We start from the raw sequence: 72,089 nt of genomic DNA on the forward strand, positions 1-72,089 counted from the left end.
GCCAACAAAAATATTCTCTACAACATCTGTTTTAGTCGAGATATTTATGGCTATAGTCTCTTCAATGTTGGATAAGTTTCGCTCGGAATCCACCGTATTTACAGTATTTGATAGGAATTCAAAAACTGAAGGATGATAAAGGTCATCTTGAGTATCTTCTTCATAATCTGGAAGAAGGGAACGATGGTGGAAATCACTCCATGGTGCACCCTCAATCAACATTGATTGAACAATTCCTTCGTCGGTTCCATGCACTCGTGACCAAGGATCTGAAGGGGTACCATATTCTCTAGACCTATCTACCCAAACGCTTGATGAGCGTTGATTTGGGTTTGCCTCCCATGCTAAAAACATTGATTGCTATAATATTTCTATTGGGCTTGGGGGCAAAACCATTGCATGATCCATGCTGATATCGTTTTCTGAGATCTTTGTGGAAGATATCATATTGCAGGTTCCTATCGTCGCTACTTCCGCCAGATTGATTGGAGGTGGAAGAGCGAAATTTCCCATTAGTACAGGATCTTTTTAGTAGGCCTACTCCGATATTCTGAAGCGAATGGGGGCTTCCATGGATCATGGGAATGCTTCCTGTAACTTGAGAACCATTGGGGAGGAAGTTTTTTTTATCGACGATTGTAATCCCTCCTTGAAAGGGAAATGCAATCTTTCTAAAATAGGTCGACACAACAGCTGCCATGGCATATATCCATGGTCTTCCTAGTAGGATGTTGTAATCAAGATTCCCATCGATGACTTCAACATCTATTTCCACTGTCTTTCCCCCTAGTTCAACTTTTAAGTTATTTAGGATACCATATGGGGTATATGTCCTTCCGTCGAATGCTTTTAATGTCGTCGAAGATCGCGACAAGGTTGGAGATCCTAAAGTTTTCCAGCAACTAATCAACATAATACATGTAGATGCCCCCTCATCAATAATTGTTCGATGAACAGTTTTGTTGAGGGATTTCACTTGAATAAGGAAAGCTAGTTGGGCTGGTAACTGAGGATCGTATCCTTTGTGGTCGAAGGATACAAGATTGGAATCCTTTGGGTCAACCCCACCAATGGCTGATAACAAAGCCTGCCTTTGGGTGGGCAATTTTGTAGTACTTCAAGAGTCGACATAGTGGATGGCGATTGGGCCAAATCTTCCACTATGTTATAATGCTGCGCCGCTCTAGCGCGGGGATTAAATGTCGACTTGTGTACTACTCCCATTGGCGGTTTTATTGTTAATTCAGGAATGATGGGTGGTACAAATTCTGTCGAAGTTGTTGTCGAACTACTTGGTTGATCTTTATCCTTGTCGTTCGACAGCTGTGGATTCCCGTAATCTTTGTTCCTTGTCGAAATCAAAGCATCATTTTGCTGTTTTGAAACCGACAACATTAGCACTTGAGACGGGGAAGCATTTCCACTTTCAACCAGATTTGTTCCTGGATTTGGAAACGGATCAGTTAACACAGCTGAGGTTTTCGAACTCTTAAAGAATCTTTTAAGCTCAGCTTTGTATGGACAATCTGTGGTCCAATGATCCTCATCACATATATGACACCCTGAAGGGGGTTTCCTATTTCCAGGAGGGTTTGAAGAAGGTTTTTTAGGAGATGACTCATCCTGTTTCTTCTTCTTCCCTTTGCCTTGTTTCTTCTTGCTTCCTGGTTGTTTGGTTTCTTTGCCCTTATCTGTCGATACGGCATTTACTTCCGAAGCAAGAAGTTCGTCTTTTGCATTTTGATCTGAAATCTTACGGGCCTTCTTAGATGTAGCCTTTGTCGATTTCGTGTCTGTTTTGCCAATCACGCCATCGCCGGCGTGAGAGTCATTGTTCGATTTAGGAGGAGGAGGAATTGAGAATTCCAGTCTAGGGGCGTCAGGTATTTTGTCGTAGAGCATGCCAGACTGAGTATAGATCAAGTCCAAGTATTGCGCACGAGCTATAACTTGCTCTTCCGTTACGACTCCCCCCTTTGCCACATCTTCCGTAATGGAAGGTAGTAATGACTTGATAAACCATTCAGCTAATAGCTGATCGGGAACGTACGTTTTTACCATCCTACGACGACGTCGCCACTCATGTATATGATCAGATATGTGAGTGGCTGTTGTCTGTTTGAAATTGGTATGTAGTTCTGTTCCCGTTTCATACCTTATCGGTAATTGAAAATGGGTTAAAAAGGTGGTGGCTAAGGTACTGAAGTTGTCGAACGAAGCTCTAGGAAATTCAATATACCATTTTGCCGCTGGACCCGTTAACGTCCTCTGGAAGATGTGAAGCCTTATCGAATCATCGTTGAGGGTGTTTGATGAACACCATAGATGAAATGTCATCACGTGGTTCGATGGATCTTCACCCGGATTTCCATTAAATTTAGGAATATCTGATGGAAGTTTATGCGGAATCGCTGGCCACCAAGGGGCGTAAGCAATTGGATCATTTGTTAACCGGTGTAAATCAAGTAACTCTAAAGTTGCCACGAATGGTAACTGTTGATTCAGGTTAGGCGAAGCATACCCGGGATACGATGGAATCGCCTGAACAGTTGGCCTTTGCATACCAGCATAATGCAGTTGATGCTGGTATGACTGATAAGGTTGGTGGACATGACCATTGTAAAATGGTTGATTTTGACTGTTTTGAATGTACGGTTGTCCACTGTTCGCAAAGATCTGCTGCTCAGAACCTTGGTATACTTGTTGGAATTGCCGTTGTTGGTACTGCACCAGCCACGGTTGAGAAGCCATGTGCTATTGTGCTATACTAACCGTTGGACCAAGGTGTGGGGTAATTGTACCCGTCTGGACCTGTGTCGTCCCACTAGTTGGCGATTGTGGTTGAGTCACAGGGTCAAGGGGCTGTTGCATTACAACCTGAGAAATATGAGGTTGGCACACAACAGGCAGCGTTTGAACTTGTGACACCGTCACAATAGCTGGTGTAGTCGGGATGTTCGACATAGGTACACATTGTTGCATTGAATACACAACTCTTGGTTGTTGAGGTAGCATGGGTGTCCAACCACTTGAGGTGATTCCAGTGTAACCTGAATATTGTTGTGAACTCCCGTATGGATATCCTCCCGGAGGGGGTAATGAAAGGGCATGCTGCCCCCCATACGGTGGTAATCCGGAACTCAGGGGGATTGTCTGCCCTTGGGGACTGGATTGCCCAAATTGACCTCCAAATGGATCAATTTGTTGAGACTCAACATAAGAGTTACCATATATTATTCCGGTTGAACAAACAGGAACGGACCAGACTGTCGAAATAGCCCCTGAGTGGGCTCCTTCTAGTGGTTGGGAGCTAGTTGGGACAGATGGTATGCCGGCGAACATTGTCGGAGTGACGACAGGGAGTTCTGCTGTCGCTGTGTCAGTCGACACAGTCCTAGATGTTGACGGTTGTTCAGACATTTGGAGTCTATCCAAAAGATTACCTAGCGATTCTACAGGAACTTCCACTGGTGGTAGACTAACTTCTGATGAAGAAGGATATAGAGTGACCCCGACTCCAAAGTGCGTTGGAGTACTTGTTTGAGGATCTTCTACAATTTCTTCAATCGCAATCAAACCAGGTGGAAGGGGAAGACCGTCAGGTTCGTAAAATATTTCTGGTGCCGAAGAAGGGGTGTAATTGACAGCGACAGATGTTTGAAGAGCAAGACTCTCCGAACCGGTTGTAAATGTAACTGGTTCAGTAACACAAGTGTTTACTCTCAGACTAGGATCAGTATCACTGTCCCTCTGTGGCTGTTGAACTTCTTCTGTAGAGGCAGGGTTTCCAGAAATGTTTGGAGTTGGAATCTCGGTTGTTGTTGGAACACTTGTTCTAACTTTAATAGGAGATTTGGAACAGGTTAAACGAGTTCGCTTTGTCCGCACTGGTTTCGATTCCGGAGACAAAGACGGTTGACTCGTAAGCCTCCGCGAACGACGGGGTTTCAATTGACTTTCTTCCACAATTGCGGATTACTCGATCAACTAAAATACAAAAGGGGAAATATATTTCCGAATTAAATGAATTTTAGACACTTTAGACACAACTTGCTTTTTTAGTTTTTAAGAGTCGAGAGAAAACAAAAGATGACTCTAGTCTCCTTCGATTTTTAATGAGCCTGAAGTGACAAGTGCTCAGATGGACCTTTTCCGTTAAGGAGTCTGAAAAGGAATGAAAGGGACTGCTCTGGAGATCTAGGTAGAGGGTGTTCCAAACCAATCACAAAACTGCAGAATACATTTTACGGTACGGCAGTCAATCTTCCCGAATGTTGTGTTCGGTGCATTGCGATCAGTAGGGTGGCCGACATGGCTTCCTATGGATAAAAGGTTTTAAGCCCATACGGGTCTCCCAATATATACTCGACGGTACGTGGGAGCACAATCCATACTGGCACTTATCGTCTCACAGTGGAGGAATCACCCAACCATCAGTGAGGACAACAGTTACCAAGCTTTACGACGCCGGAACACGTCTCTAGCCTAGACCTCTATGTTGTGCGTTAAGTTCCAATGCATTGTTAGATTCATTCAATTTATTTTAAGTTGATCTTTCTTAGAAGTTTGCCTTTTTGGATCACCACGAGATGTAGATGTAATTCCTAAATGCAATCTAAAGATGATAAGCAAGCTTTTAATATCTTTTCAACAATGAAAATCCTAGCTACAAGGGGAAAAGAAAGACATAATCTTTTCTCAAAGAGCAAAGAGCACACTGTAAATGCACTTTTCCTAAATCAAACCATACAAAATATCAATATGCAAATGCACAAATGCATGTATTTGTTTTCACTTTCTTAATATTGATGCCTAAAAAGAAATTTGATGTACAAATTTGAATTTGCTTTCAAGTGAAAAACACAAACAAGCTTCTTTTTCGAAATCAAAAGGGTAGAGAAGATTACGACACTTTATGATTTTGAAGTAAACACTTGTTTCGACACTAGAAAGAGACAAATTCAAACCAAAGCAAAAGTAAAAAGTATAATCAACTGTCAACAGCAAAGAAACTTTCTCCTAAGATCAAAATCGACACTTACGACAGATCTAAATCTAAGGACGACAGTATGACTATTTTACTTTTCAATGGAAAACTGTAAATGATGTAACAAATACACAAAGAACACCTATAGTCTTTTTGTACAAAGGAGGCGGAATTAAGGCAAAGAAAAGGGGTTTTCAGATAGGTACACACACTGATAACAGGCTGCAAAAATCAAAGACAAAACTGAACAAGATGAAGCAAAGAACCTCAGCTGCACAGGGAAAGGGCTGATCAGCGCACCTGTTGCACAGAGAAACTGAATTGCAGCGCAGGTAGCCCTCTTGGGACCTGCGTTGAAATGCAGAACCTCTTCACAGAGCCTGCGCTGGGGCAGAAATGAGACTTCTATCCGGGTTCTGGGTCACAGTTTGCAGTTTAATCTATGGATTTTGGCCGAGTAAAAGCAATCAGTAAGGTACAATTAGAGGGATGATTTAAAGGAGGACTAAGAGCTATCACAAAGGGAAATTAGAGCATTTGTGGATCATCTGTTCAAATCATAAACAAATCCAATGGGTGGATTGAAGTAGCAGCTACTTTGCATTTGATAATGGCAAATGCAGTTCGATTGCTACTTATGTGTTTATGAAGCAAACAACAAGAGAAACACAAACAAACTAACTAGACACGTTCCCCAGCGGAGTCGCCATTTTGTTGTTGGGAAAAGTATCTACTCAGAACGCCCCTATCCCACTCTAAGGTGTGACAGTGCCTTAGCAACAAACAAGGAAAACTACTAGCGTATTCTTCTTTATGAAATGTAAATGAAGAGGAAGGATGAACTAACCTGTGTCTTGCGCTAGTTTGTTGATCCAATCGCTCTCCTCTTTGTTGGCTTCCAGCTACCTGCTCCCTTACCAGCCCAGCTTCACCAAGTTCCTGCAAGATCACAGAAGAGAGAAACTACACAAAGATATAGATTTACATTCATAAATAGCTTAGGATCAGATTAAGCTAAACATGCAAATATAACAAAACATCATTGATACACAAGCATGTAGGAGAAACTCAAATAGTTTTATTGATATGATAAAAAGATCCAGGAGGAGATACAACCAAGTGAGTCCCGATCCAGCATCTACCTCCCAGCAAAGGAATCCCTTCCTCACCTCCAACAAAGCATAAATCACCTAATGCACTAATCTCAATCTCAAAACCAACAACAATTCTCTGCAAAGTACAAAATTCCAGCCTCTGGATCTCTGGGATGAGGGATCCATATATAGATGTAAGTAGAGAGGATGAGTCAGCTTATGTTTTGACTTGTGGCTTCTCTCTGTTAGTTCTTGTTTCCACTTGGAGGCTGAGAGCCTCTTACTCATCCTTGGTCGAACTCAGTGAGGCAAGTGTCATTGGAGAAGATTCTGGAAGCTTCCATTGTCTCTCCACCTCGTTGAATGACTCTGCCACTTGTCATTTCCTGCTCAACGCACCTGGGTAGTGCATTCAAGTGCGTTGCAACGCACCTAGCCAGTGTATTTGGGTGCTTTGCAACGCAGCCAGCTAGTGGAGCATCTGAATTGATCCTGATTTGACTAGTTCTGAGTAGTTTTTGGTGGAGAACTTCTGGGAGAAGCTGTCATTGGTTGACCTTGTTCCTCTAGGGGTAGGAACAACACTTTTAGGGACTTTGGATCCCTTGGATTATGGACATTTCATGCTTAGAGCTGTAAGACACAAAAATGTCTATAACAAGATACCCTCCTCAATAGTTCTCCCATTCCTCCAAGTGGGGCCAAAAGGATCTAGGGTCACATCCAATAGGGAAAAATCCTCCATCAAGCCTCTGAAATAAGTATCCATACTATCAATTCTAAACTTTTGTCCCCAAGTCTCTTCCCTCCCCATCAAAAAATTAAGATCCCCTGCGATGATCATGGAACTTAATCGAAGGATTCCAAATTGTGAAACCTAGTCCAAAAATAGTTTACGCCCCACATATGGAGCATATGAATTGACAATTTAGACCCTTTGATAGTTTCCCATCATGTGTTTGGTCATGATAATCCCTACACATGACAAAATTGTTTGAATCTCAATAACTTTTGGATCTCACATAACCCCTAGACCACCAGATAATCCAATAGCATCAGTTGCAACTACATTCCATGCAGGGCACACATACAACATTTCCTCCCATGCTTTATCTCTGCAAACCATCATTTCTTGGAAAAGGATTAAAGAGGGTTTATGGAGACACCTCTAAGGGAGCTTAATTTTGGGGTCGCTCGCAAACCCCAGATGTTAATGGGAATAATAATCATGGAGGCACCACATGCACCACTACATCCCCTCTAATGACCCAGACTCCATCAAAATCAGACATAGAGACATTCCCAATAATAAAATCAGAATCCATATCAAACTAGTTATTCGGAGATCTAGCCTCATTGGCATAACCCAATTTGATCTTGTTATAGGATGAAACATTTTTATATTTAGGGGGCTTCTTCTTCCTATGTGTGACATTTTAATTGACCTCTAGAATCTAGAAGATGATGGAAAAGGGATATTTTAATAGAAAGGGGAGCCATATTCTTATATGAGGAAAAAATAACCTCCAATTCCTTGTTAAGGGAAAATGTACTAGGGGACGAGACCATATCCAAAGGCCGAAATGGAAACCTAGCTACATAGGATGACTTATTGGAAAGAGGGGAGGACTCAACTATAGGCTGAGTTTGAGGGATAGGAGCCTCACATCCGAAGTCATTCGTGCAGTCCGCAGAGGGATGGGGATAATGTGATGGATCATCAGAGGATTTGGGATTGACCATTACCAAAGGCCGAAATGGCATCATCGCTTCAAGGGACAACTTTCCATAGGGGCTTCACTTTATTAATCATCATGTTCATTCATAAAGGGGGTTTTAAAATTGTGAAAAATAGAGCCAATATATTATAGATATTGGGGGTGGGGATTTTGGGTAGAGGGTTATAGGTTTTGGAGGTATTAAAATGAATATTTGGTAAAACTAGGGGATATCTACTAAAATAGGCATGGGGTAGTATTGACTATTCAGTAATAAAAAGAAAAGGGTAATCTAAATCATGAACACATTGATGGTTGTTTATCTCACCACTTGAAAGGATGTTACAAGTTCAAATAGCCATAAAGGGAGAAGATTATACATTACCAGTATTTTTTTACAGCGTTTCAAATCAGATGTGATGTAACAGACACAAGCTGTGGAGAACCTAAATCTTTCCAAGCAATTGAAGACAAAATGCTAACAGATGCACCTTCATCTATGATTATTCTAGGTATGACCATATTATAAGCCTGTATTATAATCTAGAAAGGCACATAAGACAGAAGATCATATCCTACAAGTCAACTCCAATCAAAAGAAGTGATCAAACTACTCGGAGAGGATGCCATAGGAACGTGAGAGTCTCCCCCTTGTGCTATGGGAATAGGAGAACGACTCCCATGCACCTTGGGAATGGGAGGATTTCCCTCCAGTTCATTTATAACTAATGAAACAAGGAGAACCTGAGTGGTATGAAGTTCACTCTCTACTGGAAAGGTACAATTAACTGAAGGTGGAGCTAATTCTTCCATTTTCTCAACCAATGGTTGGTCGAGAATGGACTCATGAGGATCACTTTTAGAATGAGTGGGGTTTACCAAAGATGACTTATGATCAATCACTTGATCAACTAGTGAAAGATCAGGGGAAATATTTCGATAACCAGCCAGAAAACGAAGGTGGGGAGCTATAAGGTTGTCCAATACTTTAGAGGCTTCATCCATATGAGGAAACAGGTGAATAAGGTGATTCCCTTCACATAACCTATAGGGAAATTTGACTTTTCAATTTTTCACATGGACCTTACTATTGCTAGTTGAAGGTTTATCACCAACATGCTCTCCAGAGGTCGATGACAAAGGTTGATGTGAACCTGTGGAACACACTTCTAATACCTTGGAAATACAAAGACACTCTAAGAAGGTGGTCACCCTTGCAGAGCATGCAAGGGAAAACATTTTCTAGGGTTGATTGGAATATTTTTCTAAATTAGTTGCATCAGTAGCAATAGTTGTTGGGTTTCCCCCTTGTTTCTTTTTCTTCTCCTTCTTCGTCCTCTTCTTCTTCTTATTAGATTCCTGGTTACTAGAATCCAGACTTTCACCAGGCAAAGAGGATGAATGGGGTGAAGAAATAGGTGAAGAAGGTGAGGGGTCAACTTTAGGATCAACATTAGGTTGATGTTGTTCAGGTGGAGGGGAACTCGATTGAAAAGCAATTTGGATGCTTGAAATCACCAAGGCCGAAAATAACCAAACTGGCAGACCAATGGGAAATCCAGGAAGGGACAACGTTTCCATATAAGGAGCACCAGTATTTCCAAAAGAAGGAAAAGGACTAGGATTCCCATAAGAGGGGTTTCATTGACTGGTAGACTTAGGAAATGTTTCCATTAGTATCAACCTAATATCTACTAAGGAGTATTTCGACAAGAAGGATTTTTTTTCTGCGGTCAATTAATTGATTTTAGAAATTAAATAAAACAAAATAAAAGAGGGATAAGCTAGGCAAGAGGGTTTACCAAGTATTATTGAACCGCAATATACACCTTGGTGGAACAAAGGACTTAACGAATGATGACCAATCTCCCCAAATGTTGTGTTCGGTGTATCACATATACAAGGCGGCTCACTCGGTTACCTATGGCTAAAGGATAGAAACCTAGTGGGGTCTCCCAATATATACTCAATGGTACAGGGAGCACAAGTCCGTGTTAGCGTTGTCTAACACATAACCGTTTGATGAGAGCTTTCCCATATACTTTCCATACGTGGAGCACCTTCGATATACCCGAAAGTACTAGAGAACGATTCTATACACTTCTATACGTGGAATGGGATATAACCCCAGGGATACAACACTGGAAGATAATGATAGCTAATAGGTTTATACATGCTGAAACACATCTCTAGCTTAGACCTCTAAATGTTGACGTTAATGTTCTAAATGCTTCTTAGATTTATTGAGGTAAATTTTAATGTTTATCTTGAATTATGTTTCAATTTTATGGCTCAAAGTGATGTCACCTGACACCTAAGATGTAGCTATATGAGAAAATGATTCTTTTCCAATTTGATGAAAGCTAAACTAGTAAGGGAAGAGATTTGAAACAATGATGCAACAAGGAGTAATGCAACAAACAAAGTGCCCTTCACTAGTTTTTTACTTTTCACTTCCCAAATGAAACTTTTCAAAAGTAAAATGATTTTCACTTTTACTAAGATGCACTTATATGAACTTTCACTTTTCTTTTTGTTTTGAATGATTTAATGCACCTAATGCATCAATCAAAGAAAAATGAAGACTTGATTCAAATGCTCTAATGCAACTAATGCATCAACCAAAGCAACACCAAATCCAATTCAAAAGCACTTAAATGAAAATATTTTCACATTTCCTTTTGAATAAATAAATGATGCACTCTTTTCAGCTTGAAAATCAAACAATGTAATCTATGCTTGATTAAAAACAAAAATGATTTCCAAATGCAAATGACCTAATGCAACTTGATTTTTTTTTTTGAAAAACAAGCTAAGGAAAATGCAAGATGATGTTTTTCAATGATTTCCATAGAAAGACTCAATCAATCAACAAATTAGTATCTCAACGACACAAACAAACAACAAGCGATGACTAATTGACCTAGAAACCCTAGAACTCAATCAAATTTTCACTTCAAGTACTCAAAGCCAAAGAGACAAATTTGGCTAATTAACCAAGACAATCAGATAATACACTGACAAACCCAAGAATACAGGACAAGAAAAGACCATAGAGGTCAAGACACACTGGACCCTAGGGCAGAAACCCTATTTTTCTCAAATCTCTGAGATCAACACAACTGTCATAGCCAAACCCATGCTGAAAGGGGGTTCAACGCGATTGTTTTATAGAAAAGCGCACTAGAAGCATGACCGTTCAGGAAAAAAGCGCTATGCGAGAAAGATGGGAAAAATTAAAAAGTTTTTCAACAAACGGTCCAGACCTGACACTCCAAAGCAGTGATCACTCAAAGTGCAGACCTATGCAGGCTCAAACTGGCTTGGTAATTCAATGGTTGGTTAAACTGATCTAAAGACCAAATCGAAGAAAGAGAGGGAAGAGGCTATAGGCTCCCCAACAGAGTCACCATTTTGTTGTGAAGATAAATCCCCCCTACAGACAAAGGCGATCTCTCTATCCCAATGTGTAGGTCTATCACAAACCGAACAAACTAATGCAAACTTTCCTAGCTTCTGTTGAAAAATGCAGAGAGAGAGAGAAACATACCTCGCTTTGATGCTAAGTGCTCATTCCTTTGATGAATATCTTGATCCATTAGCTCCCAGGATCGCTCCTCACTATTCCTTGCATCTGAATACCTGCAAGAGAGATCAAGAGACAAGAAGAGATACAAGATCATACATAGTATATATCAAACATAAACTACTTGACAGATCAAGGAGAATCAAGCTAAATGAATAAATATTTAGACATTTTTGGAAAGTGAACTGTTTGGTCAATTTAGTGATGTCTAAATTGCAACTTTTAAATGTCAACCCGGGGCTCGTAAGCTGATGAAGTGAGGTGTACTATATGTACTTAGGCAACTGTTTCTTAAGCTTTTGTCGTTTTTAACTTTTTAAGTTTGTTTTCAAATATATTTCTCCTACTGTGATGTGATGGAAATGAAATAAAGCGAGTGAAGTGTGTGTGATTGTGATGAGTTCTAAATGATTTCTTAAAACTTAAAAGTATTCTACAAGAAAGCTTTGAACAACAACTGAAATGAAATCAACTCTTAAAGGAAAATGAAGGCATCAAATAAAAGACTAATGACATTGGCCCAGTATCTCTGCTGCTGCAAGAAAATGAAGATGAAATCTATGTCAAATCTAGCTAATAATAAAAACTAAGCAATGTGAAACTGAAGTAAATCTACATAAAAGAAAGACTAGTCACAAATACTTTAACTTCTTCTTAACCTCTTGTCTTTTAACTGAATATATCATGTGAGAAACAGTTAAAAATAAGCCAAGCAATTGTGAGTTCTTGAGCAACTAAACCAAGCTATGCTAAGTGATATTTTGGTCCTCAATAAAGATATTAAATTATGGAGAAGAAACCATCAATAGGTAAACAACTTGATGTCTAAAAGCAGAAAGAAACTATGCACATTAAAGAAATGATAGTAAGGAAATAAAGGCTGCAAAACAAAGAAGGTCAGCAACATAGACAAGATGATCACAAGTGTCACTAGTTGTGAAAAAGAAAAGAAAGAAACTGTCCCGGGCACGCCTAAGAAACCTGCATAACACACTGATCAGTCATGGAAAAGTGCAGAAATATAAATAAGCATAATTCAACGTTTATATACAGCGATTGTACATGATCAAAACGCAGCAATCAAAGGCATTCTGTACAACCATTATACATAAAATGAGAAAAAGAAGTGCAGGAAATTAAAAAAATACTATACAGGCCTTAAGTAAACAGGGGCCCTCTGCCTACTCCAGCCGGCTCAATGATCAGTTACACGCTCAAATGGAAAACAGTCTTCTCATATATTATGTATCAAAATAGAAGTACAGTGGGGAGTTCAAAATTACATATCAGCGGCTAACTATCCAGCATTCAAAGACGCTTTATTTATAACAGAGGAAAGCAAACTAACTTAACGAAAACTAAGCTATTCTATCAGCTGTGTAAAAACACGTAATCTGGCACTGTCCTCGGATTTAGGCAACGGTCGTTATGGGCTATCAATTTGCTGTTGTATTCTTGTTTCCCACGGTCCTTGTGGCTGAGAAAGAGGCCAGCTGTTCTTTACGTGCTCCAAACTGAACACGCAGAGCCGTGCCACTGTCAATGACCTCTGTTTGACCGAATGTGCTTCCTCGTTGACCACGTGTTTTGATGACCGGTTTGGATGAGCTGGAAGGACACACACCATGTCCTTGATCCCACAAACTTGCCCATGTGGCTCTTCTACCCGGAGGACACCTGGAACATAGCATTTAAGAAAACAGCTGCAGAATCCGAGGTTGGCTGCGGAAACCGAGATCAGCTGCGGAAACCCTGTGTGAGCTACGGAAACGCAGCATTTTGAACCAAAAATCTAAATCAACAACATAGTCATTAGCATAATTAGCAAATCATGTAAAAAGTCCTAAAATACAATGATTTGAACAATTTGATGGAGGGAATGAGTGGCAAAAGAAGGAAATGAATAGGAAAAGGAGGCTGAGAGGATGTGTAAAGAAGTGCAGGTTTGAGGCTCAACATACCCCCACTGTGAAGGTGTTGCATGTCCTCATGCAACCAAAACTTTGTCATTGTTTTTCAATCCATGTGCTCAGATGCTTCTGCCAAAACATCTAGCCTTCTTTTCTTTCTCCTTGCTGCCAAAATTGTCCTTGGTTTCTTGACTAAGCACTTGAATTTCAAATTGATCAATGCCCTGCTCAGTTTCTTACATTTTCTCTTCAATTTTCTGTTCTTCTTCTGCCAGAGTCCTAAGTGAAGCATGGTATTGTCATGGACAATTTTGTCCACCTTGCTTTGTTCTTTCAATGCTTCGTTTTCTTGTTTAATATGCCGGTTCAGGACTTCTAGCTCAAACACCTCCTGTTTTAAAGATTGGACCTGTTCATTAAGAGGCAATGTAGTGCTTGGACCTGCAACTGATTGCTCCAAGGTCTCTAAATAATTATAGGCTTCTTGCTGAGCGGAGTCTATCTCGGGTGTTTTTCTCGGCCTGAACTCAAATTTTGATAAAGGAGGATTGTTTTCTCTTTCCTGCTGAAAAGGACTTTCCTCACGTGGAGGACTTGCCTCTATATCTTGCTGAGCTGGACCTTTTTCAGGTGTTCCTAAGTCAATGAAGTGTGATTGTTTAGTCACACTCATTTTTCCTTTAAGTCTACTGCTTCTTCTCACTTGTGCACTAGTGCTCTTTTGCTGGGCACTTTGTTTTTCTTTTTGTTTCTCCTTTGAGAGGGCAGCAGCTTGAAGTTGTGCTAGTCTATCAGCCAAGGTTTGAGAGTCTTCTTCTACTGAGGGTTCAGGTGATGGATGTGATTCTTGAACAATTGTTTTCCCTTTATCCTTTTTCTGTTTCTTAGTTCTGGCTCCCTCCTTTTCTTCTTGAGCAATTTCTTGAGTTTCTACTATAGGAGGATCTTGGGCTGCAACATCTCTTTCTCTTCTCCTACTTCTTTTTGGGATTCTAGGGGAGCTGCTAGAGGCTTCAGTCACCTCTTGGAAATGGTTTCTGATTAGAAACTTTTCCCATGTATCCTTGTTATTCTTCAATTGCTCTTCTATGAGAATTCTAATGAACCCGTGATGATATAAGTGGGATTCAATATGTCCTACATGCTTTTGGACAGTGAAACTCATTTTCTTTAGGCTTGCTAACAGAAAGTAGGGTAAGTTGAGGGCATGGCCTTCCATGAAATTCATCATAATTCTTGCATGGTACATATACATAGTGCCAAACCTACCCTCACATGTGATAAACTTTTGAACAAGCAATAACAATGCAGTCCATTCTTCTTTAATTACATGTACAGGAATCCCTTTAGTGAATATTGAAGTGTCCATACCTGGGTTCTTAAGCATGTTTTTCCATTCCTGATCTTCCACTCCTCTGTTCTTGAACCATCGTTCTCCTTGCTGAGGTAAACCGGTTGCTGTGGCTATGGTGGTCTCTGTTATTGTGAACTTCAGGTCCCCTACTTCCACAGTATTTCCATTGAAGGACCGGGCAAATGCCTTCGTTACCTCCTTATCATACCCTCTGAATTTCTGAATAAACTTCAACCATTTTGCTTTCTGTAGTGCCTCCTTCGTCTGTGGATACCCTTCTAAATATTTCGGACCCTCAGGTTCTGCTCTAAGCAGCTTCCCCATCTTTGGTTCTCAACTTCGGCTGAAGCTTTGACAGTGTATGGATGCTCAAGGAGGATGCTCACGGGAAAAAACAGGTGGATTACGGCTGTAAGTGGTGTAGCCGTAACGTAATGCAAGGCAATACGGGTTTGAAACAGAGCTGTGGAGTTTGCAGCGGAAATGAGAGTGGAAATGGTGTGAGTACGAGGGAGTAGAAGACAAACACGAGAAATGAGTTCAATGCGTGCGGAAATGGGGTGATAAGTGGATGGAATAACGGCCGAATCCTTTAGAGTCGGGTGGCTTACGCACACGTCTCAGCATTGGCTGCGGAGATCATGGTGGAGAAGAGACGTAGTACAATAGGTCACTTCTTCCTCGTACGGCCAATAAATGAAAACGCAGTCCCATTTCGAGTTTGAATCAAGAGTGGTTATGGGACCGTTAGGAGGGTATGAGGTGGATTAAGCATTACCGTGGAAGAGAGTGGGGTGATCTTGCCAAATCATTGCATTTAGTGGCTCTTACCACGATTCAATAACTATGCATAAAACGACATTAAATTGTTGTTTGGAAAAGATTTTGATCATACCTTCATGAATTTGCCATGTGTTGATTAAGGTTGTTGACCCATTATTGCTTTCTGATCTTGCAGATGCCTCATATCCTTGCTGCCCTTGATGATGATGATACCTCTGACTGTGATTTTTGAAAATAGAGTAATCCTGGTTGTAGAGACAGAGTGTGCTGGCTGCGGAAACTGGTGCGAGCTGCGGAAACGGTTTCCAGCTGTGGAAACTAAGGCATCTCCCCTTTAACTGCACAAAGTTAGTTAGAAAAAGACTAACTTGATGGAAATAGTCCTGAAAGGGACTTTTATTGATGGAAATGAAATGAGATGAATGAAATGGAATGAACATGAAGTGGAATGGAGATGATGGGATGGATGAACTGAAATAGCGAATGAGATGGAAAGAGAGAGAGAGATTTTTTTTTTTTTTTTTTGGAAAATACAAAGTGTCAGGTGCCCCTGATTTTCACCTTATATTTTCTGCATAAGACTGCCAATTCAAGATTGGTTTTCAGGCTTATACAAGAGACTTTTTTTTTTGTCAACTGAAAGAAACAAAGACTAGGCTAATGGAGGAGAAGAATTCCTCTCCACCAACCTCATTGCAGAATCTTCTTGGAACATTTTTAAAAATTCCTCCTTTGAGAGTGGCTTGTAGTAGACTTTCAATCGGTGGCCATTCACAATGAGAGGAGTCTGAAACTCATTAATGGTATTTACTCGAACTGCTCCATTGCTAAAGACTTCATCAATCTCATATGGTCCAAGCCAATGAGTTTGAAATTTTCCTTTGAAGTCCTTAAACTTGGAATCAAACAATAGTGCCCAATCTCCCTTCTGAAACTTTCTTTCCTTGATATATCGGTCATGCCACTTAGTTCTTTGGTGCTGAACTAGATTGGTTCTTAAAATTTCATCTTGTCTTATTTCATCTAGCTCATTCAGCTGCTCCATTCTGTGCTTTTGGGCTTCTGATAGACTCATCCCTAACTGAACTGCCATCTTGAAGGTCTTGATTTGAAACTCAATGGGGAGCAAGACTTCTTTCCCATAAACAAGTTCATAGGGAGAGTGTCCTGTTGTGCTCCTCCATGTAGTTCTATAGGCCCATAAGGCTTCAGGAAGCCTTTCTGCCCAATCTCTTCTGTGGAGATGAACAGTTTTGGTGATGATGCTCTCAAGAACTTTGTTTGTAGATTCCACTTGACCATTTGCTTGCGGATGGTATGGAGTAGATTTTCTATGCTTGATTTTGTATTCCTCCATCAGCTTCTCCATCAATTTAGATGTAAATTGACATCCCTGATCTGTCACAATTTCTCTTGGGACACCAAAACGAGTAAAAATATCCTCAAAAAGAAATTGAACAACTGAATTTTCAGTGGCAGAAGGCAATGCCTTGGCTTCTACCCATTTAGTAACATAATCAGTGCAAACCAATATATACTTCTTTTGTTTAGATGGTGGATTAATAGGTCCAACGAAATCTAAAGCCCATTTTTCAAAGGGTTCAATGAGTACCTGTGGCTGTAATGGTATTTCATTTGAAAGAGTTGGTCTCCCAACTCTTTGGCAGCTGTCACACCTTCTAACATATTGCTTTGCATCTTTGAAGAGAGAAGGCCAATAATATCCTAAAGAAAGGATTTTATAGGCCGTCCTCTTGTCAGCAAAGTGTCCACCGCACGGTTCATCATGACATGCCTTAAGGATGTCAGGCATTTCATCTTCCCGAACACATCTTCTGATCACACAATCTAGCCCTGTTTTGAACAATTCATTAGAAATCCATGAATACTTTGAGCTCTCCTGAATGATTTTCCTTTTCTCATTAGGAAATAAGTGTGGAGGTAGCTTCCCTGTAACCAAATAGTTAGCAATATCTGCATACCAAGGAGTTTTAGTAGTTACTGCAAACAGATATTCATCTGGAAACTTATCCTCTACGGGAGAATCTTCGTTAGTATTTTGGATTCTAGACAAGAAATCAGCTACTGTATTTTGTTTCCCTGGTCTATCTAACACAGTAATATTGAATTCTTGTAGAAGTAAAAGCCATCTTGTAACTCTGCCATTAGTAACAGGTTTGTTCATGAGATATCTAATTGCAGAATGATCAGTATGAACAAAAGTTTCATAGCCGGTTATATAATGTCTAAACTTGTTGATTGCATGAACAACGACTAAGAACTCTTTTTCAGTCACAGTATAATTTAACTCAGTGGGAGTCAAATTTTTACTGGTGTAATAAATGGCATAAGGAACTAAATCCTTTTGACCCAACACAGCTCCTAGAGCTGTATCTGAAGCATCTGTAGAAATATGGAAAGGAAGTTTCCAATTTGGCCCTCTCAAAATGGGTGCTTCAGATATTCTAGTTTTTAAAGTTTCAAATGCAGATTGGCATTCAGGATCCCATTTGAATTCACAGTCTTTTGTAAGTAATTTGAAGAGCGGAGATGCTATCTTAGTGAAGTTTTCAATAAATCTTCTATAATACCCAGTAAACCCAAGAAAACTTCTAACATCCCTTTGACAATTTGGAATAGGTAACTTGGAGATGACTTCAACTTTTGATCTATCAACCTTAATCCCATCTCCCGAAATATGATGTCCTAAAACAATCCCTTCAGTAAACATCATAAAACATTTTTCATGACTTAATGAAAGATTTGTTTCTTTACATCTTATAAGGACTTTTTCCAAATTTTCTAATGCCTCTTCAAATGAGTTACCATAAACTGTAAAATCATCCATATAGACCTCTACACAATCATGAATTAGATCAGAAAAGATTCCTAATACTGCCCGTTGAAATGTTGCGGGTGCATTACATAATCCAAAAGGAAGTGCTCGGTAAGCAAAAGTCCCCCATGGACAGGTAAATGTGGTTTTGTCCTGATCTTCAGGTGCTACCTGAATCTGATTGTAACCACTAAAACCATCCAGAAATGAGAAATACTTTTTACCTGCTAAAGTATCTAATACTTGATCAATAAAGGGTAAAGGAAAGTGATCCTTCAGGGTTGCTTTGTTCAATTCTCTGTAATCAATGCAAACCCTCCATTTACCATTCTTTTTAGGTACTATAACCAAAGGGGAAACCCACCGGCTATCTAAAATAGGGTAAATGAAGTTTACATTAAGTAACTTTTGGAGCTCTTCTTTCACTATCTCCCTAAGGTTTGGATTCATCCTTCTTTGAGGTTGTCTGATTGGTCTACTGTTTTCCTCAATGTAGATGTGATGAATGCAAGTCTTAGGATCAATACCTTTCATATCGGTATACTCCCATGCAAATGCAGTAGAATGTCTTTGCAAGATTTTGGTTAGCTCCCCCTGTTGTGATTTTTCCAAGTTTCTGTTGATGTTTAATGTTTTTCCTGGAAAGATCTCAATGGCAGAACTACCAAACTCTTCCATAGAGAAAAGAGACATTTGTCTAGATGATAGACACTCTATGTCAGAATCCAACTGAAATTGTGTGGAGTCATATTCTGAAGATGGTTCAAAATTTTCTAATGTGTTCAGAATTTGACTATCTTCACTAATCTCAGAAATGGTAAAGACAGGTTGTATAGTATCTTCATCATCAACCCACTCATTATCTCCTATTTCTGTGATTGCTTTTGCTGGAGGATACAGATTGAATTTCTTTGTCGAATTACCATCAGAAATATACATATCCCCAGACCTACAACTTATGAAAGCATCAGCTGTGGCTAGCCAAGGTCTTCCTAAAATAAGAGGATGTCCTCCTAAATTACTCTTGGGAGTTAGAATCATGAAATCCACTGTATATTCCCAAGAATCTAAGGAGACTGGAATGTCTTCTAGTACACCATCTGGTTTAATAATTGATCGATCTGCAAGTTGCAATAAAGTAGGTGTAAAAAGAAGATTAAGAAGTTTTAGCTGTTCCATAGTCTGCCTACTCATAATGTTAATAGCAGCCCCTAAATCAATCAAAGTATTTGGTATTTCTACCCCATTGATATGTGTTTTGACAATTGGACTACCAGGATCTACATATTTCTGCATAGTAATTTTTCCCATCACGATGTCTGCAATTTTTCCTACCAGGTGGATCCTTCTAGTATCTCTTGGTTTCCTTCCTGGTCTTTTAAGGCTCAACTCCTTTATTTTTTTTGCTAGAATAGGAATTTCCTTAATGGCTTGTAACAAGGGAATCTTGATATAGACATTCTTCAATTCATCTAGGAAATTATAATCAGGCAACCAAATTTGTTTTTCCACTCCTTTGTCAATTTGTAATCTTTCAGGGAAAGGAGGTGTGGATAGAGATGTAGGTTGCTCAACTATGGGAGTTGTGGGGGTTAATTCTTTTTCTTTTTCTTTTTGAGTGTTTGGGTTTTGAAGAGATGCTTCAGAACCCTTATTGGCTTCAAGAGACTCTTCCTCAAAAATGCTTTGTTTTTGATCATTTATAGAAGGTTTATCTAAGACTCTACCTGATCTGAGTTGTACTTCGTTGAGAGGAACAATCATATAGGTAGGAAAAGGTTGTCCTTCCATCATGTAAGCATTTTGAGGATTTTTATTGTTGGGGTTTGGCAGTGGCTGAGAAGGAAGTTGATTTGACTTCTGTTGGAATGGAAGCAAGAGTTGAGAATTGGGATTCTGTTGAGAAGGTTGTTGTTGTTGTGGAAATGGCAATGATAGTTGTGGATTTTGATTTGGAAGTTGTGGAACTTGTTGATTTTGAAAAGATGGAGGATATTGGTAGAATTGAGCAAATCTCCCATAAGGATTCTGCATACCTTGTACCCATGCTTGAAAAGGATTTTGAGGTTGGGGCCAAGGTTGTTGCCAAGGATTCCAATTTGGTGGAGGTTGAAAATTCATAGAGTTGTTAAACCCTTGATTTTGTTGCCCCTGCCAAGGTCTCCTTGCAACAAAACAGAGAGATTCAAGTGTACTTGGATCTTCTTGAAAGACAGCTTTGAGCCCAGGGATTGAAGGACAATCCTTGGTCTCATGATTCTCTGAGAAAATTACACATGTCTCTACAACTTTTGCTTCCAAGGGACATTCCCTTAGAGCATGTTTCTTCCTACACTTTGGGCAAAAGATGGCCAAAGCCTCAGCTTCTGCTTTCTGCTTATTGTGAATCTTAAGAGTGTCTAGTTGTTCACTAAGACTCCCTAAGATGTCAGTTTTGAATTCATCAAGCATGTTGCCAATCTCAGCCCTACTTACTGATCCAGTTGCAGATTTATTTGCTCTGATGAGAGAAGGATCTCTAGGCCCTTTTTGAGTTTTGGATTTCCCCCTTGAGAGATGGACACATAGTTCTGCTATATCATTGAGTGAAAGTTGAGATATATCTCCCTTCCCCATCATGTTCAAAATGTCTATCCATTCATCTCTAATGGCTTTTAACAAAAGGGCTTTCAAGGTCTCCTCATCTAAGTTGTTCATTTTTGCTCTTTTCAGATTGTATTGAAATCTTTCAAGCAAATCCTCCAAATTTTCATGTTCTTTTTGCATCATTTTGAAATACCTCATCCTTGTGATTGGTGGGCATACAATAGTCCAGGTACCTATCCAAAAATGCTTGTTTCATATCATTCCAAGACCTAATGGACTGAGTGAGTAATCCCATGAACCACTTCAATGCTACTCCTTTCAATGTTGAAGGAAACAATTTGAGTTTTTGAGAGTCATCCAGATAATCATAGGTTCGACACACGACTTCAAACTCAAATAGAAATGTTTCAGGGTCCTCATTCCTCATCCCATGGAAGTTTGGGAGGACAGATGGTGAGATGTTTTTCATAGTGGCTCGGGAGTCCTCATCGACTATAGGGAACCCAAATGAGTTATCTCCATCCCTATTTCCTCCAATGTTACCTCGACCTCCTCCATTGTTTCCTCCTCCTCCTCTACCTCTACCTCTACCAAATCCAGTTGATCATTCCTCTATCATGATAGTTCCCCTGGAGACTTCAGAGTTTTCTGGTTCCTCTACTAAGGGTGAACGAGAAGGAATTTCTCCCTCTTCTTCAGATGTTTCTACTTCTTCAATTACAATTTGTCCTCCTATGGAAGGAATAAAAGGGTCTCTTTCCTGTTCAGATTCAATGGATGGTGTGGGAGAGTCAACTATTGCCTCTTGAATTCCAGGAATCCTAGGGCTAGGAGTGTGAGTTGGAGATGATGGAGGTGTCTCTTGTCTATTCCTTGGAGTAGATGGACTTGTAAAAATCGAACTCTTAGCTCTAGCTAAAAACCTTCCCCTAGAATCTCTTGCTCTATGCATGACATTTTTTATTTTCCTTCAAGTTAGGGTAATAATTCTCTTTCTGATCTTCCAGGTCACTCTAGGTGTAAGAAGAGAGCATACTCAAGAAACTATTAAACCAATAACTTTCTCTTTTCTGATCCTCCAGATCACTCAACTCTAGGTGCAAGAGGAGATTATACTTTGAGAGGTTATTAATTTTCCTTCCTTGAAATTTTTCTTGTTTTTTTTTTGTAAGAATTGGCTACCTAATTTTCACTTCCCCGGCAACGGCGCCAAAATGTTTGGTCAATTTAGTGATGTCTAAATTGCAACTTTTAAATGTCAACCCGGGGCTCGTAAGCTGATGAAGTGAGGTGTACTATATGTACTTAGGCAACTGTTTCTTAAGCTTTTGTCGTTTTTAACTTTTTAAGTTTGTTTTCAAATATATTTCTCCTACTGTGATGTGATGGAAATGAAATAAAGCGAGTGAAGTGTGTGTGATTGTGATGAGTTCTAAATGATTTCTTAAAACTTAAAAGTATTCTACAAGAAAGCTTTGAACAACAACTGAAATGAAATCAACTCTTAAAGGAAAATGAAGGCATCAAATAAAAGACTAATGACATTGGCCCAGTATCTATGTTGCTGCAAGAAAATGAAGATGAAATCTATGTCAAATCTAGCTAATAATAAAAACTAAGCAATGTGAAACTGAAGTAAATCTACATAAAAGAAAGACTAGTCACAAATACTTTAACTTCTTCTTAACCTCTTGTCTTTTAACTGAATATATCATGTGAGAAACAGTTAAAAATAAGCCAAGCAATTGTGAGTTCTTGAGCAACTAAACCAAGCTGTGCTAAGTGATATTTTTGTCCTCAATAAAGATATTAAATTATGGAGAAGAAACCATCAATAGGTAAACAACTTGATGTCTAAAAGCAGAAAGCAACTATGCACATTAAAGAAATGATAGTAAGGAAATAAAGGCTGCAAAACAAAGAAGGTCAGCAACATAGACAAGATGATCACAAGTGTCACTAGTTGTGAAAAAGAAAAGAAAGAAACTGTCCCGGGCATGCCTAAGAAACCTGCATAACACACTGATCAGTCATGGAAAAGTGTAGAAATATAAATAAGCAGAATTCAACGTTTATATACAGCTATTGTACATGATCAAAACGCAGCAATCAAAGGCATTCTGTACAACCATTATACATAAAATGAGAAAAAGAAGTGCAGGAAATTAAAAAAACACTATACAGGCCTTAAGTAAACAGGGGCCCTCTGCCTACTCCAGCTGGCTCAATGATCAGTTACACGCTCAAATGGAAAACGATCTTCTCATATATTATGTATCAAAATAGAAGTACAGTGGGGATTTCAAAATTACATATCAGCGGCTAACTATCCAGCATTCAAAGACGCTTTATTTATAACAGAGGAAAGCAAACTAACTTAACGAAAACTAAGCTATTCTATCAGCTGTGTAAAAACACGTAATCTGGCACTGTCCTCGGATTTAGGAAACGGTCGTTATGGGCTATCAATCTGCTGTTGGATTCTTGTTTCCCATGGTCCTCGTGGCTGAGAAAGAGGCCAGCTATTCTTTACGTGCTCCAAACTGAACACGCAGAGCCGTGCCATCGTCAATGACCTCTGTTTGACCGAATGTGCTTCCTCGTTGACCACGTGTTTTGATGACCGGTTTGGATGAGCTGGAAGGACACACACCATGTCCTTGATCCCACAAACTTGCCCATGTGGCTCTTCTACCCGGAGGACACCTGGAACATAGCATTTAAGAAAACAGCTGCGGAATCCGGGGTTGGCTGCGGAAACCGGGATCAGCTGTGGAAACCCTGTGTGAGCTGCGGAAACGCAGCATTTTGAACCAAAAATCTAAACCAACAACACAGTGATTAGCATAATTAGAAAATCATGTAAAAAGTCATAAAATACAATGATTTGAACAATTTTATGGAGGGAATGAGTGGCAAAAGAAGGAAATGAATAGGAAAAGGAGGCTAAGAGGATGTGTAAAGAAGTGCAGGTTTGAGGCTCAACACGAACATCAGATATATATATTAATGAATCAAAAATGGAAGCATACAACCATTGCCTTGATGTTGGAGACCTCATTTTGGTGGATTTCCAAGTCCAAGCCAAGACTCTTCAAACACTCCTTCTCCAAGTTAGATGGGAAACATTTGGGCATAATGTCAGCATAGGAATGCAGGCAATCAATCACCAACCATTTGGGGATGGAAGGGACTTGATTTATAGGAAGGGAGAGGGAGTTCGAGATCCAAAAAAGAGGGAGGAAGGTATACATATCAAGGGGAAGGCCCTTAAAGGTAGGATCGAGAGCTCCAAATTGGAGAGCTCTACCATATCTCTACCCAAGAAGATTCAACTCGTTGTTTCTTGAAGTTTCTAGCATATGAAGCTTCTCCTCCATTTTGGAAAAACATGTGAGAAGAGGTTCAACATGGTTTTTCATATCAAAGCCCATGTTGGTAGCACTAGGTCAATAGTATGAAACATTCCATCAGCACAGGCTAGCAGTGGAGCAAAGAGCGTTGGTCCTGAGAACTAGTGTTTCAGGAAAACTTATCCAAAATTGAATCAGAGCAATTTTTCTTCTATTCTTCAGAGATGTTTTTGTATGTGTATGATGATGAGTACACTTCACAGTTGTCAACATTTTGGCAATTCGGGATGTGGAACAAGAAGTGAACATGAAGTGTGACAAAATACTGTGTAACACTAGTGTGACTCAATTGTCAACAAAACAAAGGAAAAGGCTAACAATAGTTGTTGATCTTGTTGCAAATCCTTCTATAATTTTCGTGGATGAGCCCACTTATATTTTGGATGCCATAATAGCTGCAATTGTTATGTAAATTGTTTGTAATACAATAGATACTATAAGGACATTTTTATGTATCATTCATCAACCCAACATTGACATCTTTGAAGGTTTTTATGAGATAAAGAAATATCTAGAGTATATGATAACTTATATTGTTTATTTTAGAGTGGAAATTTTTGACTTACTATAATGGGTTCAATTATTGTTGATGAAAATATGAGGGAAAGTCATTGACTTCATGCCACTAGGTCATAATTCCTATAAGATTGTTGAATATTTTGAGGTTACCACTTTGTAGAGTCCTGTAGCTAGAAAAGGAATGGTTTTAACAGAGTACTGTCAATTTAATGTCTAAATTGTATGTTTTAACCCTGTACAGAAATTAAATGCATACGAATTCTAAAACACAGAAAATAAACAATGCAAGAGCATAATGCATAAAACACATATACACAGAGATTTTCCCCTGGATCCCAAAACTAGGACTACCAGCTTGATTTTTCATTATGTTCCTTTCAATGTTACAATACATATTTATACATGTCGAAGCATCCAATACCATGGACTGAAAACCATCGCGTCCAAAACCATGTGCGAAAAACATGCACAAAACCATAGGTAGGTCTGCCCAACCTAATATAGGGTCTAAAACCAAAATTTTCCGAGGCGCTGCCCCGGACCCCATGGAGTGGGGTTACTTGCACCCCTCAAACCCCCTGTGACTCCCCCCGCTACGCAATCGGTGCCACGAAGGGGGGGCTCCGCGCCCCTTCTAAACCCCCAGTTAACTACGTGGGCTAGTCATGGAAAGAATATAACACAACCCAACATTCTCCCACTTGTTGTTTTCTTTCCACAAGGGGGTACAAGAGAGCTTATTCATTTATCTAGACCTGCAACGCCCAGTGTTTCTCTACACCAAGATAACTTCTCAGAGCTCACAGATTTTGTCAATGCATCTGCAATATTCTTCATAGTGTCCACCTTTACCAGAAACACCTTTTTGTCTTCTATCATATCCATCACAAAGTGATATTGAACATTAATGTGCTTTGTCTTTGAATGATATGCAGGGTTCTTTGCCAAGAAAATTGCATTTTGGCTGTCACAGTCTATCCTTATAGCTCCCTGTACTAACCCCATACTTGAACACAATCTCTGCAACCAAACTACTTCCTTGCTTGCATGAGTGGCTGCCATGTATTCAGCCTCTATAGTTGATAGTGCCACTACAGATTGTTTCTCACTCATCCAACTAACTGCACCTCCAAATAGGTTAAACACATACCCACTTGTAGATCTTCTCTAATCCAGATATCTAGCCCAGTCTGCATCAACAAAGCAACAAATATCCAACACTCTGTCCAATCATGGTCTTCCTTGGTACCACAAACCATAATCACTAGTGCGACGCAAATACCTGAAAACCCGCTTCAGTGCTGTCTAGTGCTCCTTCCCTGGGTTTGACATAAACCTGCTTAATACTCCCATTGCATGTGTAATGTCTGGTCTAGTACAAACCATCGCATACATCAGGCTACTGACTGCACTTGCATATGGAACTCGGGACATGTCCTCTTCCCCTTCTTGTGTCTTGGGACACTATTTAGCAGATAACTTTACACCTACAGGAATAGGAACCTTCACAGATTTACTATCCTGCATATTAAAACTCTACAATAATGTCTCGACATAATTCCTCTGGTTTAACCAGAGCTTCCTCTTTATCCGATCTCTTTTAATTTCCATGCCCAAAATATAGTTTGCAGCACCAAAATCTTTCATGTCAAATTTGGAAATCTTGGATAATTTCTTTGTCATTTCCAACCAACAACATATCATCCACATACAAGACCAGATAAATAACACGGTCACCAATTAATTTAAAATACTGACAGTGATCTGCTTTGCTTTTGGTGAAGCCAAGTCCCCATATAAATGTATCAAATTTCTAATACCACATCCTTGGTGACTGTTTTAACCCATACAAAGACTTCTTTAACTTGCATACCAGTTATTTCTTATCCTTTACCACAAAGCCCTCAGGTTGCTTCCTGTAGATCTCCTCTTCCAGATCCCTATGAAGAAATGATGTCTTCACATCCATCTATTCTACCTCAAAACCAAAAGCAACAACAACAGATAAAAGTAATCTGATAGAAGTTACCTTGGCAACTGGAAAAAAAATATCACCAAAATCAATTCCCGGCACCTGGGAATGACCTTTTGCGACCAACCGAGCTTTGTATTTCTCCACCTTTCCTTCTGCATTTTTCTTCTTCTTGAACACCCATTTGCTGCCAATGGGTTTCCTTCCAACCAACAATGCCACCAGATCCCAAGCCTCATTTTTGTGCAAAGATGTCATTTCATCAACCATGGCCTCTTTCCAGAGTTTTCCATCCTCTGAATCTATTGCTTCCTTCACAGTTCTGGGATCATCATCAGTAATAGATAAAGAAAATTTTGAACAGAAAGCAGATGGACTATACCTTTTTGGCTGCCTTCTTTCTCGAACTGATCTTCTTACACCTGGAGTTTGTGGTTCTTCATCTTCTGATTCCTCCTCTACTGTTGATCTGATAATCACCCTATGAGTGATCTCAGATGAAGATTTATTAATTGAAGGTATTACAGACTCATGTGCTAGTGTGTGTCCATGTTATTTAGGCAACGGATTGATCAGATTGCAAATACACAGACACTTGAAATGGAAAACAACAGAGAAATATAGTAAGAAAATATAAGAACACAAGATAATAAGGAGTTCACCCTATCCTCCAGGGCTACATCTCCGGTCCAGCTCTCAGTGGTGGCCTTCTTTTATTATGTCTCCCGAAACAGAATTTGCTTGGCAAGGTGGTTCTTGGATTCCCCAAGCCACTAGAGTGCACAGACTCTTTTCCTCACTAGCTCTTTGACTTCTCTGGTCTCTAATGGAAGGAGCCCAGCATGGTTCTCAGTCCTAACAGATCCTCTCAGGGATGGCTTGAATCTCTCAAGCTCTCTGGTGCTCGACGCTGCCTTTGGTTAGCTCGGCCCTTTGTCTTCTTTCTGCTTCTTTTGCTTCACTGTCTTTCTTTGTTTTCTCTGTCTTCTATCTTCCCCGTATTTGGTGTTCGGTGGTTTCTGCTTTGTTTGTTCATGGCTTTAAAGCCATTCGAGCTCATGGCTGTTCGATTCCCCTTCCACTTCCCGTCGGATCGCCTGCTACAACTTCGCTTGGAGTTCCCTGTCTCGACGTCATCATCAGGCTCACAGGGAGTGGCCACTTGTCCTCCTGCAACTGCGCCAGCTTGCTTCGTCAGTTCGGTTTTTCCATTACGTCGTGGAATGAGTCATCTACCACCTTGGTGGTCAAATTGGACGTCAAATTCTTATAGATCATGGCTTAATCCCCTATCGATTCTGGCTTTCCCATCGGGCGCAATCTCAGCCGTTAGATCTGGGGCCTCTAGATCTGATGCCATTCGCACATTTTGCACGGTTGACTTGCTCAACCGTTAGCACGTGATGAGTAGCGGTTTTCTCTCTCCTCCGCTTGCCACATGTCGGCCGTTGAATGGAATCACTCCATTTTTGCTAAAACTGCTTACCGCCCAAGGGTGCCCTCGATAAATACTGCCAGTTTTTTTAGCGCGGGTCCTGCCTTTGCCTTTAGCATTTTTCCCCACGGTTTTCCTAACTCTCATGCGACCGAGCGCTCGGGGCCTCTCCTTCTCGAGGGGTTTTTCTCAGCAATGCACGATTAGCGCTAATCACACATCAAAACTGCCTCCTTTTCCCGATCCGAGCCTCCAAGGGGCTAGTTTCGCCTCCTACGCAATATCCATGGGCCTCGGTCAGCGTGCTTTGACCGAGGTCCTTGTCGTTCCATTCTGGCTGCTAACTGCCACTGGTTAGAGGTGTTTCTGATCACTGCTCTTAATTTTATGAAACCGAAGTTTTGTCCCGATTTGATACAGTCATGGTTCTCTGATTTTTCTTCATGGATCCAATTCGGATCAGCTGTAGAATCTGATTCTTCCTCCTTTAGCTCAAAATCTATCTTCTTAGGTTCCTTTGGTTAGAATTCATGTTTAATAACATCTTTTACCTCTTTGAACACCACATCTCGGCTGTACACATCCTTCCTTGTTACTGGGTTCCAAAGCTTATAACCCTTTAAACCATCCTTATACCCAATAAAGAAGCATTTTTCAGATTTACTATTCAACGTGGTTCATTTCTCCTTTGGAACATGTACATATGCATCACATCCAAATACCCTCAGATGTGAAAGAGAGGGTTTCTTACCAGTCCATACCTATTGTGGAGTCTTATCCTCCAACGTTGATGAAGGTAATCTGTTGACTAGGTAACATGCTGTCTCCACCGCCTCTGCCCATAATTCATGTCCTACCCTGGCACCACTGAGCATGCTTCTTGCCCTTTCCATCAACGTCTTGTTCATTCTTTCTGCAACTCCATTTTTCTCAGGTGTGTATGGAGTAGTCTTTTGCCGTGCTATACCACACTTCTTACAGAATTCTTCAAATTCCTTACTACAAAGCTCTCCATTGTTATCTGTCCTTAGCACCTTTATCTTCTTCTCTGTCTGGTTTTCCACCAGAGCCTTAAATTCTTTATACCTGTCAAAGACTTTAGATTTATTATTAAGGAAATATATCCATGTATTCCTCGAGAAGTCATATATAAAGGTGTTGGGTCTTGAAAATGTCATTCATTTCCATTACACTTTCACTATTATGTCCATTATATCACCTCCATTTCACTACTATGTCACCACATTCATCCCACTTTCATTATCATTGGGCCACATTTATGTTTTTCCAAACTTTATTAATTATAAGCCTTTTTAAGTGAATTTGTGGTTAAAAATTAGGAAATAATGTGCATATGCTTATACCTAACAAGTGCGTTGAGATTGTTGACATGTGTAGGTTAAAAGGATGCTTCTAGAAGACCCTTATGTGGCACTCTAAAGCCAAATTGAATTTGAGTGGAAAGAATCATGGGATCATGAGGATATGTGTCACATCTCCTAATTGTATTGAAACTCTAAGAAGACATGTCTTATCAGTTCCTATTTTGATTAGGACTCTAAAGGTAGAGGTAGAGATTCATGGACTCTCATTAATGATATGGCTTCTCATCTTTTTGTATAAATAGGAGATCTCTCTCCTTCATTTGTTAGCTTGTTAGCTTGTTAGTCTTAGCTTGGCTTGGAGCTTGTAGTTCTTCCTTGATGGCTTTGAAAACCTTTGGAGAGCTTTGTTTTACTTTGTAATTTTGAAGAATTTGAATAAAGCTTTGATGTTCTCAACATGGAAGGAGATGTGAAGTAGATGTCATGGAGCACATTAGAATGTAAGGTAGAGTAGATTTTATTTTGTAATTTTGCTTTGATTTCATTATGTCATTTGATTGCTTTCAAGTTTGATAGATTAGAGTTTCCATTGATGCAATTTTAATTCATGCAAGTTTGTTCAACCGGTTGATTGTAGATTAGTTTTTCTTTACATGTTTTTGCATCAAATAGTGACATGAGATTTGCCTCTCTGCTGAACTTTTTCTTAAGCTTTTCAATTTCAGTTATGCTTTGATTTCAGTCTTATTTATTTGTTGTTGTTAGTTAGTTTAGATATCAAATTCTTCATGTCATTTGACGTTATCTCCAGAGCCATGGCTTAACCCCGAAAAGCTACTTGGCGAGCTATTGGATTATGAGTGAAGTGATTTGATTTTACTTTCATCTCTGCAATTAGATATCAGGTTCTTCATGTTATTGACGTTATCTCCAGAGCCATGGCTTAACCCCAAAAAGCTACTTGGCGAGCTATCGGATTATAAGTGAAGTGACTTGATTTTACTTTCATTTGCAAGTAGGTAATTTAGATATCAGGTTCTTCATGTTATTGACGTTATCTCCAGAGCCATGGCTTAACCTCGAAAAGCTAATTGGCGAGTTATCGGATTATAAGTGAAGTGACTTGATTTTATTTTCATTAGCAAGTAGGTAATTTAGATATCAATTCTTCATGTTATTGACGTTATCTCTAGAGTCATGGCTTAACCCGGAAAAGCTACTTGGCGAGCTATCAAATTATAAGTGAAGTAAATTGATCTTGCTTTCGTTAGTCTGCAATTTTTGGTTTGTTTGAGTGCAATAGTTTAGATTCTATTTGTAATTAGATGGGCAGCAGAGATAGTGATTTCATGATCAGTATTTCATCTTTTGTTTGATTTAAGTAGCTGCATATTTACATTCTTGTTCAAGTATTAATTTTATCAATAGCATGTTTTGATATCTTTTGAAGTGCTAAGTTTTGGAAGTTACCATAAGGGACATAAACCTTGTTTTGAAATCTACATCCATACTTGACCTTTAAAAGTATTCTTAATACCTTAGAATAGGATTTCCATTTGCATTAAACAATTTAGGAAACCAACAAGAACAAAACCCCAAAAACAACATAAACTATAAAACAACAAAGTAAGAAAAAGGTTAACTAAGCACATATGGTGCACCACACTTCATCAGTTTACGATCCCCGGATTGATAATTTATGTAGAGAAATTTAAGACGTTAAATTGACTAGACAAAAGGATACATAGTACACAAACTTACCCAGTGATGGAACCTTCACAGGTCCAAACACATCACTATGCACAAGCTCTAATATCTGTTTCACCCTCTTACCACCAGAGGGGAAACTCACCCGATTCTACTTCCCATATACACAATTTTCACAGAAATCAAAATCCAGAGAGCTATTACTCATACCTTCTACCATACCTTTACCATGAAGTATTCGAAGGCCCTTCTCTCCAATATGTCTAAGCCTTTGATGCCACATCATGGTCTTCTCTCCAGAGACCACTAGATTTTTTGCTCCACTTTCAAGAACCACTGAATTGTTGCACCCATCAACAACAGTGCTACCTTGCAGCTTGTACAGTGTTCCAATTCGAACTTCCTGCATCAATACTAGTGCCCCCTGAACCATCTTGCAAGTATCCTTCTCGAACACTGTTTTTACACTTGCATCATCCAGCTTGCTTACAGAAATCACGGGGGCTTCACTTGGGGAGAAATACCATACCAAGTGGGTTCATATTGGGGGATATTTATTGAGGAAAAAATGACATAATATATTGTGGGATATATAGGAGGGAGAGGGTTTTTATATTAGCAGGTATAAAAAATATAAAGGGTATAAAAAATGTTAACAAAAAAATGGATACCTACAATATCTAGTGAAAGTAGGGGGTTTTAAATTGGGAAGGTGTATTGGGTTTATATTGGCAAGGGGTTAAATAATGTGATTTTTAGAGGTATTTTCCAATATGTAGTCAAATTAAGGGTATTTTTTAATATTTCATGAACACACATGATATGTCATAGATTCATTGAGTGAAGCCCCTGTGACAGAAATCTGATTTCTAGCTAATGCAAGAATATGCAAAACACCCCAGAAGTGTTTTAACCCTTCCACCTTGCAACTTCAACTTTACTTTCCCGTGACCAACAATTCTAGCCTTCTTATCATCCCCTAAGAAGACATCACCACCATTGTATTTCTCATACTCGCAGAACCACTCTCTATGGGGAGTGAAGTGATAGGATGCACCTGAGTCAATCAACCATGCCTCATGATCTACATTTGTACTTGAAGAAGCCAAGTACACATCCCCACCTTCATATGAGGTGGTTTTCGCCTCTATAGAAGAAGCATCATTAGATCCCTTTCCTTTGTTAGGAACTTTAGATTTACAGCCCCTTTTGTAGTGCCCTTCCTTTCCGCATTTCCAATGCACCACCTTTATAGGTTTCCCTGGATATTTAGATCTCCCACTCGATGACTTATTTTTGTTTCTGTTCTTGGACCGTCCTCGTACAGACAAGGCATCATCATTCTGGCTCTCCATATTCTTCCGTCTCATCTCCTCCATCAACAAGGATGAGACCATTTCATCAAACTACAAGGAAGTTGCATTGCTACCTATTGCAATAGCCAGACTATCCCCCGAATCTGGTAGAGAACACAACAAACTAATGCAGTTATCTTCATCTGAAATTTTGATATCAACAGACGATAACTGACTTACCATAGTATTAAACACATTCAGATGATCTGTCACCGAGTCTCCATCTTTCATCCTCAGGTTATACAACTTTTTCCGTAGGAATAGTTTATTCACCATAGACTTAGATTGGTACAAAGTCCCTAACTTGTCCCACAAAGCCTTCGTTGTAGCTTCCCCTGATACATTTAGCAATACTAACTTTGAGACACATAATTGTATTGTGCTCTTTGCCTTCCAATCCAACTTCTTCCATTCTTCATCAGACACTCCCATTGGTTTAGTACCCGGATCTACTGCGATCCACTAATCTTTATCCACCAACAGATCCTCCATCTTGAGTTTCCATGACTCAAAACTCTGACCATTAAATTTCTCGATCTCTATCTTTCCACTGCTTGCCATCTTCTTTCACCACCAGAATCGATCCCGCAGATCTCCCACTGAATGGGGTTTAGAACATGCCCAAGCGAAACCCCTAAGCAACAAAGGTGTCCCCTTGAAGCCAAAAAAACCCTGATACCAAATGTAGGTTCTAACCCCGTACAGAAATTACCTGCATACGAATTCTAAAACAAAGAAAATAAACAATGCGAGAGCATAACACATAAAACACATATACACAGATATTTTTCCGTGGATACCAAAACGGGACTACCAGCTTGATTTTTGATTATGTTCCTTTCAATGTTACAATACATATTTATACATGCTGAAGCATCCAATACCATGGGCCAAAAACCATCGCGTCCAAAACCATGGACCGAAAACCATTACGTCCAAAACCATGTGCCAAAAACATGCACAAAACCATAGGTAGGTCCGCCCAACTTAATATAGGGTCCAGAACCAAAATTTTCCGAGGCATTGCCCCAGACCCCATAGAGTGGGGTTACCTGCACCCCTCAAAACCCCTGTGACTCCCCCCCACTACGCAATCAGCGCCATGAAGGGGGGGCTTCACCCCCCTTCTAACCCCCCGGTTAACTACGTGGGCTAGTTGTGGAAAGAATATAACACAACCCAACGTAAATGTGAGTTAATTTTCTTACTTTCACCATGAAAACTGCAAACTATTCGAGGATTAGCAAAGCTCAAAGAAAAATACAACCCATTTAAATGGATGTTGGAAGTTAGTTCTATTGTTTCCTAGCATCATCTAGCGATAGATTTTTCATAGAATTACAAAAACTATTCCCTCCACAAGTAGGCATTAAAGTTGCTAATGTTTTGGCACTAGAATCCTTCTACTAGCATTACAAGTCTACAAGATACTAAGATATCCACTTCAAAATCACATTTTAAGATTTCATTCTTTTTCTTGGATATGAAGGCGGAATAGAAACTTTGTTAAAGAGCTCAACTCAAGATCTATACTTCACTACCCAATACTCATAATCGTTATTTGGACAATTCACGTCCTGTCTGTGGAAGTAGTGGCAGATTTATTGACAAAGACTTGATTATAATCTTGTTAGATACTTCTTCACACCTACCTGTGATTTTCTCTTTGAAATTCTCTTTTGGAAAGGCAACACAAAGTGGTATGTAGTTGAAAATCTCTTGTATGACAAATTACTGCCCAAAATATTTTGTTTGGGTAGATATATCATCAAAATGTGTGATGTTCTTATTTTGTATGATATAGTCTCTTCTTAGATACTAATTACTAGATTACTACATATTAGGTACATGAGAAATGATCTCTTTATCACTATTGGGACTTTGTATAAAGTAGTTGTATTCATAAGAGTTGACAACTTTCAAATGTGTAGCCTTTGGTTGCAGTAGAAATAATTGTGTTATATAGAGAAAGGGGTGCAAGAATGTACTCTACATTTCCCTATGCTTTGGCTAAGGTTAGTCCTATATCATTATTTCATTTTATTTTAGACATTCGAATTCTCCATAGGCCAAATATTAGCCAAGCATAGTATGGGCCTATAACATTTCCCACCCAAAAGTAAACTTTGGGTTTCAAATCCTTGTGTTAATATGCTCGTACTTTCTTATTAGCTCATATTTTGGGTTTCAAATCCTTGAGTTAATATGCCTGTACTTTCTTATTAGCTCATGTTAGCATTACCTGATGCTAAGGGAACCCTTGGGATTTGTGGATGTGCCTATCCTAGTTTGGAAAGGTCTTGAAAGGTGCACAACTACACGAAAGGGTAGTGTAAGACATTTTTTAAGTCTTAAACATTAAAATTGTCTTAAAAAAATATCTCAAACCAAGTGAAATACAATTGTCATAAGAAAAAATGTAGTAAACTAAGTAAAATACAATTGTCTTAAAAAAACTTGGCAGAAGACTTTTTATTAAGGGAGTTGGTCTAGTGCCAAAAAAATATCAAACACATGTTATATCAATAGAGATTTCTTTGTTCGTGTTTTCCCCAATCATTCCCTTGTAAGGGGGAACCTTAAGTTATTGATGGTAAAACCAATTCTATGACCATTTTAGTGTGTTTTACCACCTTAGCAAGCACCCGTCCAAGTCCGAGAACAAGGAAATAGAAAGCCCCCTTTTTCTATCCCCTTAAATAGAGTAAAATAGTCCCTCACCATTTCTTGTCCAGTGGAGCTCTAACGAGTAGTAATCAACCCTCGGGTTGGTAGTTCATGAGTCGATGGACATTGGTGGATCTCCAAAAAATGTCACCACAAGGTATAAAGATGAAAGACGGAGTAGCACATCTCGTGGAGTAAGCAAAATAGGAAATGGTTTTGTAATAAAAAAAGGGAAATGTTAATGCGGTATGATAAATGAGCTTGGGGGGAAATAAATGAGCATATAACGAGCATAAATGGCCTTTTAAGGCGTTTGTGAAAATGTAATCAATCAATGAATGAATCAATCCAACCAACCCTTGGCTTGGCGGGTCTCAAGTCAAGATCTGTGGTTTTTTAATCCTTTACTTTGTTCTCTATGATGAACCAATGGAGGGTTTGTATCGTAGCAAAAGCCAGGTTCTTTATCCATTTTTGACCCTTCGTATACGAGCCTAAAGGTTAAGAAATAACCCAAGCTCTGGTTTAAGTGTTTAATAGGGAAACTAGAGAGACACTGACAGAGAGGGACATCAGGCACTAAGCATTCAACAATTGTGGCAGTGGATTCCATTCAATGCTTCAATCGAAAGAAGACAACCATAACTGTGACATATTGCAAGCAGGGTTGCCGACTGTCAATGCCCTTCCAAGTACACAAATGACCTCTATTATAAGAAGTTGAGATTCTCTGTTACAAGGAATTCAAGCCTATTATTGTATTACAATGCCACGGATTTGCTGGCGTGGATATGAGAATCAGAGTGAAAGGAGGGCACACTTGTAGATCTACGCCATTAGGCAGAGCATTGTGCTAGTGTGTATATAAGAATCAGAGTGAAAGGAGGGCACACTTTCAGATCTACGCCATTAGGAAAAGCATTGCGAAGGTCCTGGTTTCCTTCTACCAGAAATACATGGACGAGCAGTCGAAGAAGGATATAAAGGATATCCTCATCAGGTATGACAAGACTCTATTGGTGGCTGATCCAAGGCGTTACGAACCCAAGAAGTTCAGAGGTTGCGGTACTCTTGCTCATTTCCAAAAATCCTATCGTTGAAGTCCTACATGTCATGGTATTTTTGTTAGTGCTGTTGAGTTATTTTTTTATATTATGGAATTCAACTTGATTATTTTCATTTAAGTTCGGCATAAAGTTTAGGGTTTTGGGATATTTGGATGTTTGCTGCAACTTTTTCAAGCATGCCAGGTTTTGAACTTATGAGAGTCGAAATAAATGCTTAGTTTTTTTTGAAAAAAAATCTTGATGCCATTTTCATGACTTAGAAAGGGATTTGTGGATCTGGAAGAAAAGGGGGAGATAGATGGGTTCCAGGTAGGGGTATGTTAATTATCAATGGAGAAAAATGTAAGGAAAAAAATTGGCCTAATGCTGTAACCATGTATCTAGACTGTTTTACTCACAAAAATGCCCATGAAAATGGAAAATATCACTATAGGTACCCCTAGAAGAGGGGTAAGCAGTCCCATAAGAAGTCATGATTTTGCTGTAGACTTCGGTAGGAACCGCAAATGTTAAAACTACGAAACTTTTTTGACATCCTTTACACTCTCCACTTCTTTGAGCCTACCACAAATATAGTATTGTTTCACTGTGTGTTGATCATCCTGAAACTATATAGAGTCCAAGTCCACAAATGAAATGGACAAAAATATTTGGATGACCAAGAACAATGAGTAATCCCCACATCCAAAGGAATATTGTTAGAAAGTTATCATGTATACTGTCAAAAATTCATCCAAAGCTACAACTAGCACTAATGAAGTGCCTGAAGTCAACATTGTTACAGAAACAAATAAGGTTAATGCTGTAAAAAATTCATCCAAACCTACAAATGGTAATAATGGAATATCTGAAGTCAATATCGCTGCAGAAATGAATAATTTTACAATTAAGAAAGAACACTCAAAGAAGCTTAAAGTCAGGAGGAAGAAACTCAACATAGGAATTGAATTTTCAGAAGCTTTTGCAAAGGTATATATTTCCCTTTTATCCTCTTTCATCTGTTTTCTCAGCCATTGTTAAAAAACTATATGTTTACCTACTTTTTTATTTTCTTGAACATGGTTTGAACTCTTCTATCTTTAACATAAACTGCACTTTAGTATAAGCTAAACTATGTAGTATATATGTTATATTAATTTTAAATTTATGTAATATTTTATTTTAATAAATTTAAATTTTGCTTTTATTTGGGTCATATTAGCTATCAGTTATATGTTAATTGTTTTGATATTTTTTATTGGAGATGCATGTTGAGTATGCAAATTATTATGTATAGGAGTTGTCTTTAGTGCGACTTTTTGGACTTTTCGATGGCGGACGCCAGCAGAAAAATTTGACATGAAATCTTTATTTGTATTATTTAAACTGGTTTTTTGACTATATATATGGATTCAGTACCTTGAAAAACCCCTAGGACACTTCAACTGTGCAGGGGTTACCCATCAAGCTCATGATTTCAACAAATTCCTGCCAGATTTTAGAGAAATTAGACTGGAAAAGCCCACTAGAAAAACTTCCAAAAAGTCTCACTAAAGACAACTCGATTATGTATATAAGTTATATGCTTTATTGTAACACGGTCTATTACGATTCATGCATTCATGTCATAAGCCCACTATGTATGCAAGTCATTTCTCGACTCCATTGAGGATGGTTATTATTCCCTGCCATCTAGCATGGGACTATAATAATCAGAGTGACGTGCTTTACATTATTTAGTATTGATTTATGCCAACGTTTTTTCCTCGTATTTGATTGCCATGCGATTAATCCCTTTCGATTTGATTTCAATGTCTTATTTGGTCTCTTCCCGAGTGTTATAGACATTTTTGGGCACTACAACCCCAAGCATAAATGTCCATAAACTAAGGGCTCCTAAGTCCCTAAAGGTGTTGTTCCAACCCCTAAAAGAACAAGGTCAACTGACTACAACTTCTCCCAGAAGTTCTCCATGAAAAACTACTCAGAACTGGTCAAAACTGGATCATTTCACTTGCTCCATGGCCAGGGTGCGATGCATCGCACCTTGTACACACGGGAAGTGCGTTGCATTTCAAAAATCCCTTCTATGGGGTGCGATGGATGGGAAAAGACAAGTGGCGGAGACAGTTTGCGAGGTGGATGATCATGGAATCTTCCAGAAACTTCTCCTGGGACACTTGCCTCTCAGAATCGCCCAAGGATGAGTAAGAGATCAATGAGATCTCCAAGTGGCATCAAGAACTATCAGAGAGAAGACACTAATCAAAAACCCAGAGCTGACTCACACCTCTGCAAATATCTATATATAGATCTCTCATCCCAGAGATCCAGGGGTTAGAGGCTGGAATTTTGCATATTGTAAGGAATTGTTGTTGGTTTCTTGAGACAAACATCAGATTTTTGGGTGATCTAAGCTTTGTTTGAGGTGAAGAGGGGCTTCTTTGCTGGGAGGTTGATGCTGGGTCAGAACAACTGGTTGTAACTCCTCTTGGCTCTTTCTTGTTTTATCAATAAAAGCTATTCAAGTTTTCCTCCATGCTCTTGTATCATTGATGCTTGCTATATTTGTATGGTCAATTTACTTCTGATCCTAGATTGTTTATGATTATAGATCCATGTCTTTGTATAGTGTTATGCTTCTGTGATCTTACAGGTACTTTGTGAAGCTGGGCGTGCAAGGGAGCAGGTGGCTAAAGACTATCAAAGAAGAGGGGAATCAAATCAGGAGATTAGCGCAAGACAGAGGTTGGTCTTTCTGTTCCTCTCTATCTATAATTCATAAAGGAAAAACGAAAATAGCTTTTCTCTATTTGTTTCTAAGGCAGCTGTCACACCTTAGTGGGATAGAGTAGTCCTATATAGACACTTTTCCCTGTAACAAAATGGCGACTCCACTGGGGAAGTATTAGTTTGTTTGTTTATCATTCTTTGTTGTCTATTTCATAAACTTACAGGTAGCATTCGAACTGCATTTGCCATAGCAAATGCAAAGTAGATAAATGCTACTTCAGTCCATCTATGGGATCTGTTTATGATTTAAACAACTAATTCACAAACTCTCTGATTGCCCTTGTGATAGCTCTTAGATCCTCCTTAGATCTACCCCTGATTGTTGCATTACTGATTGCCTTTTTCTCGGCCAAAACCCATGAACTGAACTGCAAACTGTGACCCGAAACCCAAACAAAGTCTCGTTTCTGGCCCAGCGCAGGTATTGTTCAGAGAATCTGAACTTCACCGCACTTCCCGAGTGGAGAAGGTGCGCTGCATTTCAGATTCTCTGTGTTACAGGTGTGCTGATCAGACTAGGCTCTGTGCAGTTTTGGTTTCTGTGATTCATTCTTTCCAGTTCTATTCCTGAATTTTGTTGCCTGTGATCAGTATATGTCTATTTGAAACCCCTTTTCCTTGTTGTTATTCTGCCTCCTTTGTACAAAAGAACTGTAAATTTTTTTGTGTGTTTGTTGAGTCATTTTCAGTTCTCCTTTGCAAAAGTAGCGTAATCGTACTGTCATCCTTTGATTTGAAACTGTCGCAAGTGTCGATTTCAATCGTAGGAAAGAGTTTGATTGTTGTTCATGGTCGATTATCCTGTTACTATTGTTTTTGGTCCGAATTTGTAATTTTCTAGTGTCAAGAACAAGTATTCATTTCAAAATCGTAAGGTGTTGTGATCATCTCCATTTTTTGATTTTGAAAAGAAACTTGTTGATATTTGTCGCTTGAAAAGAAATTCAGATTTGTGCATCAACTTTCTTTTTATCATTCATATACTAAGAAAGTCGAAAACAAATACATGCATGTGCATTTGCATATAGACAGTCTGATTGGCTTGATTTAGGAAAGTGCATTTAGAGTGTGCTCTTTGCTCTTTGTGAAAAGATTCTGTCTTTCTTTCCTTAGTAGCTAGGATTTTCATTACACAAAGAAGATAAAAAGATTGTTTATCATCTTAGATTGCATTTTAGGAATTACATCTACATCTCGCGGTGAACCTGAAAGGCAAACTTCATAAACAAGATCAACTATAAAATAAATTCAATGAATCTAACAACGCTTTGGAACTTAACGCACAACATTTAGAAGTCTAGGCTAGAGACGTATTCCAGCGTCGTAAAGCCTGGTAACTGTTGTTCTCACTGATGGTTGGGTGATTCCTCCACTTTGAGACGATAAGTGCCAATACGGACTTGTGCTCCCACCTACCGTCGAGTATATTTTGGGAGACCCCAATAGGCTTAATCCTTTATCCATAGGAAGCCGTGTCTGCCGCCCTATCGATCGCAATGCACTGAACACAACATTCGGGAAGATTGACTGCCGTACCGTAAAAAGTATTCTGCAGTTTTGCGATTGGTTTGGTAATCCCTCTACCTAGATTTCCAGAGCAGTCCCTTTCATTCCTTTTCAGACTCTTTAACGGAAAAGGTCCATCTGAGCACTTGTCACTTCAGGCTCATTAAAAATCGAAGGCGACTAGAGTCATCTTTTGTTTTTTCTCGACTCTTAAAAATTGAAAAAACAAGTTGTGTCAAAGCGTCTAAAATTTATTTTAATCGGAATAACGTCACTGTTCCCACGTTGGTCTTAGAAGTCAGTCTCCCCTCATCGCAAATTTCTTGTAGAATCGCTAGAAAATCTTTTGGATAGACTAGATATGTCTGAACAACCGTCGACATCCAGGAATGTGTCATCCGACGGAGCAATGGCAGAGCCTCCTGCCGCTACTCCAACGATGTTCGATGGTATACCATCTGTCCCAACAAGTTATCAACAACAAGCCAGAGTCCAATCAGGGATTGTTTCGACGACATGGTCAGTTCCTATTTCTTCATCTGGATTATCATCTGGTATTTCTTATGTTGAAACTCAAAAAATTGATCCAATGTGTCTTCAAAGGCCAATCTACCCTTTAAGTACTGGATTTCCACCATATGGAGGGCGGTATGCCTTTTCATTGTTCCCTCCCAGAGAATAACCATATGGGAGCTTACAACAAAGTTCAAGTCAAATTGGAATTACATCCAGCGGTTGGGTACCAATACTGCCCCAGCAACCAAGGGTTGTATATTCAATGCAACCAGTCCAACCTGTGTCGAATATTTCCACTATACCTGCTATGGTGACTGGGTCGCAAGTACAAGCGCTACCTGTTGTATGTCAACCCCAAGTTTCTCAGGTTGCAATACAACAGCCTCTTGTCTCAACGACTGAATCACAACCTCAGGTTAGTGCCTCCTTATCTGGAGCGACTCAGGCTCAAACAAGTACTATGACTCCTCATCTTGGTCAATCATCCAGTATTGGACAACAGCAAATGGTCCAACAACCAGGGCTGGTTCAATCTCAACAACAACAATTCCAGCAATCATATCAAGGACCTGAGCAACAAGTCTTTGTAAGTAATGGGCAACTGCATTTCCAAAGCGGTTATCAACAACCATATTATAATGGTTATGCCCATCAACCTTGTCAAAGTTGCCATCATCAAATACATTATGCTGGTATGCAAAGACCTACTACTCAGGCGATTCCATCTTATCATGGGTATGCTTCGCCTAACCTGAATCAACAATTTCCCTTTGTAGCAACTCTAGAATTACCAGATCTAAACCGTCTGACGAATGATCCAATTGCTTATGCCCCTTGGTGGCCAGCGATTCCGCATAAACTTCCGTCAGATATTCCTAAATTTAATGGAAATCCGGGTGAAGACCCGTCGAATCATGTGATAACATTTCATCTATGGTGTTCATCAAACACCCTAAATGATGATTCGATTAGGCTTCGCCTTTTTCAGAGGACGTTAACTGGTCTGGCAACAAAATGGTACATCGAATTGCCTAGAGCTTCATTCAAAAACTTTAGTACCCTAGCCACAACCTTTTTAACCCATTTTCAATTACCGATAAGGTATGAAATGGGAATGGAACTCCTTACCAACTTCAAACAAACGACGGCCACTCACATATCTGATCATATACATGAGTGGCGACGTCGTCGTAGAATGGTAAAAACGTATGTTCCCGATCAGCTCTTAGCTGAATGGTTTATCAAGTCATTACTACCTTCCATCACGGAAGATGTGGCAAAAGGGGGAGTCATCACAGAAGAGCAAGTTATCGCTCGTGCGCAATATTTGGACTTAATTTACACTTAGTCCGGCACGCTCTACGATAAAATACCTGACGCTCCTGGACCGGAATTCTCAGTTCCTCCTCCTCCTAAATCAAACAATGACTCTCATGCCGGCGATGGCGTGATTGGCGCAACAGACACGAAATCGACAAAGGCTACATCTAAAAAGGCCCGTAAGATTTATAGTCAAAATGCAAGCGAGGAACTTCTTGCCTCGGAAGTAAATGTCGTGTCGACTGACAAGGGCAAACAACTGAAGCAACCAGGGGGCAAGAAGAAAAAGAAAGGGAGAAAAAAGAAGCAGGATAATTCATCTCCTGAAAAACCTTCTACAAACCCTTCTGGGCAAAGGAAACCCCCTGCGAGGTGTCATATGTGGGATGAGGATCATTGGACGAGAGATTGTCCACATAAAGCTGAAGTTAAGAAACTCTTTAAGAGTTCAAAAACCTCAGCAGTATTGATTGATCCATTTCCAAACCCGGGAACCAAACTGGTTACTAATCAAAATGCTTCCCGATCCCAAGTGCTTATGTTGTCTATCTCAAAGCAGCAAAATGATGCTTTGACAAGGAATAAGGATTACGGGAATCCACAGCTGTCGAATAACAAGGCTAATGAACAACCTAGTAGTTCGAAAACAACTTTGACCGAAGTTGTGCCACCCATAATTCTTGAACCAATGATAAATTCGCCAAAGGGAGTAGTACACAAATCGACATTTAATCCTCGTGCAAAAGTAGCACAAAATTATAATATAGTAGAGGACCTGGCCCAATCGCTGTCCGCTATGCCGACACTTGAGGTACCGCAAAATTGCCCCTCCCAAAAGCAAGCTTTATTATCAGCAATAGGTGGGATTGACCCAATGGATTCCAATCTTGTGGCCTTTGATCATAAGGGATATGACCCTCAATTACCGGCTCAACTAGCTTTCCTTATTCAAGTGAAAGCCCTCAACAAAACTGTTCATCGAACAATTATTGATGAGGGAGCATCTACATGTATTATGTTGATGAGTTGCTGGAAAAATTTAGGCTCACCACCCTTGTCGAGATCGTCAACGATGTTAAAAGCATTTGATGGACGATCATACACTCCATACAGGATTTTAAGTAACTTGCAAGTTGAATTGGGGGGCAAAACAGTAGAAATTGATGTTGAGGTTATCCATGAAAACCTTGATTACAACATCCTACTGGGAAGGCCCTGGATATATACCATGGCCGCAGTTGTGTCGACCTACTTCAGGAAGATTGCATTTCCCTTTCAAGGAAGAATTACAATCGTCGACCAACAAACATTTCTCCCCAATAGTTCACAAGTCACGGGAAGCATTCCAATGATCCATGGAAGCAATGATTCGCTTCAAAATATTGGAGTAGGCCTCCTAAAAGACCCTGCCTTAATGGGTACTTTTTCCCTACCGCCTCCGAGTAATTTGGCGGAAGTGGCCACAGTGGAAACCTGCAATATGAAATCTTCTATATCTAATGGATTCAGAAGATTCCTAAACATTTTGTCAGCATGGATCATCGCCATTTTAGAAATATTGTAGCAATCAATTTTCTTGGCTTCGGGGGCAAACCCAAATGAACGCTCATCGAGTGTTTGGATAGATAGGTCTAAGGAATATGGTACCTCTTCAGATCCTTGGTTGCATGTACATTCTATAGACAAAGGAATCATTCTGTCAATGATGTTAGGGGAGGCACCATGGGAAGATTACCACCATCATTCCCATCTTCTGGATTACCACGAAGATTATTCCAGTGACCTTAATCATCCTTCAGTTTTTGATTTTCTATCAAATACTGTAAATACAATGGATTTCGAGGATGGTTCTTATCTCATGTCGACCTTGTTAAAAAATGAAACAAGGAGTCATGAGGATAGTTCTTTTACTGTGTCAACCTCATTAAAAAATGAAACAAATCCCCTTTCCAAATCTCAAAGGTAAACCTTCATTCCAACCACCGAGTTGAATGCAATGAAGCTTGGGGGGCATGCACCTCGATTTGTGTTATTATGATGGGGGCATGCAAACTTATCACGAGCAGTTTTACTGTAGGGTTCAAGCTCGTTAAAAAATAAACTCGCCACGAGTAGTGTTACTACAGGGTTCAAGCTCATTAAAAAATAAAGCCGCATCGAGCAGTTTTAGCACATAGTTCAAGCTCGTTAAAAAATAAACATAAGTCATGAGAAAATGTTTTCCCCCGCATTTAAGCTCATTAAAAAATGAACTATTCCCCGGCTAACAACCATCGTGAATGTAGTACTTCAGCCTTTAAAAGCCTTGGTCCTGTTCTCACCATCACGTCCACTCTGTATTGGCCGATCATTCACCTCCATTTGATTGTTTACCCCTTTTGAGGAACAGCTGCGAAGAGTGATCTCACTAGCCATCCTTGTAACACTACCGTGATTGGAACATTCCAAACCTTACCTGGATTCAACTGCTACCCAATTTTATCACTCGTTCCTCAAAAGACGAGTCTCCTTTAAGCTCTTTTCAACTGACTCGTGAAATATGAAAAGATTGCCGAGCCATTGGCCTCTCTAGCTCGTTAAAGGGACCGGAAGTGCTATCCCTCCTCTAAATTTTAATATTTTTGGACCTGATGGATCATTACACAAAAAGATCGAGCGCTTGTTTTGTTCGGCTCGTTAAAAGTATCGAAAATTCATCCCTTCTGTATTGTTTTATACTTTTTCGGACTTAAGGGATTAGATGACGAAAAAGGAATTTTGGAGTTACCTTTACGTTCCTTTTTAGACTCTCTAAAATTTAAAAGGACCGAGTTATCTTTGTCATTAAACTCGTTAAAATTTTAATAGTAACAAACTTGTCTATAGACGAGAACGAGTTTCACTATCGCTAGGCTTGTTAAAACATAGCGATGGGTTTTCCCGAAGGGAAAATTATAGAACAAGCATATGTTATCGTCCTCAAGCTTGACAAAAATAAAGAGGTACTAGTCAGAAATGACTGGGGAAAATTGGGAAGAAAACTTGAAGAAACTTTGTTGGTAGCAAGTCGCTCTTGAACATGACACTTTCACTCCACATCCAAGTCAGGTTGGGTTGTTTCATTCACCGGTCACATCACCATGGTCCCATCACACCATCCACATTTGGGGTAATGCTACCAATCCATCATGTCAGTGTCGCCGATATGTTCAAGAGAAGTCATTCAGAGAATTCACCTGTGTCTCACCCACTACAATACATTCATACTTCATTCTTTCATGACCGCCACCCTGAACCGTATGTCATCGGATCGTTTTCACCTCCATTAAAATCATTTGCTCCGTTCCATGTCATTGATGTGGGATTCATTAAGGCCCTCCTGTGACGAATCACTTCTTGTCGACATCAGCTCATTATCCAAGAAGTCGATCTAGGAACACCCCGTTCAGTACTTTGAAGCTTGCATGCCTCAATGGCAAGTTTCTCACTTCCGGTGACAGGTTTACATCAATGGCCTTCGACCGAAAGATTTTGCGTGGTGTTCTACGCCAAGTCCTTTATTCACACCACGTGAATTGTACTGCAGTACCTTGAGGGTCATTATCATTATCGGTGATTCCTCTCACGCCTGTTAACAGCTTACATCATTGGCTGGTAATTAGGCGATGTCTTTCCATGTTCGACTCCAGAACATCTCTCACATGGATCGACTTGTACTTCGAGCGAAGATCGAACGAGATTGAAGATCCCGGATCTAGTTTCATCCATCCGGGCTGCGATATATATTTAGGGAAATAAAGACATCAAATGTACATCATTGCTGCATAGATAATCATCCAATCAAAGGGATGATGGCTCTATCAGAATCATCAGTCTACACTCAGACGATTGTCTGTCCTATGTACGTGAAAATGAATTTATAAAGCTGAGCATGGGAATACCCGCCTCAGCCAGATCATGAAAATATTATGAAGATAATGTATTGTATTGTATCTTATTACAGGTCTCCTCCCAGCTTGAAAGAACTTCGGATCCTCATAATAAAGCATTTCACCGACATCAAAAGATTAACGACCTCATGCTTTAGGGGGCAACTGTTATAGAAATTTTTGGGCACTACAACCCCAAGCATAAATTTCCATAAACTAAGGGCTCCTAAGTACCTAAAGGTGTTGTTCCAACCCCTAAAAGAACAAGGTCAACTGACTACAGCTTCTCCCAGAAGTTCTCCATGAAAAACTACTCAGAACTAGTCAAAACTGGATCATTTCACTTGCTCCATGGCCAGGGTGCGATGCATCACACCTTGTACACACGGGAAGTGCATTGCATTTCAAAAAGCCCTTCTATGGGGTGCGATGGATGGGAAAAGACAAGTGGCGGAGACAGTTTGCGAGGTGAATGATCATGGAATCTTCTAGAAACTTCTCCTGGGACACTTGCCTCTCAGAATCGCCCAAGGATGAGTAAGAGATCAATGAGATCTCCAAGTGGCATCAAGAACTATCAGAGAGAAGACATTAATAAAAAACCTAGAGCTGACTCACACCTCTGCAAATATCTATATCTAGATCTCTCATCCCAGAGATCCAGGGGTTAGAGGCTGGAATTTTTCATATTGTAAGGAATTGCTGTTGGTTTCTTGAGACAAACATCAGATTGTTGGGTGATCTAAGCTTTGTTTGAGGTGAAGAGGGGCTTCTTTGCTGGGAGGTTGATGCTGGGTCAGAACAACTGGTTGTAACTCCTCTTGGCTCTTTCTTGTTTTATCAATAAAAGCTATTCAAGTTTTCCTCCATGCTCTTGTATCATTGATGCTTGCTATATTTGTATGGTCAATTTACTTCTGATCCTAGATTGTTTATGATTATAGATCCATGTCTTTGTATAGTGTTATGTTTTTGTGATCTTACAGGTACTTTGTGAAGCTGGGCGTGCAAGGGAGCAGGTGGCTAAAGACTATCAAAGAAGAGGGGAATCAAATCAGGAGATTAGCGCAAGACAGAGGTTGGTCTTTATGTTCCTCTCTATCTATAATTCATAAAGGAAAAACGAAAATAGCTTTTCTCTGTTTGTTTCTAAGGTAGCTGTCACACCTTAGTGGGATAGAGCAGTTCTATATAGACACTTTTCCCTATAACACCGAGATAGAAGACGCTAATCTATATGTTATTTTGTAAATGTACGCTTCATATTTAGAAATATTTATGGAGTACTGAACTAATGTTAGCATTAATATGAAATTATTAAATGTTATGGACCGTTATTGTGCCAAACTAGCGTTTTACTATGGTCGCATGTTGTGACTGCAACTACATTACAGGTGGTGGAACAGGTGCATTATAGGTGGTGGAATAGGTGGTGGTGGATGCATGTAGGATGCTGTTGTCGTGGCATAATATCTTCGCATGTCAATTTTGGGTTGTTCTATTGTAGGGTTGTTCTTTGAACTTTAATTTTATTGTCCAAACCACCTGTAGTTATTCTGTTATTGAAATTTCATTTTATTGTCCAACCTTCCTATAGCTGTTCTGTTATTGTCCAGCCTGCCTGTAGTTGTTCTGTTATTGTACAATCCTCCTGTAGTTGTTCTGTTGGAGGGATGTTCTTCAAATTGAGCTAAAGCCAAGACCTTTGTATAACACTTTGTTTAATAAGGGGAGAAACCACAATCAAACCATCCAACAGAGAAATTGTAGAGGGTTACCTTTGAATGATGATTCTCCATTTCCTCTTGGCGAAGATCTCAGAGAATCAAAATTGATTGTCTAGTCCGCCTGTAGTTGTTCTGTTGGAGGGATGTTCTTTGAATTGAGCTAAAGCCAAGAATTTTATAGAAAATTGTGTTTAATATGGGGCAAAACCATGATTGAACCATCTAACAGAGCAATTGTAGAGGGTTGACTTTGAATGGTGATTCTTCGTTTCCTCTCGACGAAGATCTCGAAGAATTAACATTGGTTTCTCCATGGGTATTTCTATTGGTAGCCTACAAGTCTATGTTGTCTATTCTAGGGTTGCTATCAATTTGTTTTGTCCACAAGTTAGAGTAAACAGGAATAGGAAGGACATAATAATGAGAAAGGTTTATCTTAAATTAGTCCTTCCAGCCATCCGAACAAAGCAAGAGCAAGGCGGGGCTGGGTGGGGTTCTCCTCTGCCAAGATGAGGGGTCAGGGTCTTGAGCATTAGTAGTCTTTCTTCGTTCACCCGTTCAAATGAGAGGAGCATCTTTCCGAAGGGGAAGGCCAGAAGAGGAATAAGAGAACTTGTGTTCATTCATTCCAAGAAGACAACTTATAGCAGTAATACAAGCATACCTCTCCCTTCATTCCTTGATCTGGCATGAGGTTCTATCGGTGAGTTCAGCTATGATTGACGGGTATGATTGGGTGGGTCTGATCGTCGCTTCAGTCAACTACCTTGACTACCTTACTCGGGCTCGGACTTCGCAGAGCACCTCCTAACCTTTAAGTGTTACTATTTTGGGGTTCATGGGTTAGCAAAAACCCACTGAAATGGTTATTTTATGTGTTGTATCACCACTTTAACCCTTCTCAGGTTTCAATCTGCTTGCTCACAGATGTTAGATGTTAGCTTGATGCAATGTTAGGTGGCCTGCTTTAGAGCTTGCATGCTATGTTATGGAGAGATAGGTGTAATGTTAGGTGGCCTTCTTTAGAGCTTGCATGTTATGCTATGGAGAGAGAGGTGTAAGGCACATGGCCCTCATGTAGGGCCCACAAGGTGGATCAATGTTCTGATTTTCATTTTTATTGTTATTGAAATGGTTTGAATTTCTTATCTTTATTTTAAATTTGAACTTATTATACAATTTGTAGGGATTGTCCTATTTCACGTTCTAACCAGTTATAATGAATGCCTGGGAACAAATTTTTTTGAAGGATTGAGGAGAGGAACAATGGAAACCATGAACTCGAATGTTGGGGATGTTGTAGTGGAAATTCTTCAGTCACTGATTATATGCGAGGACACTGCTTTAAGGTCTGACATGGTAAGAGAAATCAATTATTGATTCAATCTTCTTCTATCATTGTTCAACGTTTTTCTTTGAATATTGAAAATGGACTGATTATAAGGGCCAGCTTGACAATAAATAATTATTGTTGAGTTAGGAAAATACCCATTTTTTGTTTTAACAAGAATCATTTTTTGTGAATTCTTCCTCTTGCACTCTTGCCTTTAATGCAATTTCCTGGATCAAAGCTCCCATCACGACTACTCTCTTTCCCTTGAACAAATACAATGATGGCGTGGCAACTCTAGCAAGAGCAACCTCCCACTTCCTCCATGGTGATCAGAGGAAAGATAGTTCATATGGAAGGCTCAGCTGAAGCGTTTTCTCTTGGCTGAGAAACTCAACAAAGATGATCCTGAAGTCAGCTAACACACTTTCATACTGCATCTATTTTATTTCTCTTCTAATGAAATCATGACCTTAATCTATTTTCTCTGATTTTCCATGTAGCTATAGTAATGAAACAAGCTACAATGTTGATCAGTCAATCAAAGAATGAAGGTGTGACTTTGATCCCAATCAACTATTTTTGGTGTTTGAGGGTGAGAAGAACCATCAATGGCTGTCACATTTGCAACCCATGCCGTGTCCTTTGGTAGATTGATTAATTGATTAATTTGGAGTTGTTGCAATGTTTCTGAAAGGAGAGAAGATTTATTCAAGTTAACTATCATGATCCCATCTTCCATACAATTTTTCAATAACCCATTAGGCTTTGTAGCTTTGCATAAAATCATGTCTTTTGATAAGACACTCTTTCAAATTGAAATGCAGTTTGTTTTTTTCAATAACCACATACAATGTCTTGATTTTGTTGCTGAGCAAATAGAGGTTGTGCTAAGAAAATAGAGGTTGTGCAACAAGTTCGTTCCATACAAGGTCTTGATTCATTGATTATGTATTGATTATGGTTCTTGATGTAACAATGTCTTGATTTCGTTTCTTAGCAAATAGAGGTTGTGCTTTACTGTTTCACATACTTTCTTACAATATTTCCATAAGTATTGATTTGTAATCTCAGTCAATGAGGGATGACAGTAATGGCTTTCCATAAGTATCAATTTGTAATCTAAATCACTGAGGGATGACAGTAATGGCTGAGTAAAAATGAGAACTAGAATTACACCTTCATGTGTTTTAATCATACAAACAAGAATTAGAGATAATTACAGGGTATGAATTATGGTGTCATAAGTCAATTGTTAAGCGTGCTGGTATAGCTAAATTGAGTTAATAAGAATGAATTTCAAAACATAACACAAAATAGTGAAAATAAACATAAGAACTGGAGAAATGACAATAAAGATTAGTTTATATTACAGTTTCCCCTAGTTGTTTTCCCTAATTTTAGACCCTTTGACACTATACTCCTACGAAAAAAAGAAGTTGATGTTCAAGAATTGAACATGGGTCTGCCTTTCTGTGTTGAAAAGGTCCACTGATTCAAAGGAAGTAAATTTAGGGGACAAACAAGGCTTTCAGATAAGTCCAGGGTCAAGAGTGTGTCGTGAATTATGAAAATGTAACTCAACTATAAAGCATGGTGGTATAGCCCTGTGGACTATTGGATTATGTCAATTCAATAATCTTGTTGATCAAGCTATGATAGTGCTCAAATTCCTACTCAACTGTAAAGCATGGTGGTATATCCCTGTGGACTATTGGATTATGTCAATTCAATAAGCTTGTTGATGAAGCTATGATAGTGCTCATATTCCTACTCAACTGTAAAGCATGGTGTTATAGCCCTGCAGACTATTGGATTATGTCAATTCAATAAGCTTGTTGATTAAGCTATGATAGTGCTCATATTCCTTCTGCACTTTTCTCTGTAAACTTTTTAATAGAATATTGTAGCACTTGCAGAGTTTTCTCAATCCAACTAAGGTTTTGCTAATTCTGAGACTGGTGACATAATCAGTGCCAACATCCTGCATGTTCCTAGAATCCTGTTGGACCATCCACTTGTCTTCAAGAAAAACTCCCTTCCAATGATGATGAAAAACAAGGAGCATACTATTTTAAGTTGTGATCCAGGCCTAGAATGTGTTGGCAACTAGACAATTCCACAACACATCTTTAACAGTTTCAAGTTTGTGACAAACCACACAACATCCATCAGTAAAAGCATAGGAATGCAACTAATAAAATAGTGAGGCTATTATGTAGGTCAACCATATGAAAATAGTGTCTTAAAGGAAGAATAAGACTCCTTGACGCCTTTGGATGTCCTTGCTCTAAGAGTGGCTGATGTTTCTCGTCATATTTATATGCTCTGCCATTTTTAATAATAGTAAACTATGTACCCAAACTCCCATAGAACAACATTACTACAAAAAATATAATAGTAAACTATGTGCTAAAACTTCAAATGTGATAAGCCAACATACTAACTAAACTAACCCTGTTTCAAACATACAACCCCAAAATTGAATTGTGATAACAAAAATGAAATGAAGGTTGGTTGATGTTGGTTGCTACAAAGATGGAGAAATCTAAAGGTTTCTACGCAATTCCTTTCTTGAAACCTCAAAAATGAAGTGAAGGTTCACTGATGCTGGTTGCTACAGAGATGGAGAGATCCAGAGGTTTCTACCCAGTGCCTTTCTTAAGAGATTTTATTGAGTAAATTATCCAGATACCATTACAACAATCAAATATACAAAATATTTTTTTGTTGATTTTAATTAATAAGTACAATATCCATATACCATTAAAGAAAGTAAATATACTAAGGAATTTCTTGTTGATTTTAATTGTAGCATTGTTTATAGAATGAATATGTATCTTGTCCAGGGTTCTCTACCATTCATTCATATGCAATATTTATTTATTTTAAATATTACTTCCATAATTTATGCTCAGCAGTTTTCTAAATGTTTCTATGGAAACATGTAATTTGAAGATCAACAACATTGTGCACTACTGCATATATCACAACATCTAACTCTCTAGACCAAGCCCCTGTCAGAGTTTTACTTATATAAGGATCGAAGAGGATAGCTTGGAAACATCCTTATTATTTCTTTTTCGTGGAGCAATTTAGAGGCCCAACCTATTGTTGAGCCCAGGAATATGATTAGTAGGGCATGGCATCTAACCCATTATGTTACCTGTTAGATAGCCAAACATACCTTTATTTACTTAGCCTTCACCAAATAACCTTCTCGAATGGAATGCTAGCACACAGTTAAACTTATGCTACCTGTTAGACAACCAAACATACCTTTATTTACTTAGCCTTCACCAAATAACCTTCTCGAATGGGATGCTAGTACACAGTTAAACACTCCATCAATATCACCAATGAATCAAGGCTAGGTTGGCTCTGTTAGGAATTTTATATACCATATCAAATGAGACTTGGTAGTCCTATTGTAGACGTGATTAGAGGACAGAGCTCCCAATAAAATTCCAGAGAAGAGGGACAATTTATTTGAAACTAAGTAATTATTTCATTTTTGTGAAGGTTTTTTCATTAGTGCCAACATGCTCCTACCTTAATATTTTGCATATCCCTACTCATTTAGATTGTATGAAATTTGATGAGAATGAATGGTGTTGATGAGCACATTTTCATAGAATTCAAAATTGATTTGAAACCCAACTATTTTCAGATTTTTGTTGCTCGTGGCTGGATCTTTCTCTTTTACAACATGTTGTCTTAGAGACAAGCATTGGAGAAGATTGATAGACTTGCTTCGGAAACCATTACACTTCTATGGAGCATGAGGGAGTATCACAATGTACATTCATAGTTTATGCCATATTTTGCTGCACTCCCAAAATCATTTCACACAGGTACTACTATGAATAGCTGTAGAATGCTGTTAAAATACAATTTTCCATATTTTAGTTTGGTAGGGAGGGGTCCAATTTAGAAAGTCTTAGCTTTGAGTCTTTCCCCGTTGTTTGATAGGACTGAGTTTTGGTATTGATGCACTTACTTCTTTGAAAGGTACACTTCTAATGGAACAAATTATACAGTAAAAAGAGGTTATCCCAGTGAGTCCATATGGCAGTGTCTAGTACTGACTTGTGGGTGGTTTGGCACAGATTTGAAAGAGCAATCAATGTTCGACAATACAACTGATCCAGCTTAGTTTGTAGAACACATCATAGAATAGATTTTTCTAGAGCAGCGAGTGGGAGTGATGGATCTCATTCTGGTAGAGACCCTAAAATGATGGTGAGAAACACATAATACTGAGTTTTAAGCATTTTATCTAGATTGAATCCATTTTGAATTACATGTATTAATATTATGACTTATGGAATTACATGTGGACATCTATTGATGTAATGACTCTGTGAACTAGATGCAACTGCATTGATTGGATGTTTGGATCGTCATAGTTTCAGGGGTCAAGACAAGATTAAAAGTTGAAGGAGGAGTGCTCGAGTTATGATTTTGGTTTCTATCTATTCTCTTATGTGCACTTGTTATTCCTTTGTTGTAGATTTTTTATAAAGTTACATAGACTCAGCATTCTGGACTGCTGTAAATTATAAGTAGAAACGAAGAGTTTTATTTTACCTTAATTTGAAAAAAAATCAAATGCTTTTCAATTTCTTTTGAAGGGGTGGTAAGGGATGTTTCCCTTTTTATTTCTTGTTGCTTCTTGTATTTTGTTTGGTGCAATTAATCATAGGTTCTTGACATGAAATTGGCATCATGAACTACTTGTAATTGCATTGATTGGATGTTTAATTCTTCATGGTTTCAAGACAAAGATTAAATTCTAATGGAAAAGTACTTGAGTTATGATTTGGTTTCTATTTTTATCTCTAATGTGCACTTTTTATTCCTGTGTTGTAGACTTTGTATAAAATTACATAGATGCAACATTTTCAACTGTTGTAAATTTAAGTTGCAAATTGGAGTTTTATTTTTATTTGAAGAATTTTCAAATTCTTTTGAAGGGGTGGGAAGTAATTCTACACTTTTTTATTTCTTGTTTCTTGTTGTATTTTGTTTGATGCAATTAATCCTAGGTTCTTTACATGGAATTGGTATCATGAACTATGTGATTTTTTCTTTTAACTTTTCATTTTTTATGTAAGGTCTCTTATTAAAATATGTTTGTCAAGAAAATATTCAATGATAGTCGTTGGTAGCAGATGTGGACAGCCATGAGGATCTGCTGAAGGAGTTTTGGGATCCAGAACATTGGCCAAAGTGTATACTCGTTAGATACTTATGATTATTTACTCTCCTGTAGTTCATTTTGTTTCCAAGCACACTACTAACTTGATAGCTCTGGGTACTAATTTTCATTAGGTGCTATAATGTGTCTAGAAGTTTTGAACAAGTTTCATTAAATTGTCGTTGTCTACAGGATTAACTAGAGGTCTCCATGGAATTTTAGTTTGTATGAGTCTTGATATATCTAGCAAAAGTCAAGGTACCAATCTTAACAAATAGTTTTGTGAATCATGGTGTGCATGATCTTGTGGCCCTAATTCAAGTAGTGAGCATGGTCATGTGGCTTACAGGAAATTGTAGGAGTACCTATAATATTGATGTCCTCCATATGTAACACAATCATAGTGTGGGCCTTTAGATATATAGATATTGTTTCATCTACTTTAGGAGAGTTTTATGAAACAACGGATAATATGATAGAGAAAATATAAATGCAATGGAAGAGTCTAAACATATGAGTGGAGAACTTAATGGAAAGATAAATGTTGTTCTTCATGATAGGTGGCATATACTAATTTTTCCATTGCATATGACAATGCATGCTTTGAATCCTAAGTGGTATGAATACAATCCTGGTAGAGTTCCACCTAAAGATGACAGAGTTATAGAAAGGATACATGCTTTCTTTCTAAAACGTGTATCCTCCAAAAGAGGATTCGCATTAGAACACAATTTACTTTCTTTGCATTGGTGACAAATGAGTTTGGGTCAAATGTGGCATGCCACATGAGATAATTGATTGTTGGATGATGCAATTATAGATAAAACTCCAGACATTTGGCTACTTTGCTATTGATGCAGGTTTACAAGAAATTGCATTGGAGTGAATTTGGAGCACATAATTACTCAATGAAAAAGAATAGGCTACTTGCAGAGAGCAGAGAAATCCTGGTTTAGATTTATAAAATCCTATGATCAATATATTGGTCCTACACCAAGGCACAATTGTCCATGTCTCTATGGGTCAGAGGTACTTCTGATCTACTCAAGCATGTGGACGATTTTGAAGTGCACTTGTGTCCATGTTTTCCACCTCTTCATTACTAGAGGATTTCCTTTTTGCAATTTCCATGCTCTTAAAATTTGGTTTCTTTCTCGGGTAAGTTCATCCATTAGAGAATGATTAATGTAGAGGAGTATCAAGAATTCATTTAATAATACATGAATATCTATTTTGGATTTTGTGTAGAGACTTGGAAGGTATTACCCAGATCATGCATAACTAGTCATTTCCTTGCAAACACTCAACACCTCCTGCTTCAGAGCTGCCATTCCTCTACAATGTTGTCTTCATTCCAACTATTTCAGTCCTTTCCCCCTCATCTAATTGTCCTTCTTCAATGTCTATGGCTCTGAGATAATAATCCTTGAACAAGTGGAATGGCTACCAAAGATATATTTCATTTCACCCTTCAAGATATTAGAGATCAATAGATCTAAACACAAGTCTTTAATACAGACTTTCTCCATCAGACCTATACATGGTCTTTATGCAATTTTTTACTTCAAAAATTTCTGATAACTATATGTTGTAATGCTTCTTAATGATCATACCTTAGCAGCTCGGTTATACCTTAGACTCTTGGTCTATACCTCAAATGAACCTTGGGTCTGTACCATAGAACTATCTCAGACATCACTACAGAAGTAATTTGTTCTTGCCACAGGTATAACTCAGACTTCACAACAGAAGGTCTCGGTCTTTTACGTATCACAAAGATAGCTTCGGACCACCACTTTATTTCGGACTAGAATTACACCTCTGCAACTTGGATTTGTGTCTCAGAGGGATCTCGGCTTCACCATGGAAGAGCTTTCGGCCTATATTATAGAATACCCTATACATAGATGATCAATAGAAAGGATTAACTCCAGATAATGTCACAATAATTAGCATTTGCTTGAAATTTTGTAGTTTCCATGAGGTTCCAAGTTCTGCCAATGAGACTAATGATTGTCAAGAGCAATGGTGCTTATGTAATAGAATTGTAACTGACCAACTCACTCAACCACCTGCTCCTGCCTCTCTCGCTTAAGTCCGAGACTAGCTACCATGCACCCAATCTCGTTTTAAATAAACTCACGTTTCTTTAGTGATCTATCCAGTCTCATATGTTTCTGAATCATTATGTCATATACCTACTTACATTCATACATAAAACATAAAAACATATGGGTAAGTCTAGAAAATAAAAAACAAATTAAGTGACATAAATTAGTCTTATTCAATGGAACAAGTTATAAATTGGGGTACACATAATAACGTAGCTGTGTGTGGCAATAATATATTTAATAAATCAGCAGAACATACCTTTCTCACTCATGGATGATTTTTATATTAATATGGTTTAATACTAACTTATCACCCTTCCTCTAAGTTGATAAGGGCGGTTTAACAGCTAAGAAATGCAACTCTTACAGAACATCATTCAATTACTAGCAAGTGGAAACTTCTCGGGTCACAAGATCCCCGTCCCTGGGCTACAAGTGGAACTGGTACGCTTGCCAAGTGACCTCCCCTTGTCTGTTGATTGTTAGGTTTCCAATCGAATGGTGATGGATCATTCAAGTTGATTAGAGGAAAACTGCTCAGTGCTTGTCATCCAACCCTTCCATTTGCATGTTCCCTCTCCGCGATCGAGCTCCGCCTCTGTGAAAAATATTTTGGGACCCCTGTAGCTTTTCAAATTAAGTGGTTTTGAAATTAAGTGGTTTACAATATGTATACACTCAAGACTATTGGGTCGTTAGAAGTGTCAAATTCCTTCGTATTTCCCTTCCAAACAGAAAACCATTTCTAATCTAAAGTGATTACAGTGTTCTTCTGGCAGGTTTACTGTCTATGTGGCCAACACACCACAAAAAACGAATTTTCTCTGAGTTTTGAAAATGAATTTTGTCTGGGTTTTGCAGCTGTAAGAGGTTATTAACTCAGGTATTTCTTGCAGGGTTTTTCTATGTTCAAAACGTTCTAATATTATCCCTATTTTCCAGTGTTATGGCTCGGATTTAGGTGGAAATTGTAAGCCCAACTCCCAGGTAATGCCCCTTGTTTGTAAATACGTGTAGCAATTACTCATGAACTCATTTATTTGTTTTTTTGTTAATTTTTTTTTAACACCCTAACTCATTCGATTCCTGCTTTCGTAACATGCATGTATGAATTAATTTTCGGTTCAATGACTATAGATTCTTCTATAGAAAATTATATAGGTTCCCTTTTCACAATTGATTCTCTTGTTGATTTTTTTTCTTCAGATTCTCAACAATGGCTCTCCAAACTTTCATGCCTACAGACATGTAATTTCTATCTTTTGGATACTGCAAGTGTTGATGGCTCGAGCAAGCTAACCACTAGGGTTTAATTGCTCGTAGCAACAAGATTAGAATCTATGAATGTAACTATTTTCTTTTTATGTTCGTTATAAACACTCAATTGAGCAGAGAGGCTTTCTGTCCCTTTATATCTCAGTTGTCTCCTATATGAAGGGTTTTGTAAAATGTATGGAATGTTTTAATTTCATGAATGACCATTGTAAGGTTATAATGTGACAAATCGATGCTATTCAAAAAAATTGTTTTCTTCAGAAAGAGATTTTACGAGTTCTAAGTGGCAGTTTTCATAAGTTAGAGATTATTGTATTAATGCATGTAATACATGATTTATTTCCTGAATGTTCAGTTCTCAGCTGGAATTGTTTCACTTTCTCGTCCTGTTACTGGGGTCCTTTTTAGAAATGTATACTTCTTGCAATGTCTCATGAGTCGACTAAGCCAACATACAAGTGTATAAGAAAGAATAGAAAATAAGAACAGGGACTGTTTTTGGTTGGCTATTCGGTTATCTGGCCTGGAGACTAACCCATGCTTCAATTATTCTACAAATTTTGGCCTTAAATAATCATATGGTTTCTCTTGCACTATTAATTGTTTAAACTCTAAAGCTAGAAGGAAAAATTTTTTTCCTTTAATCCAAATTTTCCTTGTGTTTTTTCTTTTCTTTTACAGAGCTCGTCCCAATAAGCTTAAGCCCATAACCCAAAGTATTTTATCTGTTGCACTATTATAGTACCCTCCCTTACTAGTTTACAGGGTACCTTTCTATTAACTTACCCTGCCCAGGGACTTACCACCAAGTTCATGCCATTTTACTTCATGCTAACTTTATTCTTTTTAATGAATTCTACCAATTTTACACTTCCTGTAAAAGTATATTTACTCAATCTTGTTATACAGATGACTCTAAATCAAATATTTCATTAATAAATAAGTATTTCAATCAAGTTTTCTATTACAAACTTCCATTATGAATATACTAAGAAAGAATTTACTATAATTCTCATTAATACTTATCAATTTTCTGTCAAACCCTGTTCACACGAACCACTTGGAAATAGCTAGGCTCCACCCAACTGTGAGATCAGCTTTCATTGTTGTGCCTCCCCCGAGCTCACTACACACCTAGGATGGTTTTCCAGAATAATGAGAAAATATCAAATTGTTCTACTGATGGCTATCTGGTCATAACCAAACATAACTTCGGTTAGCACTATGAGCTATCAAGCTCTAAACAGACTCCACTGGCCAACTAGCTCGAGAGTCTACTATTACTCAATTCATTTGACCTGTCTCTCTTGTTCTTTTTTTGTCTCCTTTTGGTGAGTTTCATAATACCGTATTGGCCCTTTTTGGAAGTTCTTTTATTTCCTCCATTGAGGAGGTTGGGTAGGTAACTACCTCACCCATAATTGAATAACCACTTGGGTCTGAGCTTTCTCTAGCCTTGTTTTCCATCATGGTCCACACAACATCAATTAGAAAATCAAACATATATTCATGTATATTTTACCTATAGTTTAGCCTTGTCGGCCCACAACTATCAAGATGTCTTTTTTTTAACTGCGGTAATTCAGTATTTACAATGTTACTATGGGACATTACACATTAAGAATGCACTGATTTAAGTTACATTTTCCTCTTCTTAAAAAAAAAGAAATCTCTATAACAAATGTTACTCTTATTTTTTGGTTCAGAGTTCCTCTGCTTCAAGTTCATCCCAAGATGTCGTCAATACTCTTCAAATGCCTTGAGGTATCTCACTTTTTGCGTCAGCATCAAGAGACAAGTCACTTGAGTGCAACTTATTCAACCATGAACATGGGAAAATTAGACAGAAGATTTCTGAAATGGAAGATGAAATACTTATGGATATTATCGAGCTAATGACTAAAAACCAACATGAGCAAGGTCTATCAAACCTCAGTCATTTTTACAAATGAGATAATAGTAAGAAAGGTAGAAGAAGATTGAAAATGAAATAAATTGATCTTAGTTAGGTTAATTGTTGACACCTAATCTTCATGATTGGGGGAATTTTATGTAAATAAATAAATTAGGAATGTGAACAGTCATCGGGAGATGAACTGAAAAATCACTCCTTATTGTATATAACAATGACCTACCTATGGAATAATAGATGAATCAGTTGTTTGTTTTGTGGAGTTACTACTTGGCCTGACATGGTATCAGAGCCAACTCCTTGTTTTAGCTATTATGCTCCTTGTAACTCCTCTGCCCTGGCCTCTGCCTCTGCCTCTACTTTATTCCCTTCTGTTCTGAAATAATATGCCTCTGCTACACTGCACATCTGTCCATACTGAGACCTGACGGTGCCGCTGCAGAGATACGCCACCAGCGCCTGTATGCGTTGTTGAATGGTATGCGAATGAGATACCTGTATTGTTTTAACACTGTCCAATTTTTTTTAACAAATAACACATCAGTTAAAACGACTATGGTATCTGCGTTGCTGAATGGTATAACGTTGAGGAATGGTATATTGAAATGTCCCATTAAACTGCGCTGAATGGATTTTAACACAGCGTTCAAGCCATTGTTAACACAGCGTTCCTTCTCTCTACAAGTTGCTCATTTCATATGATTCCAGGATATACGAGTGGGACGTTTGAATGTGCTGTCTCATGGTATGCGTTGTCTAATAATCCAGTGGTTTTAACGCTGTCCAATTTTCCTGTTTAACTACGTTGAATGTATATATTGAACTGCGTTGAATGCGTATTAACGCTATGGGTTTACTCACTATTCCACGGCTCTTTTAATCTGGAATATTAACGTTGTTTATATGGTATTTGAAACGCTGACATGGTATTAACGTTGTTGAATGGTCCAGCGTATATATGGTATTGAACTGTGCGATTGAAATGGTATTTGAATTGCAGCTTTATTGAGTGATATACACCGCTTATGAACTGCATTTGAATCCGTTGAATGGTCCAGAGAATGGTCTAGCGTATGTATATATTGAATGGTTTCCATTTGAATGCGTTGAATGGAATATGAACTGAGTTTGTAGAATGGAATATGTTGGATATATTATATGAGGATGCTTTTATAAACATTGGAGGGATTTGAAGAAAATATAGTGCATAAAGTATTTGAAATCTTTTTGCCCTTTTTGAATACAATTTCATTGTAGATCAGCAGAAGTATTTTTTCTATCAGTAGAAGTATTTTTTTTACAGAATGCATTCAATCATCTCTATGGTAGGAATAGTTCTCACTGGCAAGGAGAACTATCCTGAATGGTACCGGATGATAAAACACACCCTCATCTTCAATGAGTTGTGGAAATGAGTGTGTGTCGGAGAAGGAGACAATGACCCAATACAACCTACCTCAGACAAAGAGCTCATCATTTGGGAAAACAAGAACAGCAAATCCTATGCATTAATCGCAGCATCTGTAAATGAAGAGGTGAGTCGCCATATTTCATCATATTCAACTGCCTTTGAAGCTTTACAAAAGCTGAAAGAACTCTATGACTCACATTCTGCACTTGAAGTTGTTCAGCCCATGATTAAACTCTTCACTCTTGAACTGAAAAATAATGATCCTCTTGCTCTTGCATCTGAAGTAAAGTCTATAATGCATGATATCAAATCCACTAAGGTTGAGCTGGATATCCCTCTTATTGCTTTTCTCAAGGCACTCTATCCTACTTACTCCAATTATCTTGAGTCTTTACAAGCAAATGGAAGTCTTAAAGATATAACCTTTGACTCTCTTGTGAAAAAGTTTGCTGAAAGAGAAAAAGCCTTTGGAAAGAAGACAGCCCCTGAATCTTCTAAAGAGACTGTGTGCCTTGCTCATAAAGAAAAGCATCCTGCTCAAGATTCTACAAGAGGAAGAGGTGGACGAAGAGGAAGAGGAAGATATTTCAGATGCGGGGGGGTAGACATTCTCAAGAAGAAAAGGCAGACTTACATTGCATTCGCTGCAAAAGAAATGGATCACATGATGCCTCTACATGCAAGCTACCATGGGACAAAACTGAGCAGAAAAGAAACCAACAGAAAGGTAAAACTGATGATACAGACAAAGGTAAAGCACCTGAATCCGCTCACTATATTAAGGCACAATGTAACATTGGAGTAAATGAAGATTTGTTTAATGCTTTACTTGCTTCTTCGAAAAATGATTGGTTGCTTGATTCAGGGGCAACCTGTCACATGACTCATAGAAAAGATTTTTTTGAAGATTTCACTGATAATGTTGATGGAGCGGTATACTTTGTAGATCATTCAAAAATCAAGCCATCAGGGCTTGGCACAATCAGGCTTAAACTTCCTGGTCTTCCAGACTTTCTTCTGGATCATGTTCTATATCTCCCACAGCTCAAGAGAAACTTGCTGTCCTTGGTCCACATCCGCCAGCAAGGTCACTCCATTCATATGTTTGATGGCAAGCTTGAGGTAAGAAAAGCTTCTGACCACTCACTTGTCATGAGGGGAATAGAAGAAGAAAGGCTTCTCAAACTGCAAGGAACCTCTGCTCATGCACAACATTTCTCATATATTTCTCATCATGAAGAAGGTACACTTCCATCAAGTTTATTATGGCATGCTAGATTTGGACATTTAAACTATGACAGTCTCTGCTTATTGAAGAAAAATGGTGTTGCTGGTTTGCCTACAATTCCTAGGAAACATAAGCAATGTGATGCTTGCATTCTAGGAAAGCATAGCAAACAACCTTTTCATGATTCACATTCAAGAGCACATAGGAAGCTTGAACTCTTTCATTCAGATTTATGTGGTCCAATGCCTATTCCTTCTGCAAATGGAAATAAATATATCATGACATTTATTGATGATTACACCAGAATGTGTTGGGTTTATTTATTGAAGAACAAATCTGATGCCTTTCAAACATTCAAGAATTTTCATAAATGGATTGAAAATGATGCACAATCTCATATTGGGTCTATTCGCACTGATAATGGAAAAGAGTATACATCAAATGAATTTGAAAACTATCTTCGCCAACATGGGAAAAAAACATCAAACAACAGTGCCTTATAATCCCCAACAAAATGGTGTAGCTGAAAGAATGAATATAACAATCTTGAATATGGTACGATCCATGCTTTTCTTCAAAAATGTAAAGATAATGTTTTGGGCTGATGCTATTCTATGTGCTGCATATATAAAGAATAGATGTCCATCTAATGCTATAAGAAACAAAACTCCTTATGAATTATGGTATGGACATGTTCCTTCGGTAAAACATCTCAGGATCTTTGGTTCCACATGTTATGCTTTGATACGAAAGGTACATAGAAACAAACTTGGTGCTAGAAGTCGTAAGTGTATCTTCCTGGGGTATTCAAACACCTCCAAAGCATACCGCCTCTATGATGAAGTAAATAAAAAGTTTGTTGTATCCAGAGATGTAATTTTTCTTGAATCATCCAAATCTGACAATGTTGTTGAGAGGCAACTTGATCGCTTGGATAGATTCGCAAAAATGAAATCATTTCAAGAATTTGATAATCAGATTCCACATCTTGAAGGGGGGATTCCTATACTAGATCAACATGTGGAATCTTCTTCTGAAGAACACTCTCCCCCGAATGAAACTCCAACAACGGATGATGCTTTAAGTGATGTAATTGATAGAATTGGGAGACTCAATCTTGATTCAGTCCCAACTCAATCAATAGAGCAGCCTGGACCATCTCAGAAAGGTCCCCCAAAGTGGTTGACAAAGACACTTGAAAGTGTTCATCCTGATGAAATTGGAAAAACAGGGACCAGAAATTCAAACCGACAAAATGGAGCTGATGTAGATGACTCTAATTCACCTGTTGATATGGATGTTTCTTATGATTGTGAATTGAACTTGTCTACAGATTTTGAACTAACTTCCTTCAAAGAAGCTGCTTCTCATGATGAATGGAAAGAAGTGATGCAAAAGGAGTATGATGCCCTCATAAAGAACGACACTTGGAAGCTGGTTGATCCTCCATTTGGAACCAAACCAATTGGCTGCAAGTGGGTCTACAAGAACAAGTACAAAGCTGATGGCTTACTTGACAAGCACAAAGCTATGCTTGTGGCAAAATGTTTTTCACAGAAGGAAGGGGTCGATTATGAGGAAACTTTTTCCCCCATAGCAAAATGGGCCACCATCCGGACACTCTTTGCACTAGCAGCTTAGAACGGTTGGAAAGTCCATCAAATGGATGTAAAAACTGCCTTCTTGAATGGAGATCTAAAAGAGAATTTTTTTATGTCCCAGCCTGAAGGATTTGCTGTGAAAGGACATGAACATAAAGTATGCAAACTTGTGAAGTCCTTGTATGGCCTCAAACAAGCACCACGAGCCTGGTACGAAAAACTAACTGAGCATCTTCTGAAACTCAACTTCAATCATTTTGATCTTGATGATGCAACTTTATTTGTCAAGAAAGTTGGCAAAACAGTTGTATATCTTGTGGTATATGTAGATGATCTTTTAATGACAGGGAACAATGAAAGCTACATTGCATCCATAGAGAAGGAATTGGGGAAAAGTTTTGAAATGACTAATTTGGGCTATGTTCATTACTATCTTGGCATTGAAGTAACCCAACATCCAAAGTCCATATTTCTTTCTCAAAAGAAATACATTAGAGATTTGTTGAATAGTTTTGGCATGACAAAGCTCCAATGGAACAAAACTTAAAGCTCACATCTATTGAAGGAAAGGAATTTGAGGATGCAACAAAGTATAGACAGCTTGTAGGAAGTCTCATCTACCTCACTACTACCAGACCAGACATTTCATTTGCCGTTGGAATCCTCTCCAGGTTTATGCAAAATCCTTGTGAGGGAAATTGGTCTGCTGCAAAAAGAGTTCTAAGGTACTTGAAGGGAACTCAAGACCTTGGAATCAAGTATACATAGGTGGACGACTTCAGCTTGATTGGATACACTGATTCAAACTTCGATGGAGACAAAGAAATTGGGGTATCTACTTCAGGATATGCTATGAGTCTTGGATCAGGCGCTGTCTCCTGGAGATCACACAAACAATTAGTTCCAGCAGATTCCACAACAGAAGCAGAATACGTGGCAACAGCTGAAGCAACGAAAGAAATTGTGTGGCTCAGGAAAATTCTTGAAGATTTGCAGGTAAAACAAGTACAATCAACTCCAATCATGATTGAAAACACCTCTGCAATAAATTTGGCCAAGAACCAAAGTTCCATGATCAAACGAAGCATATCAATACTAAATATCATCTGATTCGACATCATGTTGAGGCCAAAACAATCCATCTCCGTCTTTGTTCCACAAATGAGCAAATTGCAGACATCTTCACCAAAGCACTTGGAAGGGGAAAGCTTGAATGATTCAGAATGATGCTTGGACTCACCAACATCCCTTCAGATTAAGGGGGGGAATGTTGACACCTAATCTTCATGATTGGGGGAATTTTATGTAAATAAATAAATTAGGAATGTGAACAGTCATCGGGAGATGAACTGAACAATCACTCCTTATTGTATATAACAATGACCTACCTATGGAATAATAGATGAATCAGTTGTTTGTTTTGTGGAGTTACTGCCTGGCCTGACATATAGAGAGAGGAACATGCAGCAAGAAGAAAACTGCAATACCTAAGAGTAAGGAACAACCCAAACAAACTGGCAAATCAAACCTGTAGACCTCTGTGAGATATCACTGCCAAAGTGATTTACGAGTAGACTATGCCCAAATCGATCCTTTCCATGATGTAAGAGATAATTAATTGTTTCAATGTAAGGAAGGGACTACATCTGGCTCATGTAAATGGGATTTTCCACGTTGCAATCAAATTAATGCTTCAATCCACAGGGGAAAATTTCTCCAGATTTCGCTGCACCAGTTTTAGATGAAACAGTTTCTACCTCCAATCTGACATTCCCCATTGATGGCTCTAAATCACATGCTTCTAGTAATCACTCTTATCGAAATGGAGATTTATTTAGTAATAAAACAAAGGTAGATTCCATGCAGTTGCATGGAGTATCCAATTATTGTGGCCATATGCAAATACAAAATCTGTGCAGGGAAATCACCCCTAAATTATCGGACTTCATAGGCTCATGGGTTCCCATTTTTCGAAATAAATCAGATTCATCCCTTAGTTGTGATGGGTACTCACATCAAAACCTCACAATAACTTACAGTCTACAAAACATGACCAATGAAAGTTCAGTCTTAGGAAATTCTGGAAAAAAATTTGATATTCCATCTGAGAGTCATAAGGGAAATAGTATTTACAATTTTTCAGTAAGGGAAGATGGAATTTGAAGTTCTCTTTATTTCAACAAACAAGTAAACTCAGTTTTATTGCAGTCAGTAAATGTTCAAGCAAGACAACCATATGGAGAGAGACTGTTTTCCCTCCACACTTGTCTTGAGAGAGATTGTTTTCCCTCTGCAACTGTTTTGAGGCTAATGGGGCAGTGTGTATCAGTTTGATAGAAGTGTGGGAATGAATAAAGCATTGCAACAGACAATGGAGACAAGATGAGGTTCACCAATCTACCACATGCCTCTTCACAAAATCGTGTTAATTTCTTTCACTCATCAGGGGTAATGGAAAGAAGTCAAAGGGAAACATTCTCTGGCACTGAAAGAGTGTTTAAAAGTTTGAAACCCATTCAAGATAGTAAGAATAAAAATGAAAAATTTAGTAATTCAATAAAAGCAATACCTCTTGTTCCAAAGTTCAAGCCTTCTGAGAATTATGCGTCAAATGGGCAGTCTGAAGTTTTTACCCCTTCTTACGGTATCCCTAGTAATGCTAATGTTGCCTTGGGATCCTCTATGTTAAGGAACAAATCTCCCTTCCAAGGTACAATAATCTCTGGAAAAAATATGAATAGGGGATTGCATTGCATAGATGGTTACAATGGAAATCTAAAAATTTCTCTATTGTCCCTCCTATTTGTCAGACTACAAATGTTGTAAAGGGCTTAAGATCATATAAGCCAACACCTACAAATATGCATTTAAACAGAAAGCATAGATCTTATTCTGACATTTACCTTGACGATAGACACCATTGTTTCCAATCATTGTGGGTGTTGGGATCTAATCCCCATCAGAACTTGACAAAGGAGGCAGAGAAAGCAAAGTCATTGGAACTCCATAAAGAAAATGAAGAATCTGGTTTCTATGGAAAAATTGCTTCCAATGTAGAAATATGCATATTGAATCAGAACCCAGTGGAAATCAATGTAGATGTCGAAGAGGATGGATACAATTTTGGTCATGCACATCTCAATTTATCTCATAGTGATCTTGCACATAGTGAAAGAAAGAAGTGACAATCCCACAAGCACAAAAACGTAGGAGAACCTTAAAGAATCACATCTGAGATTCCTCAATCAGAAGGATGGTTATGTTGGTTATCTTGCCAGAACAAATGTTAACAATATGATTTCTTTGGGGTGGGAATTAGTTTCTGTAGTTGGAAACATTACTTAAAAAGTTGAATTTTGGAAACATTACTTGAATGTTTGAATTTTGTGTCCAAAGCATAACAAGACTTGTGCGAGAGAATCATTCATTATATTCTATTATGGACGATGTCAATAGTCCCACTTCATTCTAACTTATGTTTTTCATAAATTTATTATGGTGTCTTTGTTAGACATCATTAATGACCGTTTGAATGCTTATGAGGGCATGCGGTCAATAGAGACATGAATTTTATTTTGAATAGAATATGCTTGTAGAAAGCTACTTGTGCTCATTTTTTAATTTCATTGGATTCAATTTGTATATCACTATGTAGGTTATTTGAAATTTGAATAAATTGTTATAGGAAGAAGAAAATCTGTGAACGAACTTAATCTACTATTGTTATGGAAATGTTTAACACTAGTGAAGGAGTTTGAATATTAATCCTTTAAAACTTTTCCTTGTTTGCAGGCATAAACTATTGAGTTGGAAGCTGAAGTAATAGAACTGAAAGAAGAGAACAAGGAATTGCGAAAAAAACAGTTATTGTGGACAAACTTATAATTCAAAATTGTATTGTAATTATAAATGAAATAAAATTAATGAAAATTGCGAGTTATTGATATTTAATTTTAATTTTAATTATTTAATTATTTTGTTTAACGAAATTGTTTTTAATAGCTATTATTTTTATTGTCATTTTTATTGTGAATCTTAAAAAAAATAGTTTCATTAACTCTAAAAAGTAGAATTAGTTCTACTTTTAAAATTGATTGGCAGTTAGTATTGAAAAAAAAAATACAACCTCTTTGATTGCAAGGACTAGAGTGGTTCCTCTTTGATTGCAAGGACTAGAGTGGTTCCTAATGCTTAGAGATCAGTAAGTTTGATTTTTTTTAATTGTCTTTCCACATTTCCCTACTCCTATTTGTGTTTCTTTGCACCTATTGGTGCAATTGCTAGTTAGCTTGTTTTTAATTAAATATTTTTAATATTCGTTTATTTCAATGTTGAGATATTTTTCTAGATTCATTATTTATATTCTCTTTAAAGAGACAAAAGTGATGTTGTATTAATTTTGAATGTATTTTTTTATTGTCGCTAGAGAGACAATAGTTAGGATCAAAGACATTGTCTCTTTAAAGGCAGTATGTCCTTAATCCTAACTATTTAATCCTAGCTATTGTCTATGGAGAGACAAAAATGAAATTGTCTATGGAGAGACAAAAATGGAATTGTCTCTAGAGAAACAAAAATGTTTGTGTTATATATTGTCTTTATAGAGGCAATATTTTAAGACAATTTAATTTGAGACATCCACTTAAAGACAATATACAAGTTTTCGTTTGTCTCAAATTAAGACAATTCACCCAAAAATTGTCTTAAAACCCCCCTTTCCATTGTAGTGAGTTAGTTCTACGCAGAAGCTAACAAAGCAAAGAATCAAGAAGGTCATTAATATTGTTTCTTTTCTAGGGTTTTTATCTTTATATTTTTCAATATTTAGAGAAAGAAGTACCAAAGAATTGCTCGGTAATAACATAGAGGAATTATCCAGAGATCGATTGTTATTAAAATCTAGAAGTGGAGGTAGAATCTTGAGAAGTTAAGACAAAGGAAGGAATTCCATAAAGGATATAGGGACTGGGAGGCTACCAAGTTCTGAAAGGAGACATGACAAACAAAATCCTACATTTACAGACCATTATACTCATTCATATAATGATGGAATGAAGATGAAAAGTCGTTCTCCACACTAGCATTAGTACCTACAACACGCCATGCCTTGTTGCGAGGTGAAGGGTGTCATAGTGGGATTCGAAATGGAGCCATAACGCTTGGACTAGAGCCTCCACACGAATCATGTCATTAGATTGCAGGGATTCTTTGAGGTGGGAGGGAAGTTTCTTAAGCTTCTGAATCCATTGGAGGTAATAGTATTGATAACCTGCGTTCGATATGTTCAACAGGAAAAGAAGCTAATATTAACGTTAAAATGTTCATTTGTTGGTTGAAAACATTGGGGTTATACAAATATTGGAGTTTAATGTCTATAATTTATTGCATACCTCACATTATGACGTGTTATTATTGGCAGAAAAATAGCGTGTTATTATTGACCGAAAAATAAGATGGAAGGATTGGAGAAAAATAAATGTGTGTGTCACGTTGTGCAGTGGTTTCTATTTGTATATGTCGTGTTCTACATAATAGATGTTGGGTTTATAACTATCTCATGTTGGGTTTATACAATACAGGTTGGGTTTGTTATAAACTCATTGTTGTATAGAGTTTATTATAATATTATTAAAAATATTTGAATCCATGTATTTACATATATATATATATATAAATTTAGCTACTTATATTTATCTAGAAGTAATTTAGCTCCATTTAAAAAAATTGTTAATGATGTTTACATTGGAGTTTTTGGCACATCCTAAGCATATGCATTCAATAGTGGTGAACTTTGTTCGTGGCAAGATAATCTTCCAGACATTGCATCTCTTCGGTGTACCTTTTCACTTTTAGCGGCAATTGCTAGTAATTATTTTTGAGATATATCTAACCCTCTATCCTCAAAAATACTAAAAATATTCCCATAGAAATTAAATCAAGGTTTTAATAAAATTAAAAATGAGAATATTTTTATATTTAGAGATGTGAAATTTATATAATATAAATAATATTATTAAGAGCTAGCATATATCCATCTTGACTAAGGATCCAAGTGATGAGAGCAAGCAAAGTTACTAACAATGATAGAGGAAAGATAGCACATGATTCTTTTAAGTTTTTCATTATTGTATTTTCTTTGACATGATTGATCCAAAATATAGGTTTAATACTTAACAATCAATTGAGTATTTTTTAATCTAGATACTTTCTTAAATGCAATACAATGGGATCAAATTTAAGAGAAAAATGGGGGGAGAGGATGGGGGGATGAGATAGTGACAAAGCTAGCGGGGGGAGGCAGAGAGAGAAAGTGTGTGTGATGGGGCAGAGAGAGAGAGAGGGAAGTGGGTGAGAGTCGGAGAAAGAGGAAGGAACAGAGAAAGGAGGGGAGAGAGAAGAGAGGGAGGGAGAGAAGAATGGAGTTAAAGGGGGAGAGAGAGGGAGGAAAGAACAAAGACATAGAGAGATAGAGGTGGGGAGAGAGAGAGTGGCAAGGGAGAGATGGAGAGAGAGTGAGGGAGAGAGGGAGGAAATAACAACGATTCAGGTGGATGTTGGTGGCCACCCACCTATCCCATTTGGACCCCCACAACTGTCTTTTTCAGTTTTTCAGTTCCCTAAATTATAGCACAGTTTACTATTTTTAGCAGTTTTTCGGGTCCTGAACTTCTGGAGCCGTTTTGAGGCCCTAAATGACGTTTTTTGGGAAATCTAAGGCAACATGGGTCCATCCCAAAGTGGTAGTGCTCGGATAGATCTTTCTAACGAGCTATTGTACGCGTCAAACGGAGATCGTATGCCAAAGTTACGACCCTAGGAAATTGATGTACCAATTTACCCAAATGGGGCCCACAATTTGGCGTTTCATCTTATAGGGTTAGGTTTTGGAATGTTAAGGGTTTTCCATTGTTTTTCAACAATAAATAGGCCTTCGAGCCTCATTGTAATACAGTGTTTAACAGTTCAGAGGCATGTAGCCACCACATCTCTTCTCAGAGATAAGCTACCATCGCTCTAGCTGGTTTATTTCCATTACTATTTGTAAGCATATTTCAGTATTTTACATTAATGAAATGAAGTATTATTTCCACTGCATATATGTGTTTATGGTTATCTTTGTAATTTGTTGCGTTTCTGTTTAAATCCGGATCAGTGGTATCAGAGCGGTCTGCTTTTTCTTTGTTTTTTCTTTGCATGTCCCCAACGAGGTCGGGATATAAGGAGTTAGGGCTTGAACTGGTCGAACCTTTGCAAGACCAGCCTCGTAAATCCCGACGGCCTCCCATGGAAGATGAGAAGAAAGACGAGGGGGCAGGAGATCCTATCAAAATATTGCTCGAAGAAGCCCTCGAGCGACAACGAAACGCGATGATGGACAACTTTGCCCAGATCCTTCAACGGCTACCCAGAAGCGACGCATCAGCTTCCAGAAGCTACTCTGGAAATGCCACGCCCTTTAAGGTACAAGTTAATTTTTAAATCCCCATATTCGAGGGTTAGATAGATGCAGATGTCGTAGATAAATGGTTAAATCTGCTAGAGGGTTATTTTTCTGTTCATGAATTTTCGAGTTGGGAAAAGATTGTTTTCGCTCTTCTCAAAGCAGCCCCCCACGTCAAGGACTGGTGGGAAACCTGCTGCGAGTAGAAGGATGAAAGTACAGGCTCACTATTTTCAGCGGCACCCACTTGGAATGACTTCCGGGATGCCATCAAGGAGCAGTACTACCTTGTCAAAAGCTATGAGGACAAATACATCAAATGGACCACACTGCGGCAGGGACGAGACCAGGATGTGCTAGAGTTCACGAACATTTTTCATACCCTTCGCACACAGTTGGGTATCAAAGATTCTGAGCTGCATCTGGTACTCAAATACCGCGGCTGCCTACATAGATACATCCAGGAAGAGATGGAGTTCTTGAACATCTCCTCACTCAACACAGCATATCGATACGC

The 72,089-nt window shown here is 38.4% G+C and overlaps 1 long non-coding RNA gene across 2 annotated transcripts; it reads left to right on the forward strand.

Annotated features, from left to right (window-relative positions):
- Nucleotides 1-35,582: 35,582 nt before the first annotated feature.
- LOC149206606 (uncharacterized) lies at nucleotides 35,583-57,939 on the forward strand. Of its 2 annotated transcripts, XR_016251934.1 has the most exons (6): nucleotides 35,583-36,363; nucleotides 49,313-49,422; nucleotides 53,064-53,247; nucleotides 53,503-53,635; nucleotides 57,601-57,691; nucleotides 57,911-57,939. It is a non-coding gene; the product is annotated as an uncharacterized LOC149206606 (long non-coding RNA). The 2 variants fall into 2 exon arrangements; XR_016251935.1 differs by lacking the exon at nucleotides 49,313-49,422.
- The last annotated feature ends 14,150 nt before the right edge of the window (nucleotides 57,940-72,089 follow it).

Source organism: Pinus tabuliformis, chromosome 1_2 (genome assembly GCF_031772625.1).
Source record: "Pinus tabuliformis cultivar Carrire ecotype Pingquan chromosome 1_2, CPIR1, whole genome shotgun sequence".
Classification (NCBI taxonomy): domain Eukaryota; kingdom Viridiplantae; phylum Streptophyta; class Pinopsida; order Pinales; family Pinaceae; genus Pinus; species Pinus tabuliformis.